Here is a 72,089-nt window from a genome sequence, read left to right as displayed (position 1 = left end):
AAGGACAGTTCTGTGCTCTTTGGGCAATTTCATTATTTCTAATTATATTTTTATTTGTATTTACAAGCCACATGTAACATGTTCCCAAGTAGAAAATAATACAAGAACAGCATGCCACACACGAAGAAAAGGAACATATGTAATATATATGCAATATGCATGACAGACCTGTGGAGCCATTGCAGCAATGCAGGCCGAAAAGCCTCAATCCGGAGGCTCTGAAATGTTCCCAGGATAATGCCCAACCTTTCCATGCCATCATGCTCAAACGTCTCTGTGATAACCTGGGTATCACTGATCAGGTCCTGGCTTGGCTGACCTCCTTCCTCTCTGATTGACTCTCCCAGGTCCAACTTGGGTCCTTCCTCTCCTCTATCTCTCTCTCTACCTGTGGTGTTCCCGAGGGGTCTACCCTCTCTCCCTGGCTATTCAACCAATCCCTGGCCCTTCTTGCATACCGCATTGCCTCTCTCTGCCCCAACTTTCAGTGCTATGCGGATGACACTCAGCTAATTTTCAGGCTCCCTTCAGCTACCTCTTCTCCTTCGCTTATCTCTGACTGTCTGTCCGCCATCTAGGAGTGGTGTGCCACCAATGATCTCTGCCTTAATGCCAGTAAGACTGAGATTCTCCTCATCGGCACACCTGCTCTCTCCTTTCCTGCCACTCTTTGACCGGTCTCTCTTGTCCCTCTTCCTCTCGCACCTGTGATGCTAATAATCTTGGGGTCATCTTCGACTCCACACTTTCCTTCTCTCCTCACATCTCTGACGTCTCTACCAGCTCCACCTCCTCAGAGGTATTCTTACTTTCTTCTCCTTCCCCCGAAGCTCACTGTCTCTAGAACTCTGGTTCTCTCTGGGCTGGACTACTGCAACAGCCTCTTTCTAAAACTGCCTGCCTCTACTCTCCACCCTCTGCAACTCATTCAAAACAGGGCCGCAAGACTTGTCCTTGTCCTCAAGCCCAGGGATCGTATTGCTCCAGGACTAAAATCTCTGCACTGGCTCCCAGTGGTGGTTTGGATTACGTTAAAAACCCTTTGCATTGTCCACAAGGCCTTCTGGGGCCTGGGACCTCATCTCCTCAACTCTCTCTTCCTAAATATCTTCCTTCTTGAGCTCTTCACTCAACCGCCTCCAGCTCCCTCAAGGTTAGTCACTTCTCCAAGCAGCAAGTTGGCGGTAGAGCTCTTTCTTCTGCTGGGGCCTATCTCTGGAACAGCGTCCCTGCCCCTATGAAACTTGAGGAGAACCATCTCTGGTTCCGGAAACACCTCAAGACCTTGAACTCTTATCTCATAGGGATCTAAACTAATCCTTTAACCTGTTGCACATTTTTCAAACATGGATACTGCAACACTGAACTGGAGTACTCTTTTGTACCCCTAAACCTGAATGGATTCCCAGGCCACATATCCTGGGTACTCCTCTGGAGTGCTTTTAAATACTGAGGTGCCATGCTATTCAAGATTATAATAGATGTCAATTTCCCAGGAATAGATAATTTACTATTCGAAAGATAGAAATGTGCAAGTGTAACTCATATGTTTCTTCTTTTCGGATACAACATAGAAGATCATTTTAATATAATCAATTGGCTGACACTGAGTGGGGGAGGAGTATTGCTTTATAAACTTGCAATTACTGAGAAAAAGAATGAATGATTGAAAACGACCACTCTGATTTTTGCTTCACTTTTTTAGGCCAACAGAACATATATCTTACTTACACTAGGACATGGGAGAATGTAAAAGGAATGTAAACAAGAGGTATCGGTGTGGGGCACTACTGTTTCAATTTCAACTTGCATTTTCAGTTTTGTATTTATAGCTTAACTTACAGTGTCACTGGTTTCTAATAACATTTCTGGTCCAAAACGGTATAGACCCCGGGCATATGGAGACTCAACAATACAACTTTAGTTCAAACCAACCTGCTGTTGCCAGCAGGTAACACAAATGCACTCCCAGCGGAAAAACGTCCTTTTAGGATTCTCATATACATATAAAAGTTCAAAGTTGATGCTTATGACATAACTCAAAAATCAGAAATCAGTCATATTTTACAGAATCAATACTGAAAGAGCTTAATTTACATGAAATAAATCTGTGTTTTTATTTGTTAAGTGTAATCCCACCCAATATCTTAGTGTTATGTTAAATTGACAATTACGCGAAACCTTTCATAATAGAACACTTTGCAAATCCAGAGAGAGGTGTAGACCGCTTCTTCTCTATATAAACCAACACATTTTTTTTTACAATTTCCTTTCTATCGACATTCAACTCAAATTTGATTGACACAATTGCTGATGCGTTTCGGATATAAAATCCAGCCTCAGGGCTTTGAGTTGTCTTTCATCTCAAAAAAGTATAACTACATTTATAGGTTCGTCTGTGTACCTACAATGTATAGCAAATCATAGTATTAACACCTTTGTGATTTAAATTTAAGATCATCATTATTCTATTAGATTCTTCAACAATTAGTTCCGCTGGTCATCTTAAATGTTTCAATGAATTGTCATTATGATGTGGGAAGTGGGGGTTCAATTATGACGTCATATATTCTAATTGTTGGTGGTGTGTGAAGGTTTGTGGTCCCAATGACAGAATATAATGTATGTTTTTCTATAAGGGTCTGATGTGCAAGCACCAATCAGCTCGGTGTGGGGAGGATTATTTCATGTTGCAGTGTTACTAATGTTATTCAGCTTGACTATTATAAAAGTCTTAGATTTAGGGGCATTTCTTTGACAGCGCCTTTTCATGGAGTTCTGGTCCACAATCTGTTTTAATACAGCTGTTCCAGCTGAACCTGGGCCCTAAATAAACCTATGTTAACTCTTGTTTGCATTAACTCCTTTTTTGACTACTTTTCTAATTTGTATCGGTGAGTTCCGAGGGGACCCCCGACACATTTATGGAGGCACCAGCGAGATGTCTCATCCTTTCGACCGAGGCGTGGGAATTCAAGGCTTGCACCCAGAGGAGTACGGGTCAGCGTCCATTGGCAGTACTAAGAGCTTGAGCCAGAAGAGGTCCGCGGATGCCACTTTCCCAAAGATCGCTGCCTTTACTCCGACTGAAGTGCAAGCCTTTAAAGGGAGACTCAGAGGTCAAAAGAAGTGAAAAATCTTCTAAAATGATACGTGAGTGTACTCATGCATGAAAAGCGCAAGTGGTGGCATGGAGTCTTTTTTGGTGTATAGCGACGCACCCTCAAAGTGGTGGAGGGCGATTGACTGTATTAGCCTTAGATTTTAGGTCTGCCAATCCGATAGTGAGCAGGTAGAGTGTGGCACATCTGTGTTAGAGCAGAGGGTTCATAGTAAGTGTTGGACCTTGTTAGACAAGAGTTGCGCATAGTACAGGCAATTGCTATAGTTCCTAAATTTTTTGGGGGGGGGAATTCATTTGAGGGACATGCACATGTGTGTTTTGTGAGTAGCAGCAGTTTGTTTTTTAGTGTTGTCGAAAGTGGTCATAGAATTAGTTTAATGTGGCTATGGAGCTGATGGTAGGGCCAGAGCCGAAATGTGTACAGAGCTGCATAGCATGAGTTAAAGGTACAGACGAGTGAAGGGAGGAGTAACTGTCCTTTTAACATACTAACATAGGACATTTTTTAAAGTTTTGGGCCTGGGTAGAAGGACATTCATGTACTAACATAACCTAACAAGACGGGCGATGCATGCAAGTGTGGAGTGCAAGGTATGAAAGGGCGGGCCTGTGGAGAAGGCCAGAGTGAATTAAAACAGGGTGAATGAGTAAGCAGTAAGTATAAAATTGAGTGACTAAGATTGATTGAATAGGGGTTTGAGAATTTTAAGGTTTAAATTATAAAGGAGAAGAGGAAGAAGAAAGGAAAGAGTATTACAACAATAAAAATTAAGATGCAATAATGACGTCATGGTGGATGGACGCACCACTCAATCACATGTGTAATAAACTGCCCCAATATAGTGACAAAATAACAAAGTACCATTTGATTGGGTATATGACGCAGTGGGGAAATGTTATTAGGAATGGCCTGGAGAGGGAACATTTGACAAACAAAATATCTACAGCATGTATTCATATTTGAAAGCTGCCCACAAAGGTGAAAAGCTTAAACAGAGGCAGGGCATTTTAGGAAGTTATACGAAGAAAAGGATAAAGAGACAGAGAAGGGGAAAGAGGACAAGGAGCAGGGTAGTGCCCCACCCCCTCCATATTCGTTTGACCCATTACTAAAACCAGCAGCAGGATATGTAAATCCTAAACAAGTCTCTCAATGTAAGGAAGGAGCACATAAAAGGAAAGATGAGGGTGAAGCGAGTGCCAGTAGGAAAGATGAAAAGGGAAGGCAGAAATATTTATAGGACATTAAAAAGAGCACCGAGCAGCAACTTGACTCTGTGTTGAAGCAAGCCGGGTAAGCCATGGAAAAGGAAATAGAGAAAAAAGGGGAAGAACAAGGAAGGGCAGTTGACAAACGGGTGGACAGCGGGACGTATACAATTTACAATCGACAGTTGGGGAGAGGTCTCGGACAATGGGGAAGATGACATGACAGAAGGTGCGCACGGTGCGTCAGATTGGGTGACAGTGGCGACAGCGATCATGGAATGACATGCAATTTGACAGATGTGAGCAGGGGAAGGAGAAGGATGGAGAGAGACAAAGAGGACAGAGAGGAGACATTGGGAGACTGGGGGAATAGGCTTCGGAGTAGGAAAACTAGAATAGCAGTCACAACAAGACTGCAACGTGGCAATAAACACTGAGCTCGCACACAGATGCCCCTTTTGCAGAAAGAGAGTGGCGAGGTTCACTCCATACCATGGCATACAATGGATTCGGACAATTTGGTTTACACACTGCCTTCATTAATGGTGGGGGCGAGCAAGTGAGTTTATGTTTTTGAAAAAGAGACATCGGGAAGACCATTGGCTATAGGAGATATAACAAGTTTATTGGCAGTGTTAGTTGGGGAGAGAAGTGTCAAAATATGGCAACAGGCCGGATACGCTGCAGTAAAATTAAGCTCTAACATACATAATGGAGCACCCTTTAATAACTTACATGTTTGGAAGGCACTAAGGGAGCTGTATCCAGATACATCAGACATGGGTTCTATATTGGCTCATGAAATGATGCCTGATGAGGACCCCACAGAATATATACAATCCATCCAAGAAATGTGGACGCAGGAAAATAAACAGTCATGGGATGACAAAATACCATTGTTTTATCACATCTTAGAGAGGGGGCTCCCCGCAGATCTGCAGATATCCTTAGAGAAGATAGTGGGAATTGAGGCAAATGGGTGGCCTGAGATACAGGCAGCAATTATGCATTATTGCAAGAGAAAACAAGTGAAGGATAAGGAGGCAGTTGTCAATGCAACAAGAGCTGAAAACAAGCTAGTTAGAAAAAAACTGGCTAACATAAACATGGAAGGAGCAGTACTCAAGGGGCCAGTTATAGTTCACAGGTGCAGCTGTTGTCAGGGCTGGGCATGTCAATTGTACTGTGGGTTCAGTGCAGACCCTCCATAAACAGCTTTATGCTGCTAAACCCCTACGCATGCCTTCTACATATTATTTAAAGAGGCTATTCCATCCTCATTGCAGGTAGAATGACCAGGGACAGAGAAACACAAGGGAACTACATTTCCCAGCAGGCTGTGTGCTTCATGAGTCTGCCGGCAAAGGAAAAGCCACACCCAATAGACTGCGCCCACGTGATGCTGCTTGCTATTCCGGCTACCAGAGGGGACAGATGTATATTTCAGCGCTTTGCTCACGGCATGCCTACGTGGGGCATCAACCCGCCTGAACACTCCACAGGCCCTGTGCCCAGATACAGATAAGTGGCTTACTAGAACTTTGTGTGAGTAATGTGAACTAATCCTTTTGGGGGCATGTTTATTACGATTAAGCAGTAAAGACCACAGCGCATGTCAGACACTAATCCGCATGCTGAATGCATTTCCAGGAGTGACTGTGCTTACTGAATGCTTCCTCAATGTTCACAACGTTCTGGGTGGCGGCAACCTGGAACGTACGGTCTCTAAGGTTGCTAACGGAGGACAGTAGAAACACGTGTGCCAAATAACCCCGGGCCGTGCACACTTCCCGCTTGTGTTCGACTATTAACTTAGGCAACAAGCAAAGTTGCTATTAACGCAGAAGCTAGCCCAGCTCCTGCTTATTGTTATTTTTGGTATTTTCCAGAAGAGTTTCATCACAGAACATTCAGGACTTCCCAGACCGCTCAAAAGGACCTAGACCTACGATCCACAGATAAGTGCATTTCCTTGTTTATGTTGCTGCTTTACTGTGTCGTTAAGCATGCATAGTGATATGTGTTAGGTAATTACCTTGTGTACACGTTACATCTTACCTGCATGAAAACAATGCAGGATAAAGTGCAGTAGTGGTCTCAGTTAAAGCCTAAGGTGAAGGCACAGTTTAAGACATTGGTTAGAGCTCCAGGCAAAATCTCTAAATGTGTGGTTAGAGGCTCCACTACAAAGGCTTCATATATAGCTGGGCATGTTCTGTGCGGTGTGTGTAGCATGACAATGCGGAGAGTACAACCACAGCTAAACAGACCAGCAGCAGGAGCTGAGGAGCATGTTACCCTAATTTCTCCGAACCCAGCCACAACTTCTCCCTAACCCTCTTACCGGTTACCCTGCAACCCTCTACCCATCCAACCAACGTACCCTAACCCTTTTTGCCCGACGGGTCACGGTCTGCCTGTGTTTTATACCAGTCTCAGGTGCCAAGACCCTACAGGGATGCAGGAGTTTGTCCTGCCTCTGCATCAGTCAAGATCGCCAGCAGACCTGACAACAATCAAGTACCGCCCAATCAGCAGTGGGGAACGGTGCAGATGCAGCATCAACCTGCAATTGTAAATGTGCAGCAACAGCCAGGGGTTGTGCAGACAGGCAGAGTAAATGGTTACATGGAATCGTATCAAACTGGGAGAGGATATTACGCACAAGCACGCATAATGGGGTATGGGGCATGGGGACATGGTTTGGAGGGCAGTGTTTTGCATGTGGAAATGTTGGTCATGCTCATTAATAGAACAATCAGGGGAATAACAGCAACTTTACACACCAACAACACAGCAAATACAAGTGATGCCACGGCAGCAATTACAGATGCAACCCACACAACCAAAAGGTATATCCACCCAGGGACAAGTACAAGTGCAAGGTGTGACAGTGCCAGGGACTCCAGGTATGATAAGCATATTACAGGCACCAGCACAGACACAAGTACAAGAAGGGGTCACACTACTGGGACAGTACACTGTGCCCCAATACACCGGGGTGACAGTGGTGGGCGGTAATCCATTTACATTGTCTGCCAATGCATTTTCCCAATAGGAATGCCCACGGGGAGTTCGAGTGTGTCCTGTTCTTGCAGTAACCGAGGACTCTGAGGAGGAACCAGAGGTAGAAGTTCAGTTAGGATAGAGGGGATTTTCCTTTCTTATAGATACCGGAGCAACCAGATCATGCATAAAGGAAGAAGGATTTCCATTATCTAAGAAAAGTTTGGACCACAAGGCTTTTCTGGGACAATGTTGATAGCTCCTTTGACAAAAGATTTACCCTCGACAATAGGGACACAAAATATTGCAGCACCACTATTGTATTCACAAGATACTCCCATCAACATTCTCGGAATGGACATACTCAGCAAATTGAATGCCACAATTTATTTTTCAGAATGAGGGATGGTGTGATCCGGAATATGCTCAGCTAGGGTAGCAGTCTTAATCCAGGGGTACTAAGCAAACAGCATGATGAGAGGGAACCCTCTCACAAGGAGGTGTTTTTGTATGGAGTGATTACCAGGAATTGGCAGAAGGGTATTTCGGATGTCGAACGTGTTTTTGTTCAGGCCACGGTGTCCCTCTTTGTTAAAAAACACACATACACACACACACACACACACACACACACGCGTGCACGCACGCACGCACGCACGCACGCACGCACGCGTGCTGTCGAGTACACATAAAAGAAAGGGCAGTTCCCAGATGACTCAGATAACACAAAAGAATGCAACATATTTGCAGGAAGATATGGAACAAGTACCTAAAAGCTTATGCACAACAGGACCCCATGATGTAGGGAAACTAAAAGGGGCTGGAGCAGTACACATCATATTAAAAGAAGGAGCACTATTGCCACGAGTAAAACAGTACCCCATTTCGTGAGAAGCAGATGAAGGCATTTATGAGACACTACATGCCATATGGCAGCAAGACATAATACAGGAAAGCACCTCACCTTGCAACATGGCTACCTATCCGACCAGGAAAGCAAAATGAGGGGCTTGCGATGATTTTTTGTAGCATTCCAACAGAGGCACACTTTTCTACTGTACTAGATTTGAAGAACACATTTTTCTCCATTGCACTATACCCAGACTCCAGGTATCTCACTTCATTTACTTATCACAGGAACAGATTAGAACACTGTAGAGTGCCACAATGGTAATGTGAGGGACCTAGCATTTTTAACAGAGTTATACAAATGGATTTCAGCAATTTACAGGTTGCAAGCACAGTGATACGGTACATTGACGACTTACTGGCATGTAGCAAAACAGAAAAGGGTAGTAGGAAGGATTCAGTGACACTACTGACTTTGCTAGCTGACGAAGGCTACAAAGTGGACACAGCAAAATTACAGTACTGTCAGAAAGAAGTGGTGTACCTGGGTCAGATTGTGTCTGCAGATGGGAGAAAAATAACACCAGAAAGAGTAAAGGCCATACATGAAACTCCATGACCATAAACAGTGAAAAAGAGGCAGCAGTTCTTAAGACTATGCAACTACTGTAGGGCATGCGTTTTTGATTACTCCACTTACATCAGGCCATTGCTGCAGGCATTAAAAGGAGCACAAAAAACACATAAATTGGACAGCTGAAATGGGTGACAGCTTTGACGAACTAAAACACAAGTTAGCACATGCATCAGTACTGGCTACACCCAATTACAAAGCTAAGTTTAATCTATTTTCCCATTCAGGTGGAAGGGTAATGACAGCTGTGCTGACACAGAAATAAGGACAGGGACACAATCCACTTGCATATTACAGTGGATCCCTAGATGCAGTGATGCAGAGAAATTTCTAATGTGAGCAGGCATTTGCTGCTGCCACATTTTCAACTGAGATGGCTTCCACAATAACTATGGGGTTCCCCATAGTTTTTATTTGGAACATTGGAGCATGCATTATTTTCAATATTGGAAAAAAATAAATCATTGACAACTCAGAGATCTTCTGGGTATGTGGTAATACTGATAAATTCAGCAATAGCAGTGGTGAGAAATAGGACTTTAAATCCAGCAGTGTACAATGCAGATAAAAATGAGGAGGGAGCCTACATACATGACTGCATAGGGTACATAGACAGGAGCGAAGGTAACCCCCTGGTTAAGGAAGGGGGATATGATTTTCATTGACGGAAGCTCCAGTATTGATCAAACAATGGGACAAAGACATTCAGGTTTTCAGTGGTAGGCCACAGACATGGGGTACACAAGGAGGAGGAGTTAATTGTGTACTCACAGACACGACTACTGTACTGGACCACTACTCTGCACAGGCAGCAGAACTGGTAGCATTGATTGAAGCACTGAATATGTCAGAGGGCCAGGTAGTAGACGTTTTCTCTGATTTGGCCTATGTCACTTCCACAGTGCACTCAGGACTAGCAAGATGGGAGAGGAGAGGGTTCAAAAGAAGTGATGGCACACCTCTTCAAAATACAGGGTTACTCAGTAAACTATTAGAGATGTTGCAAAGCCCACACAGGAAGGCATGATTTTATTTCAGTATGAAACAAATGAGCAGACAGAGCAGCAAAGAAGTATCATATCTACCAGAAGGAACACATGTGCTGGTCCCTGGCAATAAGGAAAATATGTCCATACTAGCAGCATTAAAAGTGAGCAGAGAAAAAGATGCATTGCCAGAAACTTTTAATGCAACCCCAAACATACAGATGATAGAGTTGCAAGGCAAATCATCAGATGGGGAGAAAGAGATGTGGAAGAGGAGAGGATGCTCTTTATCCCCAACTGATTTGGTATGGCGGCATGACAGCACAGGAAAAGTGGTCATGCCAAAGAAATGATTGCTGGTGGCATTGGAACAGCTTTGCCACCCCGCCCACATATCGAAGGAGCATGTGGCTAGGAGTATAGGTGAAGACTGGTTTGTGCCAAATTTGCAAGCGTGTGTTGAGGAAATTGTACATAACTGCATTATATGTCAGAAATATTTACCAGGACACACATTGAAAGTTTTACAGGGAACATTGCCCTTCCGGCACTTGCATATTGACTATGTTGATATGCAAGAGAGATGTACCTTATATAGGTATCTGCTTGTAGTGGTATGTCCATTCTCATATTAGCTTGAGGCTGGTTCCTGTGCCCAAAATGACTCCCACTCTGTGGCTTAATTACTTATGATGGAGATATTTCTAAGATGCAGGATTCCAGATGAAATTCATTCTGACAATGGTCAACACTTTGCTAATGATTTAATAAAGGAGGTAACAACACTCCTTGGGATAAAGCATAAACTGTGCATGGTTTATGATCCACAAGCCAACGGTTTGGTAGAGAAGATGAATGGACTGCTCAAAATCCACTTAGCTAAGCTTACACAGATGCTTGGAAAATTCTGGGTGCTCTGTTTGCCTCATGCTTTGTTTGCACTGCGAAATACACTTGGAGGAAATCACCATTTGACTCCTCATGAGATTGTTACAGGACGGAGAACGCATGCACCTATTCCGCCATCATATACAATCTCTGATGCTCATTTCTCTTCTTGAATATTGGGGGGGGGGATTTAATACATATCTCAAATAACTCACAAAATCCCTTCGCTGTATCCCCTTGCAGAATAGGCCAAAAACTGAAAGGGGACTATGAGGTCAATTCCAACAAGCAGCACCTCTTTACCTGGGGGAGAAGATATTTGTAAAGAATCACATCTGTTACTGGAAGGAGGAACACTTTACTTGCCTACATACTGTGATCTATTCGACACCCACATCTTTGAAAATCGAGGGGTGACCGGGATGGGTCACAACACCGGCGTACGCAAAGGCAAGAGCTCTGTCTCCCCAAGCACAAAATGATGGGAAGTATATGAGAAATGTCTTTAAACTTGTTCTCTGCTTTCAGACTATATCGAAAATCAGCAAAAGCAAATGATGGAAATTACTTCAAACAAAGTGCTTTAATGAAGAAGAAACATACGTTTTCAGTGTTTTGGAGTGTGATGATACTGACATGTTTTAGTATAGGATTAAAGCTCCTGATGTATTTGATTTTAAGAGAAAGAGGTGGAACACGATTAAATGAACAAATAAATAGGGGGAAAAGGAGTTCAAAGACTGAGGAAGGTTTCCATCATGGCACTGCAGAAGAGCAAGATACATAAACCGGAAATGTTTGGTACAACAAGATGTTACGTGCGTCGACAGAATGGGCCAGTGGCACATGGTACATCTGCTCCCTCATTCCACATATGATTGGAGGGTCAAAGCTTTTCCTACCACAAGAAGTGTCCTCTGAGAAAGCGGGATGTCTAATGCACCTGTCACTCTGCAGGACTAGAAGTTTATTCCAGGGAAAAACGGTAACTGTGCAGTGTTTGAATGAAGGGGAAAATGGGTACGGATACAATTTTGTGAAATTAATAAAAATGCTTCAAAATGTGGAAACCCGACATAAGGTAGTGGAGTATGTCACTGAAGGTCCTAAAGAAGGGGAATTACAAATAAGCGACCACAAGAGAATATGGTAATATTGTAATTGGTTATTTATAACACGCTCAATACCCAGAGGTTTCTAAGCGTGGAACCGGGGATCAAAGCTGTGTTGCTTTGCATCATCTTGCTTTCAAGGCGAGCGGGTTGCCCCTGAGCTATCCTCCCGAGACTAAACATATATTTTGTACAATGATAGCCCTTTTGAAGAATTAGAATTCAGGTCTCCTGCATGCAAAGTCCCAGCACTTAGCACTTGTGCCACTGATCTCTCTGCTTGGTGCACAAGTGGGGAAGGGAAAAGCATAACCTGGTGTCACATAATGCCATTGATGAGGATAGAGGGAGCAGTGCGGTATGGGGAACAGTGGGAGGGGGAACAATGCAATGTTGTGCTGAAGGAGTGGTAGGTTTTGAATGAAGCATGGCTGCTGTGCTGAATAGCAGCTTTCGTGCAATCTAGCCAAAATATGTACCTGCTTTAACTGGGTTACATGAAAAGCATTATCCAGTTGATATCAGGAGCTTTATACGATTCCCTACCTACCTGGGCACTAATTCTGGATGCGCCAAGGTGATGCACAATGAAGCGCTGGGGCAGGGAATTGCCGTGATGATGGATATCTGATGGGCCTGCGTATCAAAGGCTCACACCCAGCTTCCGCCTAACTGAAGTGGTATTTGTGCCCTTGTCACCTTGCACAGTCCTGCACTGGTGGTGGCTCAAAATAGCAGTGCCCTGAAGATTTTGTTGCAGGGAAGAATGGCACAGCATGAGGAACAAAAAACAATAAGGAGGAAGAGACGGCCAATAATTACTTTTCTGAGAAGAGTTAAAAAAAATCTGGCCACTATCCCAGATGAGTACAGACTGTTCTCTGTGGATTAAAGGTTTTTTTTACCTCACTTCTGTTCCCAGGTGTCCAGGCTGCCACTAATACAAAGTGGTTACAGCTCACAAGATATGAGCTGCTACAGTTGGTAAATTCAACAGCAAAAGGTTTGAATCCAATTAAGGAGATGAGGCCGCTATGCTTGGTGGCCCTCCAGAACAGGTATATACTTGACCTGTTAAGCGCTATCAATGGAGTGGTTTGTGCTGAGCTCTGGAGCAGCTGCTGCACCATGAGCCCAGATGTAGAGGCTTCAAATGGAACAGTGAAAGGATCCATAACAGAGATAAGGACACTACATGAAAACATGACCAGCGAAGTTAATGGAGTTGGTTGGACAGCTTTTTTGCATGGGCACCCACCTGGCTTTCTGGACTGTTTTGAATGACGGTCCCCGCGTTGGTGCTCATTTTCACGACCTTCTGCATCATTAAGAACATTTTTAGATCATATTCTAAGAAAAAAAGGACAGTTGATGTTACATTTAATGTTTGATAAAAAGGATACCAAAATGAAGGGTGGTAATAAAATAATTGGGGAAAATGAAGAAGGGGATCCCGATGGGTGGTTCTTTACACAACCAGGAGACTTAGAGAATGATCAACAATTTTGGATCTCATGCCTGAAGGATGGCACAGGGTGTATATGGGTTGGGCATACTATGGATGGTTGGGAGCAGAAATGAAAAACTTGGAAAAAATGTAGATTCACAAAGATAAAGTAGCAGAAAGAGAACGGGAGGCGCAAAAAGAGTTATTTATTGATAGATCATTAAAAGGGGGGAATAATGTAATAATTTCTGCATGGTGAAAATGTTTCACACATATCAATTGCGAGAGTAGCACTATAAAAGGGGAGCGGGCTCTTATTAATAGTTACACAAGTCAAACCCAAAATTATGGTAATTTACATATAACAGATATATAGGGGCACTGGTAAGTATAACCAAACCTAGAGGTAGGCTAAAACACAGTAAATAGGCCTTGTAGCATGCCTTTGCAGCCAACGTGTATTACATATTTCTAAATCTGCAATGAAGCTGCATCCGCTGCTAACACATTGCAGGTCCCACAATGCCAGGCTGGTATGGTAAGAAGAAAAACAACAGCTGTTATGTTTCACGGTCACAGGTATGGAGAGCAAAACAATTTAATAAGTCAAAATAATTTTCAAGATATGATTTTTATAGGGAATTTAGAGAACCATTGCAGTTTCAAATTTCCCCTTAGCATATTTTGCCTGGGAAGAAAGGCAGAACAGTTCTTAATATGCAACATTTGTATAACAGTATGTCAATTGTTCAAGGCACTGGCAGTGCCATGGAGGGGAGTGTTAAGGAGATTTCTCACCCAAGTGCTAAATTCCCTCTACCTTAGAACCCTCCTGCTCTTTTGCTATATTTTGGGAGTTTGAACTTTTCATTTTCAATGTGTTTTACTTTTGTGTTCTTTGGATATGGAGTTTTAAACCAACTCCATAAGCATCATCTTTTTCTGTGTGTCACACAGCACCTTCAGTGAAGTGGCACAGGGATGTCTTTCAGACTTCCCAAGGTTTAAATACCTTCTCTGGGACTGACTGCTGTCTCCCAGAGCATGTAAAGTTAAATTGACTTTACTAGTCTCTTTAAATTTACAGACCCAGCACACACTATCTTCTTATAGAGTGCTGGAGGGGTTGCCTAGCATCCCCTGGGTCAAAACACTCATGTAACAGTCAAATGTTACCCTTTACTACTTGAAATGGCTGTTGGCAGTGGTTTAGATCAAACTACTATGATTGTTCCCGACCGCGAATATGGTGTCCAAAACCTATTAGTAAAAACAGACTTTTGTTGCCATTTCTTTTTGGAAAGGTTCTTCTGGTGTTTGTCTCTGCACACCAAACCTGGTTTGGTCCCTTTGTACGTTGACCTTTGGCAGGCTTCAGTGCTGAAGCTCTCCTCTGGTGCCTGAGTGTCTGGGGTGGACAGGATGTGAGGGAGGTGCCTGAAAATCACTGGGCTTAGTCTCCTAGGAGACCTGAATGCACTCTGGCATGATTAGCTGGCTGGCTGTCCGGCAAGGACAGCCACCTTGCTGTGTGAGTGACAGCCAGGCTGGAATGAATGGGGGAAAACTGTTTAAAAGCAGGTCTCTGGGACTTGGAAAGCAGAGACGACCACTGGAACGAAAGAACTGAAGATGAGCTGAAGGAAGACCACTGCTGCAACTCCTGGATGACCGGTGAAGCCCTGCTGCAGGTCTGAATTGCCTGAAACTCCATCAACAGAGAAGCCCTTCAAGGTTAACTTCTTACCTGAGTTTGGTGGGAACAACCAACCCGTAAGCCGCCTGGACACCTCCCCTCCTGGTCGAATTTTCTGCAGAGTGTTGTGGAAAACCGGATAGCCAGTGGGAAGGATACCCGTTTGTGGTCTTTAAGGCACTCACACCTTAAACCGATATTTTGCCAAGCTTGTGGCCTATTCCCTTGGCAGTGCAGGAACATCCCAGACATCCTCCTTCTTGTCCCCACGACTGAAACTCAAGAACAGCAAGATCTACTCGAACTGCCAGGAACAACTGCCTCAGCTACAGCTCTTCTTCACTTTAAAGGTACTGTGCAAACGCGGTCTGGAAATCTTTTCGGCCACAGTGAAAGTTTGTGAAACCTTCTGACTTCGAAGGCTTGTCCTTCTCTAAACCAACATCTAACTTTTCGTCTGACCGAATTCTTCTAAAATCTGTGGCAAAGACTTAACCGTTTAATACCAGAACTGTGCTTTCCTATACAAAGACTCTGAACCATTGACTTTGGCCCAGGCCTATGAACTGAATTGCTGGTTGTAGTTAACTGAAACCCTTTGCCCTGCCTATGAATGTATTTGTACTTCACTTCTTATAACCATGTCTTTTTACCCCTTTTTAAAGTAACTGAAGTGTCATTTTGCTCCCACTTCAGGGGAGCTGAACTTGTTCAGTAACTTATTGGTTGTGTATTTGTAGTATATTAGTATTTCATATTGAGCTGCTCTTGCTAGTGTAATGTTTTCCAAATGACTGTGTAAATAAATGTATTTTCTTTTACCAAGAAACCTTGAGAAAGTGTTTGTTTGAATCACTGTATTTGTTGGACCTTTGTGTAACTTGTTATACTGCTCACTTTACTCTTGAGATAAGTCTGACTGCTCAGCCGCTGCTACCACATTACTGTGTAGTACAGGCTTATACCAAAGGTGAAATTGTACTGACACTTGTAGTCTTAATTGCATGTAGTATTCCCCAAGGGAACTGCATGTGATTCTGCCTAACAGGGAGCTCTTCTCATGAACATTTAGAATTTAGATGAGTTGAACGGGGCAGTTGAATAAAGTTCCGCTGGTCATCTCAAATGTTTCAATGAAATGTCATTATGATTTGGGAAGTGGGGGTTGGATTGTGACGTCACATATTCTAATTGTGGGTGGTGTGGGAAGGTTTGTGGACCCAATTACTGAATATACTGTATGCTTTTCTACAAGGGTCTGATGTGCAAGCACCAATCAGCTTGGTGTGGGGAGATTTTTCCATGTTGCAATGTTACTTATGTCATTCAGTTTGAATATTAGAAAAGTCTTAGATTTAGGGGCATTTGTTTGACCGTGCCTTTTCATGCAGTTTGTTCCGCAATCACTTTGACTGTAGCTGTCCCAGTTGTATCTGGGCCCTGTATGGACCTGTGTTACTTCTTACCTGCGTACACTCCTTTTTTGACTGCTTTTGTAATTTTTATTGGTGAGTTTTAAGGCGACACCCGACCCAGAAGTGACACATTACGACTTGCTCTATTCCTGTTCTTTCTCTATTCTTCTGAACCCTTTTTTCCTTCTCGATTCAGCACCTGTGATAACCATATTTATCCACCTATAACTTTTTCACTTTCTCCTTCTGCCTCAATCGCCCTTTGGTATGCATTTAACAAAACAAGAAACAATACAAAGAGACTACATTTAAATAACAGCAAAACAATTCTAAACTCATGAATATAAGAATACAATGTTAATGCAAATAATCAGGACAATGTGTTACATTAGAATTTCACTAAAAAGATTGAGCGCTTCCTTCCATATATGAAACACGGCTGCAGTTATGACAAGAGTTTCGGCTGCATAAACAGCACTCCAAAATTGATCAGACTCCAAACCACCAACAGAGCTGATGAAATTTCCATAACCCTTATTATATTTCTCACATAGCACTGGACATGCAGTAAGGATGTACTGACTGCTTTCATTGGTGTGCTTGCACAAACAGCAGCACCTTTCCTCATAGCGAATGCCTCGCCAGGCACCTATGTACCTGAGTACTCAATTGTGGGCAAGATGTTAAAGATGTTACAGCGCAAGTGACATATAAAGCATTAAGGCAAATCCCTGAGTAGTATAATCGCATATCTTCTTTTGGAGCTCAACTTGGCAATGTTTTGAGACTTGTCCCAAACCATGGTTTTAGTTTTAAACTCTTAAAAGTAGCGGAAAGGGTAGACATCTCCAGGGAAAGTACCACCAATAGAATCAAGATGTAGGGTGACCGATTGCTTCAAATCACAGTAAATCTTGTTCTGAGAGTTATTATGTTCACTCTCTTTGTCGGCCCGACAGAAATGTATAAAAAGCATAGCACGTCAGATCATCCAAAGGGCTGACAAGGAAGGCAAGCCAAACTCACACCTCCGGGCCTCCACCGGTACAGGATTAGGCACACCCAAAAATGAGTGTAGGAATTTTCCCTCAGGCTGGTCTAACCTGGTGATCAAATTCTATGTTAAATGCTCAAAACCAATAGTCAAACCTTGTAGATTTCCAAAAAACCTTCGATGTTATGAACCCCTTTCCTGGCAATGAATCTGCTAATAAACAGACATTTCTTGATCACCTTCTGGGTGACATAATTGCCAAGGAATTGGGAAATAGAACGCAATTTGATGGGAATACTGATGTAGATATATGAGTTTACTACCTCTTATCCTGCCCCCTCCAATTTCCAAGAGAATCTCTTGTTACTACCAGGCTGCTTACCCAAAATCATAATCTTTGTTTTTGTAGTATTCATTTTCATATTTTTCTTAGAAGCAAAGGTGAACAAGGCATCAATGGAATGCTGCAATCCGATTGGGGTGAGGTTTATATACACTGTGTTATCTGCGTACGCCACCCAAGGCACGTCGTCTCCCCAATGTGAGGGGGTGGAATTACAACATGATTTTATAGCAGCGTCCATATCTGCCACATTGAGGTTAAAAAGCAGGAAAGCCAAGATGCACCCCTACATCAAACCTTGATTAGTATAGATCGATCTTGTAAATTGTCCACCTAGATCAAGAAGTGTCTGTGTTTCAACAATTTGATAAAATGCCACAGAATTAGGTTGATGACCCAGTGCGCATGTTTCCCCCACAAACTGTGTTGAGAGACACAATTGAATGTGCAGCAGTAATCCATGTAACAGAAGCAGTAATCCATGTAACAGAGGTAAAGCCTCCTGCCAGGGCATTGAAAAACATCCGCAATTATGTAATGCAAAGATTAAATGTTGCGTGAGGTGTTATGCCCACTTCTGAAACCCGGAATTTGCTAAAGAGACCAAGCTACCCCACCCCCAATTTAACATTTACAGCAAAAGAGCATCGAAAATGTTACCACTAGCATCAATGATAGGAAGGAGTCTGTTATTTAAGGGGTCTCATCTATTCCCCTTTTTAAATAATGGAATAAGAATACTGGCAGCAATAATTCCTGTGTCAGGAATCCTGGCATACATTAATGTAAGCAAGAGGGCCCAGTATTTGGGATTGCTCTTAATCACGATGTTTCCAAGGCCATCATGCCTGGGTGCTCGTGAGCCCTTGATTTGACTAATCACTGACAAAACACCTGTTTCCTCTAAACTATAGACAATAGGTCGAAAATATCCAACATCCAATCCTGCCTCATTACAAATGTCAATGTCAAGCTAGAGGCTCGTGATGTGCAACACCCAATTATCCTAATATATGGGGTTAAGATCCTTCAGCATGTCAGCTGCCATACATCTCCTATAATTTTGCTGAATGTTCTTCTGTCGTTTAATTTCAGCAAGGCAAAAAGAAAGCTTCAATTGGCGTTATTCATGCTATGTTTATAATTTCGACGCACATTTCTATGCTGTGTACGGAGAGAGTCTATGGTACTGGTCTTACCACCCACAGTAAACGAATGAGATCTATGTAATGATCGAATCAATCTCTCCAAAGAGTTGTCTTATTGTTTGAGATGTTAACATCATAAAGGCCCAACAGAGAGGGCTTCTGGCAAGGGACTACCCGACCAAGGTGCAATGAGGTCTAAACACTGACAACCATGCAAACTATATTCCCAATTATACTGTTGCAATAATAGAGTAATTGGGTGGCTATCCTGACAGAGCATGGAATTAAACTTTGCAACATTGTGGGCAGTAAATACCAATCGGCTACCCTGCAGATGAGTGGAGACATTCAACAATATTTTACAGAGGTTTTTTTTAACATAGTTGTGGCTAATGACACAGGAAAGAATGATGTGGTCACTGAGCATGGTGAAATCAGCAATGATGGGGCTAGACACTTTCCAAAGTGATGGGCTCAAGAGACATAGTCGAGTCATGAATATGCATTTCCTTTCGACCACGTATAAATCTCTCCCTTGACAATACCATCCTTCATTTCCAGCATGCTCAAGTCATACCCACGGAAGAGTTCAGCCCAGTTCCAACAATGAGGAGCAGATTTCCCCAGTCAATATGCATAAGGCTGTCGACAAAAACCTGCAAGGTGCTTTCCTCTTCAAGTTGATAAATAATTTGGGTAGCTAAGTGACATTTTGTTAAAGTCTCTAAATAGGACTTCATCCACTCCTGATATGTTTCTTCATCTCAATTTAAAGTTTTTCTGTCTCACTGTCTCTTCGAGCATTGAATCCCCCCTTGCTGCATTCAATACTCCTCAAACTTTGTTTACTCATTCTACCCAATTGTCCAGAACTGGTGGCAGTACTGCCACTCTTTACCACTTTTCATTGATCCTCTCCCTCTTCTCCTCAGTCCACCAGTCTGCTCTTCTTTCCAGTAACATTTTATTTCCTTTTAAAGCTAATTGACTCGTTCTTAATTGTTTTCGTCCTGCTGTCCTGTCCTGTACTTCTACCATGACATTGGTTTTTACTGACTCTTTTTCCCCCTCTGATTCTTCTTTCTTTTAGGTAATTGTAACCTTCATCTCCTCTCTATTCATGCCCCCTGTCCCTCTCTTATGATCATTGACTTTTTTCCATTTGTCTCAACTTCCTACTCCTTTCTCATGCTTGCCAGGTGCCTCTCTTGACCTTGTCTTTGCTGCTTGCCCTTCTGCTTATCCTAGGTCAGTTTTTTTCTCCTTTCTGCTGACCATCTGCTTGTATAATTTGTTGTATAATGTTCCTATTCCCCCACCGCCTCTCACTGCCACTCGTTTACATTTCAACCTCCATTGCTTTGACACTCCTGAGATACCCGGGCTGTGGGAGAAGTGGATACCTTAAAAAACCCATGGTTGAGACTTTCTTCCTGCCCAAATCTCTCCATGGCATCTCTCAAAAATGCACACGTTATGTGGTTACATGTTTTCTCCTCGTTGAGAGCAAGAAGATGACCTGTGTTTGTGTCTTATGTAGATGAAGTCAATATTATCTTAAACTTGCCTTCGCTTACGAAACCCCAATTGATCAATTTCTATAATGTTGGGTATATTTGTATCCACATTATTTGCAAGTATCTTTCTTTACTAAGAATTGCAATAGGTCATTATGAGATACAGCGAGTAGGATCCTGGGCCATCTTCTTGACTTCTCTACATTGGCCTCTTCCCATAGAAAGTTAAACAGTACATGTAGTTGATCAATACGTTCTTCGTGTAAGGTCCTATGAATAATGACTGCAAAGGTGTCAGGGCACAGTGTTTTATTTGATTTTACATCTTTCATCATTAGCAGAAACTCTTGCTTTGCAACCAGTGAGAAATCTAAAACATCTTTCTGTCTCACACCCCCTCCACAGAATAGAGTGCAGATAATTTTCTCCAATATTCAGCCAGCTTTTCTTTTTCTGTGCGGCCCCTTGACACACGCCCATATTATATTTTAGAAAAGTGATTCATTTTAGTTATTCCCTCTTAGTTCATTTACATGCCAGAGGTTTGCCATCCTTGTTGCCAGATTGGAAGCATTTTTACTTAGTCTTAACTAAAGGTCATTCTGCCTTGCTACCTGCCGGCTTGTTAATCTAAGCATGGGTGCATTGTAGTCTGAGGAAGGTTTATTGAGAACCAGCCTCTCTGTATGTGGTAAATGATGGTTTATCGTATGTTAATTTTAGGGTTTGAATCTACAGCTGATTCTAACCTTGCCTCCTATTGTTTTCGAATCTAATCGCATGGCACCACATTCCATGCTGCAGGATTTTCCATGGCTAATCTGTTATCACTTGAAGTCACGTCTGTTTACGCTCTTTTCACTTTCACATCTGAGTAGTGCCTAATCTTTCAGTTGGGTAGGAGTTTTTCACAGGTTATTACATACATAAACTAGTTTCCATAGTCTTTCACTGTTTGTTCTATCTCTGTGTTTCAATCATACCTCAATTATGCCTTAAGCCATGCTCCTCTCTTGCCCTCTTCCCGGGCTTAATAATACTAAGTGCCATTTTAAGATGTCTACAGCGAGACTAGTCTTCATCATCCCCCCTAACTCAGGTTAGCCGAACTTCCTGCCTTTAAAGCTGGGACACGCTGAAGGTCTATACTATGCCTCAATGCATGATTATGGCATGGCCAGTGCAAGGTTTAGTAATTAGGATATTGCAATATGGCCTACCACCGAAAAAGCCCCCATAGCTTGAAGAAGAAAAGGCTATCCCATGTAATTATCCAATGCATCCAACCAGAACCTGGCACAGGAAATACACCATTCATTGTTTTCTAATGGTCCCCTATAGCATATGATAAGGTCCGGCCTCTCTTTTGCATAATTGTGCACTCTCATTCTCTCCCTGCTGTGGAATGCTATCAGAGTACAGCTCCAGGGGGCGCTCCAGAGGGATATTCGTTTGTCACTCCGCCCCCTTTGTGTTCCCCACACAGCCAACTCTTGGCTCTGCCACCTCTTTCACCTGGCTCAGTAGCACCAGGTCTCACAAGGACTCCTCATAAGAGACACAATGTAAATATCTGGTCTCTAAGCCTCCACATCATACAGGAACTCTTGAGAGCACATCTTAAGGCCATCACACATCTGTAACCTTATTTATAATTAAACCTACAACACATTGCATTCAAAACTGATAAGCTAAGTGATTTTCCCATTATGCACAGCTCCTGATTCTTTTCATGACTGATTTGGTCTAAACCTACATGACGGTACATGCATCCCAGCAAATGCTACCACTCAATCCTCATGTTATCTTCCCCTCCCATTGTCACCTTTTGTTCTCTGCTCTCTCTCTGACCTGTCCTGCTGTTGCCAATTGCCTGTTACCTTTTTTCTCATTTCCGTCTTACTCCACCCTGGCTGGGGTCACAGTTCAATCACATGGATAAGGTTTTTGCACTCTAAGGACTCTAACTGAGGTGCACAGCATAAAAGCCAAACGCCATAATATAACATACCATCATAACATAACACTTCTGCATTCTATACTAACGTGTATTTATCCCTTCCTCTCCTTTCTGATTCTCCCTACTTCACCCTGACGATTCACCTTCTTCTTTCCAAGCAAAGCTTCTCATCCAGTGCTTTCCTGCTTTGAAAACTCTTCTACAACTCTCTTGGGCTGCCTGCTTATTTGCTTGCTTCCTCCCCATTCTCATACTCCTCCTTCTCTCAAATTGGCTTTCTCAAATTGGCTTTCTTTGCCGGCTTGTCTCCACTTTTTATCTTGTATGTATTGTCTTTAAATGTCTCCATGGACTTCTCCTCTTAATCTCTCTTCTCATACATCTGTGCATTCTCCTAGTCATTTGCTTATCTCCTCTTTCGTACACCATCTGGCAGTTCCCCTCCTCCCTGAGCACAGTATCACTTCTGATCATTGTCTCTCCTTGCTCCTAAATGCTGGAAAGCACTGCCCCTGCCAGAACATTCTTCATCCACTCCTGCTACCATTCACGTCTCCTTGAAAGCTTTGCTTTTATCCTGCACTCAACACTAATGACTAGCTTCATGTTGATTGCCCTTTGTTAGCATGTGGTTTCAATTGCACAGCGCTTCAGCACTTTATAATCCAAATAAATGAATAGGACTGGCTGTACCCGGTGTAACACATGCAGTTCTCACTCTCTCTCTCTCGGTGAGAGTCACATTCTGCGATTGCTAGAGCCACCCCAGCCTTTCTGAAACCAGTGCAAACCAGACAAAAAAGATAGATATCTTGAAGGGGCAAGAGCTGTGTTTTCTATGGGTAAAAGTAAAATGAGAGCAGCAGCAACAAAGGGATCCCCCTGAGGCCCTGTATTTAGAGGCAAACATTGTCACTGCTTGTGTCCTGCAGTTATGCCGCCATCAAACTGAGTGCACATTGTCCCTAACGAGGAGGGGAGGGGGGATGTTGTTAGTTTCTGCTCTGCAAGAGTATAATGTTAAGTCATGGCTAAATTGCCTGCTCAGATCCTACACTTTTACAAACCAACAATGATCCCAATCATAAAGGTAAAACAGGCACAGCCAAGGGATATACCTCCTTTGCCTTTTGTGGTAACGTGGACCGAGGTAAAGCTATACTCTCTGATGGGGTGTGAATGTGAACCAGTAGCAACCCAAAGAAAAAAGTACAGCAGTGCAACATAAAGGAATGTCCAAACAAGGTTCTATAAAAATGTATGTACTTTAATTAAACACACAATGTACAATTAACTATTAAAACATAATATAAAAACTCACCACCGCTAAAATAGACAGAGAAATGCAGATTGCTATAGATGCAAGCGACTGGATATACAGCAGAGAGGAAAAAGGCAATAAAGTACCACATTGTTCAAAAAGCAAATTTCTTATGTGAGAAAAGGGATCAAAGGTGCCCTAGCCAGTCTGTAGGGTCCAGAGCTGAACCAAGACTGCAGTTAGGAGTCAATAACACCTTCTTGCTGTTCTTGGCAGTTTGAGGGCGGCATTCGAGCTATGCAGGATGGAATGCTCACCCAGGTCTATTTGAAGATCGAGACGGTTGGGGAAGCGTGGTAACCGCTGGTTAGGATAGTCAAGGGATGCAACAGTGATTCAAGTCAAGGTCCAGTGATGATTCAAAGCTGTGATCCTAACGGTGCAATATGAGGTTTGACAAGTCGGTGATTTGAGATTGAGCTGGTTCGAGTCATTACGTAACCGCTGGTTAGGGTCAGTGAGTGATGCTCCAGCTGTTCGTGTTGAGGTCTGGCAATGAACGATTGATTTGAGCCGAGCAGGTGAAGGGCTCTGTGGGGTATAATGCAGCGTTGAGTTTATTTGAATAAGCAAGCACGCTCGTTTGAAGATTCCAGTTGAATGCCAAAGGCAGCAAGGGAAGGTCCTGTGATTTGAATGCAGTTAGCATGTCTCGAATGCAGTTCAATCAGTGTGCTTTTGTGAAAAACAGCTATCCTGGCTGTCCTGGCTTTGAGGCTGCTGTGTGTCCTAATCCAGGGGCTCAGGGACAAGATCAATCTTTGTTCTCATTCTCCCAATCACAGGGGAGGATGGCAAACACCTGCAAGGGTCCTTCACTGCCAATGAGGTTATGAATACCGGTCTAGCTGACAGAGAAGCTGGTCTTTCTCCAGCAGCAGGTCACCTGCAATGTGCTCTGGGGATGGTTAGGGTGCAGAGATTGCCTCTGCCTTGGAACACTCACTTTTGACCTCACAAGTGAAGAGCCCTGGAAATATCTACTCACCCAAAAGAGGTCCAAATGAATTCTTCTTGATGATCCAAAGTGAATCCCAAAATGAAATAAAGAAGGGGTAGCAGGCCTCCTCGTTTATAGGCAAAAGTCCAAAGGCGATTGGATAAAAAAAAGCCTGCTTTAAGGTGTCCAATCCCTGCTCTTGTGACAAGGGGCCTTAGGCTTCTTGCATCATACTCAAAGTGCTTTGTGCTAGAAGAAGTGGAGGAGACAGGGATGAAAGAGAGGTGCAGAGAAAAACAAGATAGTGGAATTTTTCCCCAACTGTGCTGAGGTCCCTCTGGCTACACCAACCCTGCCCCCTTCTCAGACACAAAACGTCAAAGGCCCTGTGTAATGTGTGCCATTTGATTCCTGTTACTCAGGACAGCACGTGATGGGAGATTGTCCTGCTGGAGAGAGGTGTTACCTGACCTCAAAAGTAATCAAAAGAGAGACATAGGGCCTCATTACAAGTGTGCCAGTCCAGAAATAGCGTTGCTGTTATTTCCGTACTGGCATCCTTTACCGGACCTGTGTAGTCCGAGTCGCAATGCCAGTGTTACTGGCATAGCCAGGGACCTGCGTGCCTGGCAACACCATTGCCAGTATTGGCGTTGACACGCGGCAGCCATGCCAGTGATACCGGCATGACGTAAGTAAGTCACCATTAAGAAGAGCACGGACACGCAACCACTGGGGTGTATATGCCGGTAGGAATGGGTACAATGATGCCGGAAACACCAGCATCGCATACCAGGTGTTAAGAGGATTAAGGTGTGTAGAAACCTGCCACAGGGGCTCACAATCAGCACAGGAGGAGCCAATGGTCTGTGGCACTGCACAAAAGGACCACTCCAACACCCCTTTCAAATCCACAATGCTACCATAAGCACTAGCAGCACTGTAACTGGAGGACATGATTGCAGAGCTACTCATTGAGGAGGCAGTGAGGTGGAGGAAGCACATGCACCTGTCTGTCTTTGTAAACTAACAGAGTCATAAAATTCGCAAAGTGTGTTAACTAATTGTCGGGTGCATGTGCTGATTAACTACTGTGCACTACCTTTATTGGACATTTTGACTAAAAGCTGATTTTTGGCTCAATGTTGTTGTATTCCTATGTAATGAAGTCTAAAGTGATGTTACCTGAATTCTACACTGATGATTTATGTGTTTGTTGATTTAATACTGTTTTAACTATGCACTACTTTATTAAACATTTTTGTATTTTTTGATATCATATGTTAACTGTTTTGTGTCATTCTGGATTTACTGGTTTTTGTTCTATTTTCTTGTTACTTAGATGTAGTGTACCGCAACAGGAGTACATACAATGCAATTTCAGGAGATAATTGCATTGGCTTAGAATAGAGAATAGAATTCAATTCAAAGCCCTTACCATCACACATCGCTGCATTTACGGCAAAGCTCCTGTGTACTTGAAAGCAAAAATTCAACATACGTACCCACTCGCTCTCTTAGACCGGCCGACGAAAACAAAGTGGTGGTAGAGAAGCATAATCGTAAGCTAGGCCTAGGCAAATGCTTCCCGACAGTTACTGCAGGTCTTTGGAACAACCTACCCATTAATATAAGAAAAGAAGTGAATTCCTTAAGCTTTACGAAGCACGTGAAGACTCATATTTTTAGCTAATTGACTGTCATTTTACATCTAGCTGCATTCGTTGTTTTGTCCCGTGTCTTTTGATGGTATTACATGTGTTCATGTTTCTGTGCCCCGAGACTCGCGAGTTACCGGCGCAATATAAATGAAATAGAAATATAAATAGAAATAGAAAACAGGAAGCTGTACCATTCCCTCAATGTACAGATGGTGTGCGATGCCTGCAAAATAATCACACATTGCTGCGAAGATTCCCTGGCTCCACTCATGACTCCATGGTGCTGCGAAAGTCCACGCTGCTCTGCTACATGGCACGACATGCTGGACATCATACCTGGTTGCTGGGTGAGTCTAACCACAAGGCCATGAGGCGTGTTGAATTGGGGGAGAGAGGGGCAATTAACAGCATAGGTGTTTGGGCCTGCAGAAAACTCAAGCCACATGTACCAGAATGCACCACACATTAGTGACAATGAATGACATTCAAAAAGACAGTAAAGTAAATACACACATCATGATGGTCAGCCAGAGATAAAACTAGCTGCCGCACTGAAAAGAATTGTGACTGCACACACATCTCACAGGTACACCGTTGGTCAGTACACTTGTCATGTCTCCTTAAGGGACACCCTCAAGTAGAATATGTTTAGTCCAAATTTGCTAAAGGCAACAATCCTTGACTTCCACAGATACATGATTGAGACCTGGCGGACTCACCCAATTAAGCTTCAATCATCCATGCAAACACCCACGCAGCCTTAATGTTATTACTTAACCATTTACCCCTCATACACACTGCCAATCGATATGTGACCTCGTCATATATGTTACGATGTAGATGGATGTGTAAATGAAGTCCTGTAGATGTAGTCTGCATACCGCAAATACCACTGAATAACACATTTAAATCATGTGAATGTCTAAAGTACCACAGCATAGGCACAGTCCACTTTTATTGGTAACACATTCATGACATTTACATCCATCGGTGTCAGTTGTATGGGATTAGTCAGAGGTCAGGTTGACAGTGAATGGTACATGTGACAGCAACAGCACAAAACCCACCCCCCACATGCACCTGGCCTAGGTTCCCTTAGGGGTACATAGAAAATAACCTATTCCATGTAAAGTAATAATTCCCTGTGCACGGTAGTCTTCTCAAATGAACGCTGTACAGCCTGTGCCAACATGGAATGACAACAAAAATAACATGTAGCCTTTCCCTTGCTCCTGTGCAGGTGATGTCGGGTATCCCCTGATGGCATGGCTCATAACCCCCATCAGGAAACCCCACAACAGGCATGAAGAGGTGTACAACCGTGCACATGTACGCACTCGCTGCACCATCGAGCAGACGTTTGGCCTGTTGAAGGCCAGGTTATGCTGCCTGAGCAGATTTGGGGTAACCTTCATTTATGGCCCAGAGAAGGTGGGCAAAATTGTGCTGGTATGTGCCATGGTGAACAACATGTGCATCCAGCGCAACATCCCTCTGCCCCCTGACATGGACATGCTGCCACCAGAGGCTGAGGATGAGGATGATGAAGATGGGGATAATGCACAGCGCCACAATGGCAATGATGGACGTGCCACATGGCAAGAATTAATTCAACACTACATTTGATGAACTATTACAGACATGGCACTGGACATGGATCACACTGGGCACTGGACATGGAATACACTGGGCACTGGACACTGTACATGAATAAATGCACTCACACTGAATAAGCAATGTCCAGTCATGTTTTATTTTAAACACCAGGTGTATTGTGACATGAATAACTATGTACAAATGTGATCGCCATTGCCTGCCACTACGATCCCGTAATACTGACCCCACAACCCCTCCCAAACTATCCCCAACCCCCTCCCCAAATATCCCCACATCCCCTCCCCAACTATCCCCACACCTCCTCCCCAAATATCCCCACACCCCCTCCCCAAATACTCCCTCCCCACATGCAGAAGAACCTTGACCTTTTACGCCCCCTTTTAGTAGGAAGGGGTGTCCCTCTGCTGGGCAATTGAGCCACTGGGAATGATGCACAGGGCTGCTGTGCATTGAACTCAAGGGTCTTGTGCTCGAGGATGGGGCCAGTGGCATGTGATGTGGCGTTGTTTGCCAATTGCCCAAACCAGCACGTTGATAGACTCCACCAGGGATGAGATGGTACCATTGCCCTCCCTTACATGCCTCGCCAGGTGGTACACCCCCTCCGTAACTGCACAGCATTCGTGCAGTGTTCCGTGCAGTGTCCTGCATCGTTTGGCACGTGAGCTGTGCCTCAGCAAGGTATTGCTGCACCATTGCGTGCATTGCCTGCTGCCGTTCCTCCATCCTGGTGAGGGGCTCTTCAATGTCACGTACATTACGCAGTCAAGGTTGTGGTATGGGTGGTGGGCTCCGAGGGCCCATGGGACAGAATTTAGTACCATCCCCATAGTTAGGGTTACTGTGTATGTTGTGCACACAGCCCTCCACAATGCTGTCAGCTCCAAACCCTTGTGGAAGTGGTGATGTTTCATCCTGCTGGGGGGGTGGGGCAGGGAAACAGGTTCATCCTGCTGGGGACGTGGGGGGAACAGGTTCATCCTGCTGGAGGCTGGACGGCAAAACAGGTTCATCTTGCTGGGTGGGGTGGGGCTGGGAAACAGGTTCATCCTGCTGGTGGGGCTGCTTGGCTGCAGGTTCCTCCTGCTGATGGGGCTGCTTGGCTGCAGGTGCCTCCTGCAGGCGAGGCTGCCTGGCGTCATGTGCCTCCTGCTGGTGGGGCTGCTTGGCTGCAGGTGCATCCTGCTGGCGGGGAGGCTGGCCCAAAGGTGTTGTAGCACGCGCTGATCTGATGATTCAGCGTGATGGGACATGGTGGGTGTGACAAGTGTGCCACATGTGTCATTGATGTGTGCATCTTGTCATGACGTGGCTTTGGGCATGTGGTAGCATGGCGGTGATGACCGCAGTTGGGCATTGTCTGGGTGATGTGTGTCTCTGTGCATGCATATGCTACTTGTGTGGCCGATACAGGGGCCATGTGGGATGTGTCTGTGGTGTTTGTTTTCGGGTTGCAGGCAAGTACATTGTTCATGTGTGCAACGAGGTTGGCGGTGGGTGGAATGGCAGCAGGGATAAGGTTCCACAAACTTGACATATTGACCTAGCCATTTGCATTGGGGCTACAAAGTGTGTGAAATGAATTCGGGTTTACGGGGACTCACCGGTATCATCGGATGTCACATCTCCCGCCTCCGCCTCTCCAACTCCCTCCATGTGCAGGATGGTGCTCCGACGCCTGCAGTTTGATAGGGGATGGTGGTACCCCTCCTGTGGCCAAGCCCTGGCTGCGCTGTGTGACAAGGAGGTTGCGCACATGGAGACGTAGGTCGTCCCACCCCTTCTTTCAGTCTTGCATAGTCCGGGGTCTTGTCCCTACCGCCGAAACCTTACGGGCAACCTCCTCCCGGATTTGCGTTTGGCGATGCAGATCAGTGCAAAACACTTCATCTGAGGGCTCAACCAGGGTGTCGGCAAGCATGTTGAGTTCAGGTTCACTGAACTTTGGCTTGCAGCGACGGACTGCAGGTTGTCTTGCAGTCATGTCTCTGGGTGTTGGTAGCTGCTCAGTTTTTCACTCACACTCCTGTGCACTGAGGATTGCAATGGATTGTGTTTTTGTAATGGCTGCCGGTACATTTTCTGTTCCGGCAATGATGTTTTTTTCCAGTATCGGTAATACCAACTGTTCTCTCGGAGCCGGAGTAAGCGTCCACGAGGATGCCGGTATAGGGGGTTTTGGGGCTGTTCCAGGCATGCCGGTGCTACTATTTCCGGCATGCTGGAATGCGCGTGCATGCTGACTAAGAATCTACCATTGATTCTGGCAGCAGTGCTTCACGGACACGGTAGCACCGGCATGCCGATAATTTTCATTTTATACCGGCAAACTCTTAATGAGGCCCATAGTCTTTCATTCTCTTGTCCTTCTGGCTGGCAGTGATAGGCTGTCTGACCCAGAATACATATAGCCCTTCCACAGCTCATCTGGGACTACAGTGTTGACATGTGTATGATGCAAATCAGATGTGGCCCATAAACATTATGTAAACCTTCCACAACCACCATACCACTGCCACCAGGCGAGGAGTTTATCTTAATCATATGAACTATAGAGCAGAGGTGTAAAGTTAAATGCATTCTCTGCACTGCAGTGACTTGGCTGTCACATCAACTGTCAAACAGGGCACCTGTGACCTCGAACCTAATATGTGTCATGGGAGAATATGAGCTGCAGAGCAGGAGACTGATGCAGCAGGGCACATGTGTATGCTATGCTTTTGGCATGGAGCATACTGAAAGAGGGGTCTGGTTAGCAGACCACCCTTTCTCAGATGGAATTACACACGTCACTTTATTAAGTACTAAAAATCAAAAAAGCCAGACCTTCTACACCCTTGCCAGATTGCAATTCCTCACAGGTGCATATAGACTTTGCTTGGGGTTCAGGATTTCTGACAGCCCTTGTTAGTAACCTGAGGACCAGGATGCAGGATCTATAGCTGTGTTTATTGTCTTTTTTTATTTGTAATGTATTGTTTATTTGTCAGGTTTTTGTGTTTGTGCATACTGCAAAAAATATAGTCAGTATACTTTGAACATAAAATTGCTTATATTCTTGGCAAAAAAGTGAATTATTTGATTACACCAACATTATAAACTGCCTCATTTTTTAAAATGTTACAATGTATTTGTATTTGTATTTATTTAGTTTATGTAGCGCTTTCATCCAAAGCGCTTTATATTAAACAACAATATACATAGACAATATAACAGTAGAAGCAATTTACAATCATGAATCGAACCAGTAAAAAACAGTAAGTAGAGCAATTAATCTGAAGGGGGAGTGGGAAAGGGAGGAAGGAAGGAGGAGGGAGGAAACAGGAGGGGAATAGGGTGAAAATGAGGGAGGATAAGGGGAGGGGGGAGGGAAGAGAGGATCATAGGGAAGAATCAAGGGAAGGGGAGGGGATGAGAGGTGGGGAAGGTTTTAAAGCGGGGAATGGAGAAGGAGAGATTTCAGGGTAGAGAGGAAGGAGGAAAAGGTAGGAATGGAATGGATTGAGAGAGGTAAGGCATTCCAGTGCAGGGGGACGGGAGCTGAAAGGAGAGGAAACGGGAGGAAGCACAGGGGAATGGGGGATAGTGAGAAGGAAGTGGTCAGCTGAACAGAGGGGATGCGAGGGATTATAGAAAGAGAGGAGAGATGAGAGATAGGGGGGAGCCAGGTCATGGAGAGACTTAAAGACTAGACAGAGGAAATTAAATTTAAGTTGGGAGTGGAAGGGAAGCCAGCTAAGGGAGGACAGTGAAGAAGAAATTGAGTCATGCAGGGCAAGGAGACAGAGGTTACGAACAGCTGAGTGGTAGATAGATTTGAGAGGGGCAAGATGAGAAGCAGGTAGTGCAAAGAATAGGGAGGAGCAATAGAAGAGGCGAGAGAAGATAAGGGAGGAGATTAAGAGTTTAGTTGCATGGAAGGTAAGGGAGGAGCGGACTTTGCGAATATTGAAGAAGTGGTAGCAACAGGTGCGAGAGGTAAGAGAAATATGGTGGGAAAAGGAGAGGTAAGAGTCAAAGTGAATGCCAAAATTGCGGGCGTGGGCAGAAAAAGTAAGATTAGTGGGGGGAAAGTGAATGAAAGGTGGAGGAGAGGGAGGGGGAAGAGTGTTGGAGGGAAAGAATAAGACTTCTGTCTTATCAGTATTGAGAGAAAGAAAGCGGGATGACATCCAGTTTTTAATGGCAGTAAGACAGGAAGAGAGTTTAAGGTGGAGGTCAGAGCAGGGACGTCATTTCACCAAAATGCCAGGGGGAGCGGAAGTGACATCACACGACCCTTGACCCCCTAATGACATCACAGGAAGTGATGTAATTTGACTCCACCCCAAAGTGATATCACGGGAAGCAGTGGAACACGACCTTGCACCCGTTGACAAAACAGGAAGCTGCATCACATAGCATTGTACACTATGAAAAATATGGTTACGATATCACTATAATGTGATGTATATATTTCATACAAGAATTATCGCCATATGTATCGTTAAGATCAGTGTGTATAGGCCCATATTACCAAATTACTGTGAATGCAAGCAGACGTCCATGATCAAATGATAATGATGTGTTATTATATAGCAATTACGCTTAAGCGCTTTATATTGAACAAATATACGCCCAATATCACCCAACCTGTGTTGGTACTCATGTATCAACCTCAGACGGATGAAAGGCAAGTTGAGGCGTTTAACAACAGACTAAATCATTGACTCACCCCTGAAGTGTGCCTGAAATAAACCCTTAATGAGTCTAGCAATCATTGTATAGAATTCCAGAAAGCCACATTATTTGGTATTCCTATTCTTTCTTATTTAGGGTCAGTGCTGAAAGTGTTAGACTTGTGGCACTCCTGTTCTTATTATTATTTTTTTTTTTAAGGGGCCTGAAAAAGAAAGCCAGCCACTTTTTTGTTGAGGTCAGAGGTCGCAAGGGAGACCACAGAGGTCGCAAGGGAGACCTCAGAGGTCGCAGTTGCTACCTCTGGCGAACCCTAAATGACGTCCCTGGGTCAGAGGAGAAGGAGGAGAAAGAAAGGAAGAGTTGGGTGTCATCAGCATAGAAATGGTGAGAAATACAGAATGAAGATATAACAGGGCCAAGGAGAGAGGTCTAAAGGGAGAATAGGAAAGGGCCACCATATTCCAAGGGGAGAAAGGTCAAGGAGAAAAAGGACAGATGATTGCTTAGAGTAACCAGCAGAGAGGAGGGAGTTAAGGATATAAGTGAGGGCAGTTTCAGGAGAGTGTTTAGGCCGGAAACCAGATTGAGAGGGGGGTAGGAGAGAAACATTAGTGACAAAGGCTGATAGCTGGGAATAGGCGAGGCGTTCAAGTAGTTTAGATAGGAATGGGAGAAGAGAGATTGGACGGAAGTTAGAGGTAAGAAGGGGATCAGCAGAGGGTTCCTTTAGAATAGGAATGATGGTGGCATGCTTAAATGCAGTGGGAAAGGTGGCTGAGGAAAAGCAGGTATTGAAGCAGTAGGTTAGGTAAGGAATAAGAAGAGGGTAGATCTTGGGGATAAGAAGGGAGGGGAGAGGATCAGTAGGGGTAGACATAGTGAAGTGGTAGAATGGAAGAACAGGCTTCCGCCCTTCCCCTCTCGCGCTTGGCCTAGAGGATCACGGCCCTGACACCCGCCACGAGAGAAGTTTGCCCATCTACCAGATGACCAAATACCCTGGTACAGGAACATACGGATGTGCCCAACAGCCTGCCCTGCACATGCCGACACCTGCGGCATGGATGGACTCGACTGAACCATCCAGCACTAATGCAACACGTCGTTAGAGATGCCATGACGACCTAGCCAACGGTTAGCACACCTGTGCAAACATGCACACCGGACACTCCCACACCAATCCACACGAAGAATATACTCAGTGCTATGACGTAGGCGACAGACATACTCACGGACATGCATCTTAATTATTTTCCACATAGCTCTCAAAATACAGAAACGCAAGACGCATCATGAACTTATCTAAAAAGGCTTGCTCACGCTTCTTCTAAGAACCATGTACCATAATGAAGAATATAACGGAGACACGATACTGAGGATAGGGCAATATGATACCGTAACCTAAAGCGCTCTGCATCAAACGGTTCCACCTATGCACCAGGCCCAAGTAGGCCGCAAGCAAAAGCTTCCATGAACATTGAATGAGCAAGAGCTCGGTTGCTGACCCTGCAGAATGAGCCCGGCGAAAGCACACCGCCAAGGGCACGATGTTGCAATCTCGCACGCCGCAAGCCAACGCCAAGGTCGCACCTGCAAGATAAACCAGGCACACAGTGGGAAAAACAATATTAATTGTGCTAAATTTTGCCTCAAACACGGTCCCACCTCACGTGACAAAGCCAAACCTGACAGGATGCCAAGCCCAGGAGGAAGGAGACGCCTGAATCCCACGTTTTAAGACACAGGAAGATACAATTAAAAGACTCATTGGACATCTGCAGCAGTGGGAGTAGTCGACCTCCCAACATATGAATAAATCCTCACATTGTTTACACCTACCCATAGTAAAACATTGTTGCAAATGACAGGTGCACCGCGAGCTGAGAACAGCGATAGTCTCAGACTGGGGGGCTCGCGAGCGGACCAATCAGAACATGGGGCTCTTATCACTGACGCCATTAACATTGACCAATCCTCAGAGGTCTTCATGTAACAATTTTCATGTATCCAATTGAAGGGACAGCCCAAGTATATCACCTGACTAACCCTCAACCACTAACATCGTTCTCTATATGTATGCTATACTAACCCTACCACTCGAGTAACCAATCCAGAGTGGAAATAGGTTTTTTGCTAAACTTTGTAAGGTGACGCAAGTAGCGCGTCATACTAAGGTAAAAAGGGCCTGCGAGCCCCACGATTGTGTGTGTGTCAGGACGGACGCGTACGCTCCTTGACCCATCCCTGCCGTTTTGTCTAATAAACAGCAGAGTCACCTTGCTTCTTGCGTGTGTCTCATACTCTATCTCTTTTGGGATATACGGGAGGAGTTGGGGCCTCCCTGCCCGGAGGTCTGCGGACGGCCCGGCCGACCCCGGCAGAATTTCCCCCGACAAGTTGGAGGCACTGCTGAGATCTGTTTAAGATCTGCTTTTCTATTTTTACTTTTTTCCAGGTAATCCCGTTGCGAGGAGGCCCGGCGGCGCGGCCCCCTTCTGAGGACTACAGGACAATCACGGAACTGCGAGAAGACCGGACAGCGCAATCCGGATATTGGCCTTCGGGAGCCGGTTGAGAAGTATCCCGCCCGCGGTTGGCGAGTGTCCAGACGTGGTCCAGACGAGGGGAGGTGGCGAGCCGCTTGGAGGGGTGCACGCAGTCGAGCGGCCCCGCATCAAGAGAACTTGGTGAGCATGCCACGCACAACAAGCAATGTGAAATTGTGAGGGAGGGGGGAGGAATTAAATACGGGAGGTGGGAGGTGTTGCACAGGTGCGCGGCGAAGGTTTGACAATTTAGTGTAGGTAATGAAATGAATGGTAGCCGAACGAGTGCGAGAGCAGTCGGCTACGTTACGCGAGAAAGGGAGGTGGAGCACGAAAACATCACGTGCGGCCGCTCGTAGACACTGATTGGCCTAGGTCGCGACTACGTGTAAGGGTGTGTGTGTGTGTGGTTTCCTACGATTTGGCATTTATTGATCAATGAGTAGATGAGGATCCCTATTGTTCGAGCAAGAAACTCGATAGGTAGATGACGTTTCCCTGTAGACGGTAGCTAGTTAGTTGCCCAATACGGAAGATAATTGGCTGGTTAAGCCCTCCTGTCGAGGGGCGTATCACACGCGAGGCGATGCAGCGTGCGCAGTCCGATTATATTATTGATTACCTTGTTCCAGGAGTGACAGGAAGACAGCTGTGAGGATTAATGGGGGTAGATTGCAAGTGTATTTTGGACTTAAAGAATATATGAAGAACTTACCAGTAGTTCGAAGAGATCGGTGACGTCACCAGTAGGGCTTTCATAGGATATCCCGAGCACAAGGCATCTTTCTTTCTGAGAGTGGTGGGGAAGAGAACTGTGGTAAGGGAGTGGAAACGGAGATAAACGGTAATGAATTGATCGAGGAAAGGCGAAACGGGGGACGTGGCGGCGCACGGAGAATGCCGGCCACGGCAAGTGTAGAAGAAGGAGGAGGAGCAAGTGAAAATAGGACGACTGTATAAGAACGTCACAAGGGGTACGCAGCCGCAGGGGGCTACGTGCGACTCGGCCGCAGGGGGCCGTAAGGGTGTCGTGTAAAGGAAGAAAGACAGAAGAAAATATACAAATGTAAATACTATATTTTAATAATTTTCCTTAGCGGACTATCGCAAGTCCCCAAACTTACGGGGCCAGGTAACGATATAAGGCTGTATATTGTAAACTGCTAGTGAGATAACCGCTACCAAATAGGGGAAGGGTAACAAGTGGAGCGCTACTATGTCACACGGGACAGGATCGGGAGGGTGGGGGAACACCCTCACTACCCCACTACAACACATATGTACAACACTGTCACCCCATAGGGAGAAACTGATCAAGTATAGCATAGAATGGACACAGGGGACGGACAACAAAATGATAACACCATGGCCGCCTAATGATAGCTTCGATCCATATACCCAACATTCACTATTAAACCATTTGCATAATACATACAAAGGGAAGAAGTTGACAAACCACGTGGAGGTGTTTAACTTATGGAGGATGTTCCAGGGGTCCCGACCAGGACCAAATGGAATGTTCACTGTGGGGGAAATACCGGAAGAAAAAGAGATTAAGGAGGAAAGAGAGAATGTGAAAAAGGGGAGTGAAGACCCAAAGAACACGGGGAATGGACAAGAGGGAGGAGAAAAGAATAATAACTCAAAAGTAAATGAAATAAAAAAGGAACAGAGCAACGATATACCCCTAGCAGAGGTAGTGAAAACAGAGGGAGGGGGGTTGTACCCTTTAAGAGAATTAGGAGAAATAGAAAGAGGACAGTTAAGGGCGGCTGAGGGGTACTCGAACCCGGCATACAGCCCGCCACCATATGTGGCTCATAGGAAGATGCCAGCAGGGGAGGGAGGACTGGAGAAGAACAAACTGTGGAAATAGGACATGAGGAGTGGGTAGCCGCGCAGATATTATTAAAATTACGAGGTTCATTAACAGGAGAAGAGAAGGAGGTAGTAAGGAAAATAGACGAGGATAATACTAGGGAGAGTGGAATGACAGGGGAAGAGCTGTTACATCAAAAGGAAGAGATTTTGGAGGAACGACTAGCAGAGTTAAGGGATGAGCAGAATGAACTGATCAAACAGCTCGAGAGGGAGGAAAGAGAGAGAGCGAGGGAAAGGAAAGAAGGTAAGAACAAATTGGAAAAAATAAGGGAACAAACTGAGGAGCAAAGGAAAGAAGCTGACAGGGTAAAAGCAGCAGCAGAAAGGGTATCAAGAGCAGTGCTACGAGAGAGGAAAAGGGAAGAAGAAGAGAAAGAAAAAGAAATGGCAATGTGGAAGAAGAGATTACTATCAGAAACGACTAAGAAATACGAAGAAGGGAGGGTGATAGAGAGTATATTAGAAAGGGAGAGGGTGAGGTGGAAAGGAAGAAAGAGGATGAAAGGATATTGGAAAAGATGAGTAGTGAAGTAATGGAGGAATTAAAAAGGAAAAGGGAGGAAATTGGTAGAGAGATGGAGGAGAGAAATGAAGGGGAAAGAGAAGATAGGAGAAGGGAGAGTGAAGTAAGGGGGGATGTATATAGAGACACAGAAGTAGCAACAACATCAGCGTAAAGGGGAGCGGTTGAAAAAGGAGAAAAGGGAGAACTGGACCTAATAGACTTAAAAACAGTAACAATCAAGGGGAAAAAGACCGAGTGGGGGGTGCTGTTTATGACTGACTTTTGTAGTGAGGAAGAAGAAGGAATGGAGAAGGAAGGAAGAAACAGTGAAAGGGAAAGCCTAGATAAACTATACACCACCCGGACCAATACAGACTCACCATGGATCTGTAGGAGAAAGGATGAACTGGAGAGAAGTGAGGAGGAACAGCAAGGAATAACGGAAAGACAGACACATGAAACCACACCGTCACCATCACACCCTCTCCCATCCCACCCTATATGCTCAACCACCTCACGCTCATTACGTACAATAAAACTTGCGCCCTTCACAAACGAACTGACACCCTATGCATGTCGGCTTAGAGACCTCCCTAGACGCAGGCAGGAAGGACGAATACACACGCCCACATTAAATACAGGAAATGATGGAAGAAGGGGAAAGGATGGAGAAGAAAGAGTTACGAGCAGGGGAAATACGGACGAAATTGACGATGTAGAAGAGAGGGAAGAAGAGGAGGGGTGTGAGGACTCGATTTTATGGAACCCAAGGGGTAAAATGAGACATAACTTAATGCCACTTCTGGAGAGGGGAGGAGTTAGACCACAGTACGTCCCTTGGAAGCATACAGACAAAGAGAATATAAAGTGCAGGCTCCCATCATTAAGTGGAGGTGCGGGTAAATGGATATATGAAATGGAAAAACACACCGCAGGACAGAAACTGGCAGTGGGAGATGTAAAGGGCCTTCTAATATCGATATTAGGGGATGCAGCGGATGACATTTGGAAGAGAGCGGGATTCCCTGGGGTAACAATAGCAAACACATTGCATGATGGGGCACCATTCGCAAACTGCAGACATGCACTATGGCAGGCATTGAGGGTACAGTACCCAGACACATCAGACATAGGAGCAATTACCTCACGCAAGATGCGTGAGAACGAAGATCCTGTTGATTATATCCAGGAAATCCAAGAGAAGTGGCGCATGGAAACTAGAGAACAATGGGACAAAACACCAGCAATATTTTATCATATACTAGTACAAGGGCTCCCAGAAGGAGTTCAGAAACAACTGAAGAAAGTAGTGGGAATGGAAGCAAAAGCATGGCCAGAAATACAACTGACAATAGTGCATCATTGTAGGGCATGGCAAGGAAAAATGAAACAAAAGGAAGAGGACAGGAAAACGGAAGAGGCTAAGCTAGTACAGAAAAAACTTACTAAATACACAATGGAAGGGGCACTAATAACTGCACCTACAATAATGACCCAAAGCCCCACACAAGTATTGGCTGCACAAGATCCCTCCCAAATACTACCCTCACAGACAATAACACAACAGGTGCCGCCACTCCAACCATACACGACCAACATGGGAGGAGGATACTCAATGCCAGGAGCTGGGTATTATAATTACAACAGGGGAAGAGGAGGAATTATGAGGGGGAGAGGATACGGATATAACCCACAACAGCAGGTGGGAGGACTTAGAAACTCCTACCCCACCGGGCAACCAGTATACCAGGACAACACAGGAAGCTTTCCATGGCAGAGTAGGGAACCACCGGTGTGTTGAAGTTGTGGATTAGTAGGGCACATGTCACGCACGTGTAGAGTAAGACCAGGTACACCATCATGGAGCGAACAGGGACAACCAAGGCCCACACAGGAACAGCAGGGCATACAGCAACAGCAGACGTTGCAACAGGGAAATGAACAGCAACAACTAGTAACACAACAACAGCCACAGACATATTCACTGCCACAACAACAGGTAGCGATAACACAACAACCCAAGCACAACAAACACAACTGGGTAGGGTGACGGTCCTGGGACACAACCCTTACACAGGAAATGGTCAATCGTTGTACCCTCAATAGGACAGACCACAGACGGCCTTGGTGTGTCCCATCCTGTCGGTAACACCTAATAGTGCGGAGGAACCATGCATAGAGGTAAAGATAGGCGACAAAAAATTATCATTCCTTGTTGACACCGGGGCGACCCGGTCTTGCATAAGGGAAGGTAAATTTAAGATGTCGGGCGAAGCCATGAACACCCAAGGATTCTCTGGGGCTAGAGGGTTGGTTCCTTTTAATGATAACATTCCCTTATCTATAGGAGATTATGACATGTCAGTCCCACTTTTATATTATAGTGCCTCACCAGTAAATATACTGGGGAGAGACATAATGAACAGGTTGAATATGACGATCTCCTTTACGGAGGACGGCATAATTTGCTCTACTCCAGGAATTAACATGCTCACAGCACGACAGATTATGCAAGCATACTGCGGACAGACAGCGATTAGGGCCGAGCCAGTAGATGGCGAACTCTTCCAGTACGGGACAGACATGGCATTTGCATGGATGCCAGGGATAGAGGTAAAGATCTGGAGGAGGCCAGCAGCCTATTTGTTCAGACCAGAAACACCAGTCAACGAACTAGAAGGAAAGGTGGTTCCAGTGGACATTGAGAGCATTATAGCAACAGCTGATTACATTGCTGTACATGCCCAAGACAGAGAAGGAAGAGCATGGAGGGCAGTGATAGCACTAGCAGAAGGATGTAGACTCACCCAGGTGTCAGATGAGGAGCTGTTGTCAGAAGAAAAGGAGGAAGGTGAAATGGTGTTTATGATGAGTGTGGAAATATGGCTAAGAGTGGCGTACAAACAAGTGGCACAGAAAATGGCAATGGCACTTGAGGCACCCACATCCACCCCAGTTCCCTTCTTTAAGGAGGATATGACAAAAGTACCCACATCATTATGGACTACTAGCCCCTATGACGTGGGGTGTATTAAAAGTATAGGGGGGGGTAAGGATAAAATTGAAAAAAGGTGCAATACTCCCCAGAGTGAAACAGTACCCACTATCAAAAGAGGCAGATGAGGGCATATATGAAACCATAACGGCCCTTATAGATAATGGCATATTGGTCCCCTCAGAATCACCATGTAACACGGCTGTATACCCAGTGCGCAAGGCTAGAGGGGGGTCTTGGCGCTTCATACAGGATCTCAGGCCCTTGAACAACATAGTAGAAGCAGAATATCCATAGCCGCAAACCCGGCCACGATATTGTGTGGCATTCCAGCGGAAGCATCACGATTTACAGTGATCGACCTTAAAAATGCTTTTTTCTCAATACCATTGCACCCAGACTCACAAGATCTGACAAGCTTCACTTACAGAAACACAAAGTGGAAACACACCAGATTGCCACAAGGGTACTGTGAATCACCCTCAATATTCAACAGAGTAATACAGATGGATTTGGGTAACATTGAAGTGGAAAGCACAGTGTTGCAGTATGTCGACGACATAATAATTTGCAGTACAAACGAAAGAACATGCAGAGAGGACTCATTAAAGATGCTGACAATATTGGCTGAAAAAGGTTACAAGGTAGACATGGAAAAGTTACAGTACTGTCAAGAACAGGTACTTTACATTGGTCAGCTCATATCCCAACATGGAAGAAAGATTGCACCACAAAGGGCACAGGCCATTTCAAAAACGCCAATGCCACAAACAGTGAGGGAACTGCAGCAGTTCCTGGGTCTGTGCAACTAATGTAGAGCATGGGTATTTGATTACAGCTCATACATAGGACCCCTGCTTGAGGCGTTAAAGGAAGCTAATAAAGGGGAGAAAAAGTTGGGGTGGACAATGGAAATGAAAGAGGCTTTTGATGAACTGAAGGATGCGATATCAACTGCTCCGGTACTGGCAACCCCAGACTATGAGCAACAATTCTTTATATTTTCACATTGCGACTCAGCAGTAATGAAAGCAGTGTTGGCTCAAAAAACAAGCATGGGCTACAAACCAGTAGCATTTTACAGTGGCCACTTAGATCCTGTGATGTTAGGTCATTTCCCTTGCGAACAAGGTCTCGCCGCAGCTGCTTTTGCGGTAGAAAAAGCATCAGCAATCACCATGGGGTGCCCAACTACACTGTTTGTGGAACATGCACTATTTGCAATATTGAATAAACCTAAGTCCACCCTAACCACGCAAAGGGCATCAGGTTATGAGATCATCTTATCCAGAGCTGAACTATCAATTGTTAGATGTAGCACGGTCAACCCTGCAAGGTTCCTAGCAGAAGTACTTGAGGAAGGAGATTATGCCCACGATTGTACGCAAATAACTGAAATGTACTCATGTACTAGAAAGATTGAAGAAAACGCACTAGAGGGAGGTGAGCTCCTGTTCATTGATGGGTCATCAACTATCGACCAAAGGGATGGTATAAGGAGGACTGGGGCAGCAGTGGTAAAAATGATGGAGGTACCGGTGTGTGTGGCAATGAAATGTGTACAACTACCACAGCATTACTCCGCTCAAGCAGCAGAATTAATTGCACTAATTTTGGCGTTGAAGGAAAGCTTTGACAAACGAGTGACCATATATTCCGACAGCGCATATGTTGCGTCCACTGTCCACTCAGGGCTGTCGAAATGGAGAAGAAGAGGGTTTAGGAGAGCTGATGGCACTCCAGTGCAACATGCCCTCCTATTGGCTGAACTAATTGAAGCAATAAATGACCCCCAAGAATTAGCTTTGGTCAAATGCACCGCACACACCAATGGTGAAGACCACATTTCAAAAGGGAATGCAGCAGCAGACGCACATGCGAAGTATGCTGCATATTTTGGTGAGATATGGAACCCCCCAGAGTCAGAGAGAGAGAGAGGGAGGGGAATGGCTAAGGAGATGTTGATAAGAGAAGGGTACACCCATCTCCCAGCCACACAGATTATGGAGCTACAAGCGGCTGCAACCAATGGCCGAAAAAGAAATATGGCTAAAAAGAGGATGCACAATGTCACTAACCGACGCACTATGGCGCCAGAGTGACACTGGGAAGATTGTAATACCACTGGCACTATTGAACACCGCCCTGAGCCAACTACACCACCCAGCCCACACAGGCAAGGAAGTAATTGCAGCACGAATTAGGGAAGACTGGTTCTGCCCCGAGTTAAATTCTCATGTGTCAAATTTTATCAGCAATTGTCTCACATGTCAACAGTTTACGGCCGGTCACACTCTGAAGGTGATAAGAGGTACTATACCCCGGCCAGAGGGACCCTTCCGACATCTCCATATTGACTATGTTGATATGATCAACGTATGTCAAGGAAATAGGTATATGATTGTAGTAGTATGCCCATTCTCGAGGTGGATTGAAGCAGGGCCCTGTACACACCCAGATGCATTTAGAGCAGCTAAATTCCTAGTGAGGGAGGTCTTCCCCAGGTGGGGAGTGTGCGAAGTACTGAGGTCAGATAATGGCCCACATTTCGCAAACGAAATGTTCCAGCACATCACATCCTTACTGAACATCAAGCATAAATTTGCATGTGCATACCACCCACAGGCCAACGGTGTATGTGAACGCCTGAATGGCCTATTAAAGGAGGCAATTGCAAAAATACAGCAAACAACAAAGAAGAGTTGGTTGTATTGCCTTCCATTAGCCCTATTTGAGCTAAGGAATAGACCAGGTTCCGACCACCACCTCACCCCTCAAGAGGTGGTTACCGGACATCAAATGCGCCTTCCCCTAACGCCAACACCAAGAGCATTTACCGACCACGAGAGTACTGCAAATGTCCTTGGTGATGAAATGTACCAATATGTGTCTTCTCTGATTACTAGTGTAGTGTTTGTGTCTCAACAGCTCGAGCGCACGCGGTGCGGGTCTAACAGCGATCAACAAGAAGACGCGGGTAAAGATTTGGAAAAGGAAAGACTGTGCAAAGTTGCTAAAGGTGACCACGTACTACTTCGCAATTTCAACAGAAAGTGGAACAGCCCACGCTTCACTGGCCCCCATCTGGTAGAGGAGGTATCAACGAGAGCAGTAAAGCTACAGGACAAACGTGCCTGGAACCACCTACATGACGTAAAGACCTACAAACTCCAGACCCGCCCCAGCGCCACCGACAGGGCCACTGAAAGAACAACAACAGCGTCACCAACGGAGGAAGAGACTTCTACCGCAACTAACGGCCTAAGTGTCCCCATACCCTGCCACCCCCCAGATTCCCCAGAGACAACTACTAGAAAAGAAAGGGGTGATCCCCATACCGCCCACCCCATGGTTACACGATCAAAGGGTAAAGAGACTCCCGCCAGTTGAGCCCCAAACCCTCTGCCCATTGACCCCCTACCCACTGTAGTAATAACTGAACTGAAGGACATTGTTTTGCACATATACACATGTAAACACCTGAATGTTCTCTTTCTTTTCTCTCGCACATGCAGGTACAGCGTATTATTGTACTGTTAAGAAAGTAGATAACTAACCAATTCACTTCCCAGGAGTAGATGGTACCCTCAGACGATAATTACCTGGAAGAATTGTCACACCAATTTGTATATGAAATAAAACGGCCAACGTACCTGAAAAGAAGGAGGGTACGTGTCTACTACACAGCATTCCTCTTGGCCATAGAACACTCAATGCCCCACCTCCAACCATACTTGCCTGCCCTAAGAGATAGATCGCTTAGATTGGCGTGGGAACAGCTCTTCGCCTGGGCACTGAATGACTACTTGATAGGGAGAGCTTAAAAAACGACAACTAACACTAATAACAAGCATATTAAGAATTTTCAGGCGGGCAACTGTAACGTCACAAGAATAAACTGCCGGACTGCAGCAAGGTAAGAGCAAAATGCCGGTGAAATTAGCATCTGTAATAAAATTGATAGGGATTTTAATGATCACCGGGTTCTTGGCTGCCTCTGTATGGCAGTACAGCTATGCTATTGATATTATTGCTGTACCCAAACCTAATGCACCCCCACCCCCAGCTGCAACAGGTGTTACGTCAGGTGGTACTAGTAAAATCCCACACAAGAAAAATAGAGTTAAACGCAGCACATACTCAGATAATAAAGGTATTGACAACTACATACAAGATTCAGCACACATCTCAAACAACATATGGTACCAACACATGACCCACATAGGTAAACAGACAACAGAAGACAGCTGCTACGTTTGCTCATTAATTCCATACGCCATGAGCGCTTCTCGAACATTTGTTGCCACGGAGATAGATGAAAAAATAGCACGATGTATAATATACCTGGCACTGTTCCAGACGAAAGGAAGATTTCAAGGGACAGTGGTGCATCTGGTGTGGAAAACACGAGATACATATCCATATGAAAACAACTTCCTCAAGACTTATTTGAGTTACCACAAGAGCAGTTTACATGCTGAAGGATTCAAATACATAACAAGTGGTCCTGAAAAAGGAGAAACAAAGAAAGTAACACTGCAGTACCTACCATGTGATTGGTACGCCACTGAAGTCCCTGGTAAAAACGGATGTTGGGAAAGACCACTGGTGATAATAACAGGGAAGGTGTACATGAACAACAAATGGGACATAGGAGTGGTTGGCAGCAACATGGTAACAAGAGAAAATATTTCAACTATTGATGGACACAACCATAGATGTTGGATGACTTGGGTCAAGTACGTACCCATGCTCACGTGGATGGAAAAGGATGAAGACCCAATAACAATACTGCCGCTAACTGCGCCTAAGGTATGCTACCAACATAAAGGAGAAGTGGACGTAGGATACAACACCAACTGTGAAAGCGTGATGGAGTTACCTGAGGGGGGAGCAGGAACAGCAGTAGTAATGGACCATTACTGGGCCTGTGGAGACAAGGCATACCACACACTGCCCCCTCTGTGGAATGGTGTATGCACAATAGTACACGTTAATGTACCATCACTAGTGGTGCCCCAGAAACATGTGAATATGGCGAATTTCCCCAAAATGGATGAAGGAAACCAGAGGAAGAAGAGATCTGCACAGCTTCAGAAGGGGCAAGAGAACAGGAACAACGGCAACAACACCGTCCTGAATAGGAAGAAAAGACAAGGAGAACCTCTGACAGGAAAATAACCTGTGGGGAAGGTCGGAAACAGCACTCACTTCAATTCCGCCAGAACACAGACTATTCAGCAGAGCAGCAATGTTCTTCTCCTCAATAATACATCCGGGACTACAGGCTTACGCAAACGCAAAATGGCTCCAGATAACTAGGTGGGAACTAATGATGACAATTAACTCTACAGTGAATGGATTCAACGCAATAAAAGAGGAACTGCGAGCTGTGAGGATGGAGCGCTTCAGAACAGATATGTACTGGACCTCCTCACAGCAATGGAAGGAGGAGTTTGCGCTAAGATAGGACAATCATGCTGCACATTCATCCCTGCCAACGATGCTGACAATGGTACACTGACAGAAGCAGTTTTACAATTGACCCAGATGCACTCAAAAATGATGGATGAAAGTAAAGGTGTGAAAAAGGATGAGAGCTGGTTTTCAATATTATGGTCATGGATGCCATCTTGGCTGTCAGATGGACTGAAGATTATAGTTGGATGTACTATTTTGGCTGGAGCTACACTGATCATAATAAGATTTTGGAAGGCCCGGAAGGCACGCACCACAGACGAGATGATCGAAATGGTTGGTATGCACCTCTTGATGCCGACAGATGACGGCAAACACACAGGCACAATATTAAAAGAGAGAGAGAAGTTGCGCAACCAGATCATCACCAACCACCTGGACCCACCATCTGTAAAGCTCGAAAACCCAAGAAACCCAAAGAGCTACATAGGGAAATGGGTATACTGCACTCCTGGAGGAACCTGTGAATATATGTATTGGTCATTTGAAGACCATGTTAACCACTATGGACATTTGGGAGGAATAACTAAAATATGGAGAGTAAGAAGAGATAAAGAAAAGAATATGTTTGTGGTCGACAAGTCGACCAGAGGGGGGACTGAAGTGGGAGAATGGAAGAACAGGCTCCCGCCCTTCCCCTCTCGCGCTTGGCCTAGAGGATCACGGCCCAGACACCCGCCACGAGAGGAGTTTGCCCATCTACCAGACGACCAAATACCCTGGTACAGGAACATACGGATGTGCCCACCAGCCTGCCCTGCACATGCCGACACCTGCGGCATGGATGGACTCGACTGAACCATCCAGCACTAAATCAACACGTCGTTAGAGATGCCATGACGACCTAGCCAACGGTTAGCACACCTGTGCAAACATGCACGCCGGACACTCCCACACCAATCCACACGAAGAATATACTCAGTGCTATGACGTAGGCGACAGACATACTCACGGACGTGCATCTTTATTATTTTCCACATAGGCTCTCAAAATGCAGAAACCCAAGACGCATCATGAACTTATCTAAAAAGGCTTGCTCACGCTTCTTTTAAGAACCATGTACCATAATGAAGAATATAATGGAGACACGATACTGAGGATAGGGCAATATGATACCGTAACCTAAAGCGCTCTGCATCAAACGGTTCCACCTATGCACCAGGCCCAAGTAGGCCGCAAGCAAAAGCTTCCATGAACATTGAATGAGCAAGAGCTCGGTTGCTGACCCTGCAGAATGAGCCCGGCGAAAGCACACCGCCAAGGGCACGATGTTGCAATCTCGCACGCCGCAAGCCAACGCCAAGGTCGCACCTGCAAGATAAACCAGGCACACAGTGGGAAAAACAATATTAATTGTGCTAAATTTTGCCTCAAACACGGTCCCACCTCACGTGACAAAGCCAAACCTGACAGGATGCCAAGCCCAGGAGGAAGGAGACGCCTGAATCCCACGTTTTAAGACACAGGCAGATACAATTAAAAGACTCATTGGACATCTGCAGCAGTGGGAGTAGTCGACCTCCCAACATATGAATAAATCCTCACATTGTTTACACCTACCCATAGTAAAACATTGTTGCAAATGACAGGTGCACCGCGAGCTGAGAACAGCGATAGTCTCAGACTGGGGGGCTCGCGAGCGGACCAATCAGAACATGGGGCTCTTATCACTGACGCCATTAACATTGACCAATCCTCAGAGGTCTTCATGTAACAATTTTCATGTATCCAATTGAAGGGACAGCCCAAGTATATCACCTGACTAACCCTCAACCACTAACATCGTTCTCTATATGTATGCTATACTAACCCTACCACTCGAGTAACCAATCCAGAGTGGAAATAGGTTTTTTGCTAAACTTTGTAAGGTGACGCAAGTAGCGCGTCATACTAAGGTAAAAAGGGCCTGCGAGCCCCACGATTGTGTGTGTGTCAGGACGGACGCGTACGCTCCTTGACCCATCCCTGCCGTTTTGTCTAATAAACAGCAGAGTCACCTTGCTTCTTGCGTGTGTCTCATACTCTATCTCTTTTGGGATATACGGGAGGAGTTGGGGCCTCCCTGCCCGGAGGTCTGCGGACGGCCCGGCCGACCCCGGCAGAATTTCCCCCCGACAATAGGATGGGTTTTGGACAGGAGGAGGGACATGTCAGAAGGGGAGACAGGCGATAAGTCAGACATGCAGGTTGAAGGGGAATAGGGAGGGGGCAAGAGGGCAGTAGGAAGAACTGTTCATTTTTGACGAAGAGAAAGAATCTTAGAGGAAAAGAAGTTAGCAAAGTCATAAGGAGAAAGGGGAGAAGAGGCTGAGGGGTCAGAAGAAGTCATAAGGAGAAAGGGGAGAAGAGGCTGAGGGGTCAGAAGACGAGAGAGGGTTTGGATAATACGGCGAGGGTGAGAGGCTTGGGAGTGGAGAAGGTTAGAGTAGTATGAACGTTTGGCAGAGGCAAGGCATGAGTCATAAACAGAATGGTAAGAGAAATATGAAGTTTGGTTGGATAGTGAGGGAAATTTGAGTCGCTCGAGGCGTCGAAGGAGATGACGCATTGAGAGAGGATGAGGATAGAGCCAAGGTTGAGAGGGTTTACGGGTAGGACGGAAAGAGGAGAGGGGGTAGAGTAGATCAAGAGTGGAGGAGATAGAAGAGGAACGAGTGGATAGAGCTTCACTGGTCGGAAGCAAGAAGAAATTGGGGAGTGGGGGAAGAAAGGAAGAGCAAGTGTCAAAAAAGAGAGAGGTATTAAAGTCGCAAAGGTCACGTCGAGAAAAGATGGTAGGGGATGGTAGAGGGGAAGGTGAAAGGGGGTGAGGAGTGAGGGAGCAGGAGAGTAAAGCATGGTCAGAGAGATAGATAGGTAGTGTAGAGACAGTAGAAGAAGGGTAGGTTGAGTTGAAGATAAGGTCAAGAGTGGAGCCAGAGGAGTGAGTAGGAGAGGAATGGAGAGGGGAAAGGAGATAGGAGTCAAGGATAGAGAGAAGGGGGAGCATTGAGGTGGAGTAGCGAGGTGAAGATCGTCGAAGAAGGAGGAAAGGGGGCCATAAGGCCAATAGATAATTAGAAAGGAGAGAGGGTGGGGGGAAGAGAAGGATTTGTATAGGTATTCGAAGGAAGGGAAAGTAGGAAAAGGGGGAGAGGAGGTAGAGGAAAGGTATTTAGGGTGAAAGAGAAGGCCAATGCCATCACCACGACCAGAAAGAAGGGTGAGAGATATGAGAGAAGGATGAAGAGGAGGTGGTGAGTGAAGCAGGGACAGTATAGTTCTGGAGGAGTTCTGGAGGGGGATCCAGGTTTCAGTAAAACATAGGAAGTGAATTATGAGACGAAAGAACATGTCCAGGACGGCAGCGGTCTTGTTACAGAGGGATCTGCCGTTCCAGAGAGCAATGTTGATGAGGCTGGGGGGATGATAATGGGGGGGTAGATAAGGTAAGGATGGTGAGGGGGGGTGGGTGTGCAGTGGGAGGAGTGGGGAAGGGGAATGAGGAGAGGAGTGGACATAAGGAGGAGGGATGTGGAGAGCAGGAGAGGAATGGAGAAGGGGAGAGAGGGGTAGAAAGGGGAGGGAGAGGGATGAGGGTGGGGAGGGAGGAGTTTGGTAATATGCATAACAGGGAGGAGAGTGGTGAGAGGAAGATGGAATAAAAAAAGGGGGAGTGGATCTAGGGTCAAGGTTTCAGGAGGGGAGGGAACTGGGTAATTGGGTGAATAGGGGTGGTAGGGTAAAAGCCAGAGGAGGCCAGGTAGAAGTAACCAAATGTCAATCAGAGGTGTAAAGAGTTGTAGGTATAAGTGTACTGTAGATTCTAGCCAAGATCCAGAAGGAGGAGGAGGAAGCAGGAGGAGGGGTCCTTAATGCCGGCAGGAGGGCCCAATGAGGAATGCCCTGCAGAGCTGCCGTAGCCACCCAGTAGTGGTGAAGAGAGGCAGGATCAGGATGAGGCGTAGGCAGGAGGAATTCCTTAATGTCGGTGGGAGAGTCCGAAGGGGGCCACTGGGAGTGGGAAGGTTGATGCAGCAGTCAAGTTCCACTGCAGTGGGCAGCCAGGAAGGCAGCCAGGAAGGCAACGTGTCTCACACCCGATGAAGCAGGGAGATTAGCGGACAAGATAGGCCCAGGAGGTAGAAAGTGGATTGCAAGATCAGATGGACAGGGTGGTGGCAGGGGGCCAGTGAGGAGAAAGAGTCCAGGTTTGTCAGATAGGTGGGGACCAGGTGGTAGTAGGCTGTCAGCTGAAGGAAAGGACCAGGTAGTAGCAGGTAGCCCGTGGTGGAGGACCCTAGCATCAGGGAGGGGCCCGCAGACAGGAAGGGCCCAGGTGATGGACTGCTGTCTGCAGATCAGAGAGGCCCAGGTGCGTCCGTGAGGCTAATGATAGGCAGTCAGTATTGGCAGGGGAGGATCCGGATGAGGTAGAGGTGTACAGCAACGATAGAGTAGCAGAGATGAAAGCCACACAATTTAAATGTCTAAGAATGTTAAATGTTTATTAATCAGCAAAGGCCATTATCAAAATCTAAAATAACCATATACATTATTTTCTGATAGGATATCATTCCAATATGAACAGTCCGGTACACTCCTCTAGTACTATTTTGAAATAACCCTCCCAATGAGAAAGGAATGGGACAAACAGCACCAATGTGGGTACCGGGGTGCATTGCATAAAATCTAAGAGTATCTGGTAACAAGAATTGCCACCGATGTTGATATTTAACAAATATATCAGTGATAAAAGGGTTGTATGCTTGATTTGCTAATTAAATGTAAACTGGGCATTATGGTTAATTTATTTTTCACAAAACTGACCTCAACATAGAGTGTTTTAAACACTGAACCATATATACTAATCTGGAAAGCCTCAAGGTTTGGATGTCAGAATAAAATGGCTGCAACATTTATCACTGCGATGGTGCCCAAGACACTGGCACAGGATTCAAAAAGAAGAATCAAATCCGAGTCCCATCCTAAGGATGTCTCTGCACATGCTCAGTCCCTAAAACACAAAAATCCGAAGAGAATTATATATATGCAGGATTGTGCCGGATCTCTTACCAAAGGGGCATTTTAGCTGGGTATTTTGTTTTGTGAAAAAGCGTTTCATTCTATCAAAATGTTCAAATAGATACATTACAAGATACATAACAGAATCCACAGAGTAGAACCGGTTTGATGATCTGTTAATTCCGAACAAGAGTGTCATGTGCAAGTATGTTGCACAGATACATATGTGGAGGGTGTAGCACATCATGCTTGATGATGGCATGTTGAAGGTTCCCCAATGTTCAATAGGGGCCCTGTGGATCCCCAAGTGTAGATGCGAGTGACAAACTGCACTTACCTTCATTACCATCTGCAGATTCCCTGCACTGCAAGACTGGGATGTGCCTTCTGCACTGTCCTTGCTCCGCTAATATGCCACTCTCGCCTCTGGTCTAATATTTAAAGCATTCCAGGGGTGCTGGGAGGCTCTATGCCACCTCCCAAAGTCTCTGTCATGGTTACTAAATGACAGCACCTACTGGGTGGCAATCGTCCAATACCTTAGCCCAGGGACCGTGTCAGGGCCTTTCAACTTTTTTCCGTTCGAAATGGGCCTTAGCCTTAATGTGGCCACCAGAAACTGACTCCGTGTTGGCATTCAGCTGTTTTATGACACAGCAATACATTCTTTTCACCCGCAGATTTAAATGTGTGCTTCATGGCGTGTGCGTTAAAAGCTGCATTTGCTGGACCTCTTCAGGCCGTGTCCTCCACGAGGATATATAAACATTTTCTTATCACATGATTACCTTTTTACGCTAGTTTCTCTACATCAGCCCCTTGCTGACACAGAAGGATTGATAGCTTTTCAGTGGATGCTTAGCATTTCCGCTAACTTTCCGCTGCCTTCTGTCTGGCCGCCATGTGATAATCTGCAGGCTGTTAACCCCCCCCCCCCCTCTGTTTCTTTGTTTCGATTGTTATGTATGTACCACCTGGATGCCTCAGACTGTTTTTCTCTGCTCTTAAGCAGGCAGGGCCCCACAAATCAAGTTGAACTAGATCCTCATTAGCCGAGACACATATTCAGCCGGCCCTGCTTTAGCTACTGCCTTTGCTCCTGCACTTGGGTCATGTGTAGGTTAATAAGATTCCCACTTGTCTCTGGGGCATTTCAATCCCCAAACAGGGAATACTCCTTCAGATTGCAGGAAAAAACATGCCCCCTGTGCACACAAATAATCTACAAAATAAACAGTAGTGGAGAACCGGACCTAACCCTTCGGCCTCACAGAAATAAATGATTGGACAGCATCAATAGACTTAAACTCGACAAGGACAAAACCGAATTCATGATCATGGCCAACAGCCTGTTGAACCAACGCCACATTCAATGGCCTACTGAAAAGGGAAATCGCCTGGAACCTTTTAAAGTAGTTAAAAAACCTGGAAACATTTATGAAAAATGACAACTCTTGAACCACAAGTCAACACAGTAGTAAAGAAGTGCTTCTTCCCCCTTCGCACAATCAAGCAGATATTACCTTTCCTCACCTTCCCTCATAGAACACTCGCCATCACCCCCCTTGTCATGCCAGGAATAGATTATGCCAACAGCATCTATCTCGGAATGCCAGACTACCTCACCAAACAATTCCAGCAAATATAGAATGCAGCAACAAGACTACTCCTCTGACTCACTAAGAGAAAACACATCACACCAGCACTGAGAACCCGACATGAGGGACCAGTCAAAAAATGAATTTTCTTCAAAATGATCTGCATAATTGCAATTCAAGGCCAAGGAGCAGCATTTATGCAGGAAACAAATCTCCTTCTACAAACCAAACCTAACACCGTGGTCCAGCAACACCATTTGCATTGAACCACAACAATATGCAAAGTTGGAATTTAGTGGATCAGGCTTCTCCTGCATCCCAGCAACACGTTGGAAATCACTCCCAAAGGAAATACAAACAACAGAAGGTCACCTAAAATTCAGAAAATTAGTAAAACATGTCTCTTTAACTCCCTGAGCAAAAAAGGAAACACTGTCAGAGACAAACAGCCAACCACAACACAATGAGAAATACCAAAAACAACCAAATCCTAATGTACTGAAACCTGGAAACGCCAGATGAATGATGCATTTTAATGGAAAACCACCATACAAGGATATGAACCAAGCAAACCAACATAACCCTTTCTGAGAAGGGCACAGATCACTCTCATTAGTTTGTTTGTTTGTTTGTTTATTTGTAGCATGCACCAGACCCAGAAGGTATCAGGGCGCAGGAACAAGAATACTTTAGGCTTACAAGTTGCTTATAGTTACATAGGTTACAAAGGCAAAAATGCAGATTAGTACGAATACAGCAGGTAATACATATGCATTACAAATGAATATTCAATACAATAGGTAGTCGAGGTGCAGTGCAGGTGTGGATCACGCACAATGGTAGTACTGCACATACTACGCAACACCGAACTAAACCTAACACACTACAGACAATTAAACCACAAACACACATACCACCCCAAAAACCCTCATACATCAAACACTGCCAAATTATATCCAACCAAAAACAAGCCCATCACACAGTGACTGTTTTTTCCAAACTGAAGCTACCAACAGCCCAAAAAAGCTCTCTTGGTCTTTCCCTCTTGATCCCACTATTTTTTTTTTAAATTACATTTATAAAGCGCTCCCAAAGCTCGCAGGCATCGAGGCGCTGTTACAGGAATAGTTTTTTTGTCTTAGTTACGTATTTATAACGCGCTTAAACACCCAGAGGTTTCTAAGCGCGGACCTGGGGATCGAACCTGTGTTGCTTCATGTCGTCTTGCTCCCAAGACGCGCACGCTGCCGCTGAGCTATCCTCCCGGGACAACGCGCACGCTGCCGCTGAGCTATCCACCCTCTATCTAACCCTTGCAAGCCTTCCTTCCTTTTCAAATCCCCAGAGTACCTGGAGACCATGAAAATGACAGTGGTGCCTAGTATAAATCACAATAACCGAACAATCAGTTTAATAGAGTCAGCCTCAATACTGTTCATGGCTTTTCTCTAACAATAGAAGCATTAATAAAGGTGCAGTTCATATTTGCGCTTGCAGGGCAATTTGTTTAACATGGCATGATGATTTAAATAATTAATTTACGGATTTTTTATAACACACTTAACACCAGAGACCAGTCTCTAAGCACAGGCCTGGGATTTGAACCCGTGCTGCTATGCTCTTTTGCTTCCAAGACGCTCACTTCCCCTGAGCTATCCTTCCGGGATGATGAATGTGGCTTACTCGAATATCTTACCTGGAATCCAGGTAATGCTCTGGTTGTTTTTGCAGGAATCCATGAGAGCTTATGAAATGCATTAAAATGAATTACAACTGAGGTTCTTCCTGGTGTGACACCCTTAACCTTCACCAAAGTGTGGATCCTTTAAAAATCCCTGCTCTTTGTCACATGCGGAGGAGGTATAGCCTAGCAGTTCATGCCAGATTCATTGGGCCTCATTACGAGTCACCCGGTATGGAAATAATGGTGGCGGTAAACCTGCTGCCACTGTTGTTTCCATACCGGGTGATCTCGAGCACTGCAGGCGGGAGGTGCCATTCCCGCCAGGTCTGACTTGGCGGATTTAACAATACACGCCTGCAGGCGGACGTGGAAACACCAGCACCATCACGAGATGGTGCCGGTGTTTCCACTTCCCCATTCCCATTGAGTCCTATAGGACTCAATGGGAATGGGGATTTACCGAATTCCGCCTCCGGAATTCCCAGTTCATAATGCCCCAGTAATTTGGGGAATCACAGAGGTGGAGTGATAACACGAGTCCGGCGGTAACCTGCCGGAATTTCAGGCACGGTTACCGCCAGACTCGTAATGAGGCCCATTGTTTTAGTACAGGACTGGTGTAGTTTGGGACCTCTCTATTCGTACTGAGGGGCGAATATGTGATTGAAAATTTGATCTTGAGTACTTTCTAAAGCATCATTAGGTCAATTAATGTTATTAAAGGGTGTGTTCTCTTTTTTTTGTCTCATTAGGTGAAGAGGTCTGTCAATAAACGGGACCCTAGCCAACTGTGCTTAGTGAGGTAAACTACCCACAGTTAAGGCCCATTTGGGCCAAAACCTCTCTAGAGTTGCTTATTGTCTAGTATAGAGGGGGCGGGGTCTAGCAGTTTGTACCAGTGTTCTCCTTTTGTTGTAGCATTGGACTAATTTGCCTAAGAAAGCCTGACTCCTGTACTGATGCAGTTGTGCCACATATTGCAACATGGAACATGCAGCCCTGGGGTTTCACTGTGACTTAGTAGTGTTGGGTCAAAGGTTTCCATTTTACTTTGATGATGCTAGGTGTGTCGTACAGGAAGCCCCTCAGTTTTGGCTCATTTCATAGGGACATTTTAAAATGGCTGCCTCACTTAAATTTAGTTTATAACATTTTATTCAAACACAAATTACAGATCAACAATCTCAATGACAGTAAGATATTGATATATATTATAACCTCGAAGTATACATCAAAATATGATCACTAATAAATATTAAATGATCAGAGAATAAGGAGACTGATAATGTAAGCAAAAATAAAAAAGAGGGAAACAAAACCGAAAAAATAAAATAAAATCTGATTAATCATGGAGTGAAGCGATAGCAAAGGACTCACTGCTAATAATACAAACACTGTTATCGATAAAATACATACATTTGGATAACGCAAGTTTGGATATGGGTTTTTGGGAGACTGCAGAAATTAAACTGCTCCCACACACTTTTTTAAATTCCTCAAAAGCCTTTAAACATTACACCTCCAGAATAATACCAGTTATTGAAGCAGTGGCAATTGCTCATGTTGGTAGCTTTGTTATATGCCATGCACAGGACTTTTACCCCCCCCTCTTCTGCCCACCGCTGACTTCCCTTTCCTGCATTTTTGTAATTTTCTGACTTGGTGAGTAGGGTGTACTTACCAGCAATGACACACACCCTCCTCATTTATATTCTGAATATACCTTTTCCAGGCTATTAGTTTGATCCCGTTCCAGATTATTCATATTTATGTGCCTAGGGCATATAAGTACATGGACAAGAAGACCAGGTGGGTGTTGCTGTGCCTTTTGAGCTTCTCTGGTTACAACAAGGAATAGAGCCTGTGGGGCCACTGTGAACGTGAGTAGAATGTCACCAACTCCATACAAGTGGCAAAAATACTCTGGATAGGAAACATACATACAGATTTAGTTCTGGGGTGAGAAACGCCGATTTCATTTTTTAAAAGGGAAATGAAAAGAAATATGCACATGGTAAAGTGTTAGATTTCAATATGGATGATTTAGTTTCGAAGAGTATGATCCTCAAACCACTGCAAGGACATCCATATTTTCCAACCTTCTAACCATCACCACTCCCGCAATACTTCCAGAACTTTCCTACAAGAGTCCATCCAATTTTATCTACATTCACAGCTTCACACCCGCATGCATCCTAAGTGGTTCCTTGGCAGCAAAGTGGCAATGCCCGCCCTGGACCCAGGTGTTTCCTCCTCTATTTTCCACATCAAGAATGGAGAGAAGCAGTAATGCTTTTAAAGATGAATAAAGAGTTTTATGTATGGATGTATGCATGTTTCAATTGTTATGCAAAGCATGCGTGTGTGTGTATGTATACAAGTTTTAATGAGTGGGTCTGTGTATGTATTTTTCTGTGAGAGTAAACGAGTGTATGTGCCAATGCAGTGTGTGCATGTGTTTGTTTGGAGAGGAGCTGGTGTGAGAGGGACTAGGGAGAGTTTCTGGTATGGGGTAGGGGGCCATGATGCTGGGGATAGCACCGGCAGCATCAAAGGTTGTTCCAACTCAATTATGGCATATATTGATAGCAGAGATTCCTTAAAATGATATACATTGACAATAATGACATTTATTGTGACTGCAGCATCATGTAAGGGATATACTGTGGGACTGTTGGCATGTACTGTGGTACAGCTACATGGAAATTATATGCACTTTCTTTCCTGGGATATATTGTAGGCACTGCTGTATTAAAGTGATATACACTTTCAGTGCTGACATATATTGTGGGCACAGTCTGAATAAAGTGATTTATTGTGGGAATTTGACCATATGTTGTTGGACTTCAAGTATGCAATTTACAGTTGCAATGCCAGCATGTATTGGGGTGCTGCATCATGTACATGATCAACAGTAGGAATATATTGTGCAGCTTCTTAAACCTTACATACAGTTTCAATTATGACATTTACTGTGAGCACAGCCTTATTAAAGTGATATACATTTTCCGAGCTCCTGTATATTTTGGACTCAATGCTAGCATATATTCATGGTGCAGCATCATGAAACTGTTCCACAGTGGGAATCCTGGCATATATGTTTGGTACTGCATCATGAAAGTGATTTACAGTGACAACACTGGCATTTGTGTGCCCGTCTTCATTTAAATCATGTACAGTGACAGTGGCTGCGTATGTTGTGGGTACAGCTTCATTAAAGGGATTTACAGTGGTGATGTGGCATATATTGTAGTTGTTTAGATGAAAGTGATTTAGATTGGCAATATTGGCGTATATATTGTGGACAGTCATATCTTGAAAAAGGTGCAAAAAGGCCCCTGTATACTGTTGGTCATATGGGATATATTATAATAGTTTCATGTATTTCCCTGTAATCAGTTGTACATTTTGTGCTTTTTAAAAAAAATATATCGTAAAAATGTGCTGTAAAATATACCATATCAAGTCATTATTCTATATTACTTGTATGTCCCCAACAGTGTTTGGTCATTTGCTCTAGTTTGGGGCTATATATTAACGTCTCTCCACTGAAAATATTTACCTTCCACCACCCGCCATGAAACATTTAGAATGTCGCTGCCCCAACCTTATCTATCCACCCCATGGCACCAACATCTGCTCCTGCCATGATGTACATGGCTATATCTCCCTCCGCATCTCACAAGCAGAAATAATTCAAGACAAACCCACTTCCACTTTTCTATTCCTTCCATGTCTCCAACCCTTCTCATTGGCACTCACCACACCATCCTTACACTTCTTCTTCCTCCTGTATTGCCCAATGATGACTGATGACAGTAATGCCAAGCTAAAGCACAGTGATGAGTGGTGGAAAATCAAAGACATTTACAGTCAGTCCCTGCACAGTACGCATGACAAAGTTCACTAGTCTTTATATTGTGCCCCCTTGACTCTATGGAATTGAACCCTACAGTTGAAGCCTGATACCCGCTCCTGTTATGGTACCTTATCCCAAGGAACCAGCATCAAGAGACTTATAACTGTTCACATGTGTAGACCTGTGACTCCTGAACGCCTAGTTCCTGGTCCAGCTTTGTGGTTGCAGTGCACCTGGCTACAGTCCCGAGAAGGATGGCAAGATTGTCATCCTGTGCGGCATATATAGTGATCAGGCACTGGGTTTCCAGGCCCGAACTGGAGTTGAAGGAGCCAGACAGTGATTTGAAGGAGCGTGAATCACGGAATGGGGTCATGCACCAAAACCTTTTGGACATTATATTTTGAGGAATACAGTGAACAAGACAAGAAGCCAACATTCGTTTTGTTCTCATTACACCCTCACTTCTCTGTGGGTGGGTGTTCTGCCCAGTCTGTTGTCCCACAGACCATTTCTTCCTCTCGAGGATGTCAGAGAAGAGGAAAAAGACTGTTGTTGTTGTTTCTATGCCTTCCCCTATCCGTTGATTCTGCATTGGTGATGCTGCTTGACAAACCTATGCACACAGCATCTCACATTCCAGACTCCCAATTGAGTGCTGTGGGCTTCCTCTACAGTCTGAGATGCCATCTGCTCTTGGGCATCATGCTGTTGCTTGATTGCTGGCACATTGTCGTACACCACCAGGGGGTGTCAATACGCTGGGAGACCTCCAGCAACCCTTGTGCTTGTCCCTCATCCCTTGATTCATAAAGGGAGAGGCTGCACCCTCTGCACTTCTTAGGTCCTTCTCATCAACATCATTTGTGGTTTGAAGAATATCACACTGAGGATGCGGATTGGTTTGATCCTGGGAGTTAGCCCCCCTAGTGCCACCGGTGCCTTTCTGTCTCCTTCACAGCCATCCCCACTGACTCTGCCTCCTTATGGGACATTGCCAGTTTAGATGCACATGGAAGTGGTGCAGGCAAGGGGTGAGCGTGCCTGGGATTCCCTGGTAGGTGGCTTCTTCTACGGTACCTAGCAGTATCTTACCCTGTGGTGAGCCTCTGGAGCTGTGGCTGCAGGGGTTGCCATGGTGGCGGGGGCTCAGATACTGTTTACGGTGGTCGCGGCTGCACCAATGACTTAGCAGCCTGCTAAGTTGGCTGCTGCATCACAACGTGGTGGTTGCTGCATCGATTTGATTTTTAAATGTGGTTATTGGTGAAGGTGTTGCATTGTCAGCCCACAAGGCACATATTAAGTAATCAGGTTACAGCTTCACAGCAAAAGCACAGTAATGCGTTCCAGCAAAAAAGTAACACAACTAAAAATAACTAAACATGTCCAACATTCCTAACAATTAACCAGGGCTCGCATGCATGGTAAAAACAACTCTTTGGTGTTCCAGAGTGGAGCAATGGATTGGTTCAACGATGCAGATAGTCAAATTGTGGTGGCGGTATTAGTTAGGGATCTGTAACCTTAAAAATGCCACTCATTCAGTAAGAAAATGCTGGTCAACAAAAGAACGACATTAAAGGTGGTTTATCATCCGAAGGGCCGGACATCGTTACAGTAAGTATTTTCCAGGCCTCAAAAGTAATGGCAGCGCCGTCATCATGCGCCTGTATTGCTCCAAGCCACGTTGCCGTTTCAGCCTCACACCAAATTTCAAACTCCTTACACCTTGTGACATATTGTTGGCCCTGTTTAATTTACCATGCCATTGCCAAATGCCATTTAGCAAGTATGCATGCAAGGTCCATATATTTGGTAACATGCTTGTATTTGCGTGGTCTAGAATATACACCCAGCAGGCATTCAAGCGGCTTCCAGTGGTATCTAGCAATACCAGCTTTCATGCAGGCTTGTTTAATTTGGGACCAGATGCCCTTCGCTTTTATGCACTTCCATAGCATATGCATTAGATCAGCACCTTCATGGTTGCGCCAGGGTGACGGTGTGCCAGTGCTAAATCTGGCCAATCTAGTAGGGGCCATGTATGTGTGGTGGAGTACATTGACCTGGAGTAGCCTAAACATTGAATTCCGGGATACGTTCTTAGTAAAACCTAATGCAAGCTCACATTGTTTGTCAGCTATCTCTGAGCCAACATCAGTCTACCAGTGACTTTCAGTTTAGCATTTCTAACGCTGGTCCCATCTAGGGAACATTCATACAGTCTGGACACAGGTCTCTAACTGTCTTCCAGAGTATACATCAGGGCCAGGATTGGGTTCTCCTGCAGTTCCGCAGGCCACTCCTTCCATTTATTTCTAGCCACTTTTGTAACTCTCATGTACCTCAGGAACGATATGCACACAAGTGGGGAGGCCCCCCCACTGGATCAGGTTGTCCAAGTCCCTAAATATCCTACTCTTGTGCATATCGCCCCATGTGGCTATCTCCAATGTCTCCCAGCACCTTGCAGCACCTAGTTCTTCCATGTGTACACATCCATCAGCTACAATCCGTACATTGTGCTAGTAAGGGTGTTGTAAGCAGAGTAATTTGAGCACCCTAGACCAAATCCTCCTGCCCAGTCTAATAATTAAGGATTGGAGGATGATGCAACAGTCTGGCGCCAAAGAATCTCCTTAAACCAGGTAGATTTCAACAGTGATTTGAGTAGCTCGGATTCAGATGTGAGGTCATCTGACAGCCATTTTCCCACACAACTTAACTGAGCAGCCAAATAATAAAGTTCCAACTTAGGTAGTTATTCTCTGCCGTCTTTTTAAGGTAGGCGCAGAACATTTAGTGCCAGTCTGCGTCAGTTCGGGCCCCACAAAAAGTCTAATAGGAGGCCATAGAGGGAACAGAAAAATGCGGCCTCTTTGTAAAAATGGACGTTTGTGAAACCGTACAAAAACTTGGGAAGGACAACCATCTCGACTATGGCAACTCTGCCCATAAGAGAACGTGATTACCGTAACCAGAAGGTCATGGACTTCTTGACTCCCTACACTACCCTAAATATATTGTATATATGCATATCCATGGGCATGTGTGCAATTCGGTTCCACAGATATTTAAAGCAGCGTGTCTCCAATTTCAATCCCTCATTTGAAGCCTCATCCTTCCCACGTAGTCCTGCCAGGGGGAAAAGGCAGGATTTCTGTTTATTAAAGGAGATTCCAGAGAGCGTAGCAAATTCGATGTGGGTCATACAGGTAAAGCAGAATGTTGTCTGCGTACAAGGATATGAGGTGTGTGGACCCACCGATTCTGATGCTAGCCTCATACACTCCTGCTGCAGATATACAGCCAAATGCTCTAATGCCAATATGTAGAGCCAGGGGCGAGAGTGGGCATCCTTGCCATCTTCCTTTTTCTATGTTCCATGTTCTTGCTATCTGCTTGCCCAACTTCACTCTGGCTGTTGGAGAGGTGTATGGAAGTGTTATCCAGCAAATGAAATTCTTCCCAAATCCAAAACACTGCAACGCAGCAATCATCCACTCCCAATATACCGAGTTGAATGCCTTGATGGCATCTAAGGATGCCACCACATAATGTTAATTGTAAGGGTTAGTTTGGTCGATGATGTGTTGTAATCAGCGGAGGTTCAGGGTGGTGATGCGGCTGGGCACAAACCCAGTTTGATCAGCTTCTATCAAAGAAGAGATGGATTTCCGGAGGTGTGGAACCAACACAGTCGTGAGTAATTTCACATCATAGTTTAGCATGGCTAGGGGGCGGTAGGAGTCGCATCTCTCTGCAGGCTTCCCATATTTGAGAATAGGTATAAGCAGTGTTTCCTGCATGCTAGCCGGGACTATGCCCTTGTCATATGCGTGTTCAAGGACGTTTAATAATGTCGGGGCCAAGGTGGAGCAATATACTTGTTAAAGTTCTGCCGGGAGACCGTCACTCTCCAGTGTTTTACCAGGGAAGAGGCAAGCGATTGCCTCTGCCAGTTCTTCCATAGTAATTGGTTGGTCTAGGGAGTCCTTTTAGCCCGCAGTAAGTTTCTGGAGTCGGATCGATGAGAGTGCCTCGGTTATGTCATCAGGGGTTATTTGAATGTTGTGTTTGTATAATTGTGTGTAGAAAGCGATGAAAATATCATTGATTGCTGCCTGGAACCGCCACAGGGCTCCGCACTCATCATGTTGCATCGTAGTTAGGATTCTGGGATGCTCGTGTTTGCATAACCAAGCTAGCAGTCTGCCTGATTTGTCCCTCATCAGCTACACAAGAGCCCTATTGTCCACTTTTTTAAGGGGCTATGTGGCTGAGGATTCAGAAAGTTTAACACTAAAGAATTCCACAAAAACAGCTTCCTTTCCTAACACTCTGTGTTGTTATGAATATCCCCCTTGTTTTTTCACAAATTTTATACCAAATTAATTGGATTAATGGTACATAATTTTGGAAAAATATTATTTCAGTTTTTAATCTTTACAAAACACGATTTCTATAAACACATGTTAAAATAATCATAAAACAATTAACAAAACTCAATCTTATTCTACAGGCTTAATTCATAAAAACTAAATGAATTTGAAGGAAACAATGTTACCGTCAATCACGAACAAAGTGAAAAAGTTACTCAATCAATTCATTTTCCAACTTTGTTTCCAAACAGAAGAGTCAAAGAGGATAAAATCACCTGTGTCTTTACGTTCTCACCTATAAGTAATTAACTATGCAGGAGCATATTAAAGAATTGGGGTATGATTAATACTGAGGATTTTTCGATTATAAAACCCTGCTTCACGTTTAAACCGATGCCCAACCTACGCGACAAATTAATCCACACCTACAGGGTGGCAGACTCAAAAATAAGTTTAACATAATAAACCCTATGGAACTTGCCACCAGTAACGGGACCTTTTAAATGTGGAAACTGTTTGATGTGCTGTCTGATGACTAACATCAAAGAGATAGACTTGAAAGGCCGAAAATGGGAATTAAAAACTTTGACCAATTGCAATAAGAAATGGGCCATATATGTTATGAAATGCCCTTGAAATTTATTGTATATTGGCAAAACTAAAAGACCTATAAAACAGCGAATTTGTGAGCATAGGTCTGTGTAAAGAACTCTGTCGCAGATAAACCGCTAGTAGCTCACTTAAAAGCAGTAAAGCACTGCCATGAAGAAATCTGTTGGTTCATCATTCAAACAGTAGGAGCACACCCAAGAGGAGGAGATAGGGACCTGAAATTAAGGAAATTGGAACAGAAGTGTATATATGACATTAATACTGTAAAAGATGGCCTAAATGTTTCCATAGAACAGGGTTTATTTATTAATTAAAGAGTCACTAACTGCACCATTGAACCACTGTTAGTTTCTCGGGATATCCAGAATATCATAACAAATGGTGACCTTTACTACCAGGGCACACACCTTAATGAAAGACAGAGCGCCCTTACGATTGAATATAGAAAGCAATAAATTAATACAAACATGTCGAACGCGGTTTAGACTGTAGAAATCCAATTTATGTAATATGGAATACTTAAAAGAAGAGGACTAATGATATTTGGCCTATTCAGGATATCAACTCCTTAATGGCCAAATAAGTGCCTTTTGAGATGGATAATTTGCCAGACTATCCCATGGGCGAAAAAGCAGAGTGATAATCATTAGACGTCTTGTGCAATAGGAGGATACCGACTGAAAGCACTAATACAGACCATACTAAGATGACACCTGCACGTTGTTGCCATACGAACGTCATTGTAAGTTGCGACATACACCAAGAGATGCTATATCACGTGAGAAATAGGTAACTGGATACGATTGTGGAATCGTAAGAAGAATCGGGGACCGAACAAATTGCTGCGCTCGGATAAGAAATAAGACGAAAGTCTTTTGAATATTGATTTGAACTTAAAATTGAAGTGGGAGAATGGAAGAACAGGCTCCCGTCCTTCACCTCTCGCGCTTGGCCTAGAGGGTCACGGCCCAGACACCCGCCGCGAGAAGAGTTTGTCCATTTACCAGACGACCAGGTACCCTGGTACAGGAACATACGGATGTGTCCACCTGCCTGCCCAGCAGCCCGCACTGGCCATGCCGACACCTGCGGCTCGGATCAGCTAGACTAAAAACCACACGTCGTTAGAGATGCCATGACGACCTAGACAACGGGAAGCACATCTGTACAAGTATACACACTTAACATTTCCACACCAATCTACACGAAGAACATACTCAGTGCTCTGACGTAGGCGACAGGCATATTCACGGACGTGCATCTTTATTATTTTTACATAGGCTTTCAGAATGCAGAAACGCAAGATGCATCATGAACTCATCTATAACGCTTGCTCACGCTTCCCTTGAAACCCGTTACCACCATGAGAGGTATAATGGAAACACGATACTGGTCATGGAAATGTATGCTACTATAATCTAAAGCACCTATGCACCAAACAGACTACTTAAGCACCAGGCCCGAGTAGGCCTCAAACAAGAGCTCCCATGGACATTAACAAAGCAAGAGTCAGGTTGCTGATCCTGCAGAAAGAACCCGATGGAGCAACCAGCCAAGGTCGCAATGTTGCAAGCCCACATCCAAGAACAAATCATCAAAGGCACGATGTTGCAACCTCGCACTCCGCGTACCAACGTTAAAGTCATATCTACAAATTAAACCAGACACACAGTGGAAAAGCAATATTAATTGTGCAGAATTCTGCCTCAAACACGGTCCCGCCTCACGTGACCAAGCCGAATCTGACGAGATGCCAAAACCCAGGAGAGAAAAGGCGTCTGGGTCCCTCACTACGAGACACAGGCCGAGACACTTGAAAGGCTCAATGGACACCTGCTACAGTGGGAGCGGTCAGCCTTCCACCTATGAATAAATCCTCACATTGTCTGCACGTACCCATATTGAAACATTGTTGCAAACACAGGTACACCGAGAGCTGGGAACAACGGTGGTCCCAGGCTGGGGAGCTCACGGATGCACCAATCAGAACATGGGGCTCTTATCTCAGACGTCAGTAACATTAGCCAATCCTCAGGAGCCTTCATGTAACAATTCATATGTATCCAATTATAGGGACAACCCAGATATACCACCTGACTACACCTTGTCCACTAATATCATTCTCTATATGTGTACTATACTAACCCTACCACTCGAGCAACCAATTAAGAGTGGCGATAGGTTTTTTGTTAACTTTCTGAAGTGACGCAAGTAGCGTGTCATAATGCAGTAAAAAGGGCCTGCGAGCCCCACGATTATGTGTGTGTCAGGACGGACGCGTACGCTCCTTGACCCATCCCTGCCGTTTTGTATAAATAAACAGCAGAGTCGCCTTGCTCCTTGTGTGTGTCTCATACTCTATCTCATCTGGGATATACGGGAGGAGTTGGGGCCTCCCTGCCCGGAGGTCTGCGGACGGCCCGGCCGACCCCGGCAGAATTTCCCCCCGACAAGTTGGAGGCACTGCTGAGATCTGTTTAAGATCAACTTTTATTTTTAGTTTTTCCAGGCACTCCCGTTGCGAGGAGGCCCGGCGGCGCGGCCCCCTCTGCCGTTGCCCCCTTCTGAGGACTACAGGACCATCGCGGAGCCGCGAGAAGACCGGACAGCGCAATCCGGATATTGGCCCTCGGGAGCCGGTTGAGAAGTATCCCGCCCGCGGTCGGCGAGTGTCCAGACGTGGTCCAGACGAGGGGAGGTGGCGAGCCGCTTGGAGGGTGCACGCAGTCGAGCGGCCCTGCATCGAGAGAACTTGGTGAGCATGACACGCACAACAAGCAATGCGAAATTGTGAGGGAGGGGGAGGAAGTAAATAAGGGAGGGGGGAGGTATTGTAGAGATGTGCGGCGAAGGTTTAACTGAGTGTTGCTAATGGAATGAATGGTAGCAAAACGAGTGCGAGAACAGTCGGCTAACGTTACGCGAAAGAGGGGGCGGGGAACGAAAACATCACGTGCAGCCGCTCGTAACAGTCAGCTAACGTTACGCGAAAGAGGGGGGCGGGGCACGAAAACATCACGTGCAGCCGCTCGTAAGACACTGATGGTTTAAATTGCGACTAAGTGTGAGGGTGGGTGTGTGTGGTTTCCTACGACTTGACATTTATTGATCAATGAGTAGATGAGGTTCCCTATTGTTCGAGCAAGAAACTCGATAGATAGATGACGTTTCCCTGTGGGCGGTAGCTAGTTACATAGTTGCCCAAAACGGAAGATAATTGGCTGGTTAAGCCCTCCTGTTAAGGGGCGTATCACACGCGAGGCGACGCAGCGTGCGCAGTCCGGTTATATTATTGATGAGATTACCTTGTTCCAGGAGAGACAGGAAGACAGCTGTAGGGTTAGCGGGGTAGATTGCAAGTGTATTTTGAACTTAAAAAACATAACAAGAACATACCAGTAGCTCGAAGAAATCGGTGACGTCACCAGTAGGGATTTAATAGGATATCGCGAGCACAAGGAATTTTGGGTTTGAGAGTGGTGGGGAAGAGAAGCATGATAAAGGAGCTGGTACGGAGATAAACTATAAACCAGTGGATCGAAAAAAGGGGAAAGGGGCGTGGCTGCGCACGGAGAACGCCGGCCACGGCAAGTGTAAACGGGGGAGGAGAACGGAGAAACAGGACGACTGTATAAGATCATCGTAAGGGGTACGCAGCCGCAGGGGGCTGCGTGCGCTTCGGCCGCAGGGGGCCGTAGGGGAAGGAATATAATATAACATCATATTTATTATTATTGCATAATTTGTCAAAAGGATTGTCGAAAGTCCCCACACTTGCGGGGCGAGGTAAGCAATACAAGGTTGTATATCGTAAACTGCTAGTAAGGGGAAGGGTAACAAGGGGAGTGAATTTATGTCATACGGGAGAGGGTCGGGAGGGTGGGGGAACACCCTCACTACCCCACTACAGCACATATGCACCACACTGCCACCACATAGGGAGAAGTTAATTAAGTACAGCATAGAGTGGACCCAGGGGACAGATAACAAAATGTTAACACCATGGCCGCCTAATGGTAGTTTCGATCCATATGCCCAACATTCACTACTGAACCATCTGCACAATACATACAAGGGGAAGAAGTTGGCAAACCATGTGGAGGTGTTTAACTTATGGAGGATGTTCCAGGGGTCTCGACCAGGACCAAATGGAATGTTCACTATGGGGGAAACACCGGAAGAAAAGGAGATTAAGAAAGAAGGAACGGGTGGGGAAAAGGAGTGCGAAAGCACAAAGAATACGGGGAACGAAAGACAGGGAGGAGAAAAGATTGATAAATCAGATGACATAAAAAAGGAACCGAGCAATGGGATACCCATAACACCGGGAGTGAAAACAGAGGGAGGAGGGTTGTACCCTTTAAGAGAATTAGGAGAAATAGCAGGACAGTTAAGGGCGGCTGAAGGATACTCAAACCCGGCATACAGCCCTCCACCATATGTGGCTCATGGGAAGATACCAATGGGGGACAGGAGGATTAGAGAAGAGCAGACTGTAGAGATAGGAAACGATGAGTGGGTAGCTGCACAGATATTGTTGAAATTACGAGGCTCACTAACTGGAGAAGAAAGGGAGGCGGTAAGGAGAACAAACGAGGATAGTGCCAGAGAGAGTGAAATGAGGGGAGAGGAGCTACTACGGCAGAAGGAAGAGATTTTGGAGGAAAGATTAGCAGAACTAAGGGATGAGCAGAATGAACTGATCAAACAACTTGAGCGGGAGGAAAGAGAGAGAGTGAGGAAAAGGAAAGAAGGTAAGGACGAATTGGAAAAATTAAGGGAACGAAGTGAGGAACAAAAGAGAGAAGCTGAAAGGGTAAAAGGAGCAGCAGATAGGGTATCAAGAGTAGTGCTGAGAGAGAAGAAGAAGGAAGAAGAAGAAAAGGAAAAAGAAATGGAAATATGGAGGAGGAGGATAATATCAGAGGCAACTAAGAAATATGAAGAGGGGAAGGTAATAGAGAGTATAGTAGAAAGAGAAAGGGTGAAATGGGAAAGGAAGAAAGAGGATGAAAGGATATTGGAACAGATGAGCAACGAAGTAATGGAGGAGTTGAAAAGGAAAAGGGAGGAAAATAGTAGGGAAATGGAGGAGAGGAGTGAAGGAGGAAGAGAAGAGAGGGGTTGGGAGAGTGAAAGATGGGGAGATGTATATAAAAGTAGAGAGGTAGCAACAACATCAGCACAAAGGGGAACAGTTGGTAACAACGGAAAGGGAGAAAGAGACCTAATAGACTTAAAAACAGTAACAATAAAAGGAAAAAAGGCAGAGTGGGGGGTGCCATTTATGAATGATTTTTGCAGTGAGGAGGAAGGAGGAGTGGAGAAGGGTGGAAGGAAGAGTGAAAGGGAAAGCTTAGATAAACTATACCTTACTAGAACAAACATAGATTCGCCCTGGATGAGTAGAAGATGGGAGGAGCTGGAGAGAAGTAAGGAGGAAGTGAAAAGAATAGGGGAAACACAAACCAATGAAACCACGCCACCCACACCACCATCGCACCCTCCCACGTTACGCCCTACATGTTCAACTACCGCGCGCTCTCTGCACAGAATAAAGCTCGCGCCCTTCATGAATGAACTTACACCTTATGCATGTCGGCTTAGGGACCTCCCTAGTCGCAGGCAAGACAGACAAATAAACATACCCATATTGAACACAGGAAATGATGAAAAAAGGGGAAAGGAAGAAGAGGGAGGTAGGAGCAGAGGTAGTAAGGAAGAATTTGAAGTAGTAAAAGAAATGGGGGAAGAGGAGGGGTGTGAAGACTCAACATTATGGAGCGTAAAGGGTGACACAAGACAGAATTTAATGCCACTGCCGGAGAGAGGAGGGGTTAGACCACAGTATGTACCTTGGAAACATACGGATAAGGAAAATATAAAATGTAGGCTCCCATCACTAAGTGGAGGTGCGGGTAAGTGGATATATGAAATGGAAAAACACACCGCAGGACAGAAACTAGCAGTAGGAGATGTGAAGGGCCTGTTAATATCAATATTAGGGGATAGAGCGGATGACATTTGGAAAAGAGCGGGATTCCATGTGGTAACAATAACGAACACATCGCATGATGGGGCACCATTTGCAAACTGCAGACATGCGCTATGGCAGGCACTGAGAGTGCAGTACCCAGACACATCAGACATAGGAGCCATTACTTCCCGTAAGATGGGTGAAAATGAGGATCCTGTTGATTATATCCAGGATGTTCAAGAGAAGTGGCGCATGGAAACTAGAGAACAATGGGACAAAACACCAGCCATATTTTATCATATACTAGTACAAGGGCTCCCAGAAGGAGTTCAAAAACAACTAAAGAAAGTAGTGGGGATGGAAGCAAAACCATGGCCAGAAATACAACTGACTATAGTACATCACTGCAGAACATGGCAAGGAAAAATGAAACAAAAGGAAGAGGATAGGAAAACAGAAGAGGCCAAATTAGTACAGAAAAAACTTACTAAATACACAATGGAAGGGGCACTAATAACTACGCCCACACCAATGGCCCAAAGCCCAACGCAAGTAGTGGCTGCACAAGATCCCGCACAAATAACGCCTCCACAAGGTGTAATACAGCAAGTGCCGCCTCTGCAATTACACGCACCAAACATGGGAGGAGGGTACCCAATGCAAGGAACTGGGTATTATAGTTATAACAGAGGGAGAGGAGGGTTTATGAGGGGGAGAGGATATGGATATAATACCCAACAACAGGCTGGGGGACTAAGAAATAACTACCCCACAGGGCAACCCGTATACCAGGACAACACAGGGAGCTTCCCATGGCAAAACAGGGAACCACCCGTGTGTTGGAGCTGCGGACTATTAGGACACATGTCACGTACATGTAGGGTCAGGCCAGGAACACCAGCATGGAATGAACAAGCACAACCCAGGACATTACAAGAACAGCAGGGCATACAACAACAGCAGACGTCACAAAAAGGGAGTGACCCACAACAACAAACAACACAACAGCCACAAACCTATTCACTGCCACAACAACAAATAACACAGTACCTGCCACCGCCACAACAACAAGTAGCGTTAATACAACCACCACCCCAAAATGAACGAACACAATTGGGTGGGGTGACGGTGTTGGGACACAACCCTTACACAGGGAATGGCCAATCATTGTACCCCCAATAGGCCAGCCCACAGACGGCCTTGGTGTGTCCCATCCTGTCAGTAACACCTAATAGTGCGGAGGAACCACGCATAGAGGTAACGATAGGTGACAAAAAATTATCATTTCTTGTTGACACCGGGGCAACCCGGTCTTGCATAAGGGAAGGTAAATTTAAGATGTCAGGCGAAGCCATGAACACCCAAGGATTTTCTGGGGCTAAAGGGTTGGTTCCATTTACTGATAATGTTCCCTTATCTATTGGAGATTATGATCTGTCAGTTCCACTCTTGTATTATAGTGCCTCACCAGTAAATATACTGGGGAGGGACATAATGAACAGGTTGAACATGACGATCTCCTTTACAGAGGATGGCATAATTTGCTCTACTCCAGGGATTAACATGCTCGCAGCACGACAGATTTTGCAAGCATACTGTGGACAGACAGCGATTAGGGCGGAGCCAGTAGATGGCGAGATATTCCAATATGGCACTGACATGGCATTTGCATGGATGCCAGGGATAGAAGGGAAAATATGGAGGAGACCAGCAGCCTATCTATTCCGACCAGAAACACCAGTTAATGAACTAGAAGGGAAGGTGTTTGTAGTGGACATTGAGAGCATTATTGCAACAGCTGATTATGTTGCTGTGCACGCCCAAGATAAAGAAGGGAGAGCATGGAGGGCGGTGATAGCACTAGCAGAAGGATGTAGGCTGACCCAGGTGTCAGATGAAGAGCTGTTCTCAGAAGAAAAGGAAGAAAATGAAATGGTGTTCATGATGAGTGTAGAAATATGGCTAAGAGTGGCTCACAAACAAGTAGCACAGAAAATTGCAATGGCACTTGAGGCACCCGCAGGCACCCCAGTCCCATTTTTTAAGGAGGATATGTCAAAGGTGCCCAAATCATTATGGACTATTAGCCCTTATGACGTGGGATGCATAAAAAGCATAGGGGGTGTAAGGATAAAATTGAAAAAAGGTGCCATACTACCAAGAGTTAAACAGTACCCATTGTCAAAAGAGGCAGATGAGGGCATATATGAAACCATAACGGCCCTTATAAACAATGGCATATTGGTCCCCTCAGAATCACCATGTAACACAGCTGTGTACCCGGTGCGCAAGGCTAAAGGGGGGTCTTGGCGCTTCATACAGGACCTCAGACCCTTGAACAACATAGTAGAAGCAGAGTATCCAGTAACAGCAAACCCGGCCACAATATTGTGTGGCATTCCAGCAGAAGCATCACGATTTACAGTGATTGACCTTAAAAATGCTTTTTTCTCAATACCATTACACCCAGACTCACAAGATTTGACAAGCTTCACTTACCGAAATACAAAGTGGAAACATACCAGATTACCACAGGGGTATTGTGAATCACCCTCAATTTTCAATAGAGTAATACAGATGGATTTGGGTAACGTTGAGGTGGAAAGCACAGTGTTACAGTATGTGGATGACATAATAATTTGCAGTACAAACGAAAGTAAATGTAGAGAGGACTCCTTAAAAATGTTGACGATACTGGCAGAAAAGGGGTACAAGGTAGACATGGAAAAGATACAATACTGTCAGGAACAGGTACTTTACATTGGTCAACTGATATCCCAACATGGAAGAAGGATTGCACCACAAAGAGCACAGGCCATCTCAAGCACTCCCGTGCCACAGACTGTGAGAGAACTGCAGCAATTTCTGGGGCTGTGCAACTACTGTAGAGCATGGGTATTTGATTACAGCTCATACATAGGACCCCTGCTTGAGGGTTTGAAGGAAGCAAATAAAGGGGAGAAAAAGTTGGGATGGACTATGGAAATGAGGGAGGCATTTGACGAATTAAAAGACGCG

Source organism: Ambystoma mexicanum, chromosome 8 (genome assembly GCF_040938575.1).
Source record: "Ambystoma mexicanum isolate Mex_15411 chromosome 8, UKY_AmexF1_1, whole genome shotgun sequence".
Classification (NCBI taxonomy): domain Eukaryota; kingdom Metazoa; phylum Chordata; class Amphibia; order Caudata; family Ambystomatidae; genus Ambystoma; species Ambystoma mexicanum.
This window is presented reverse-complemented; position numbering follows the sequence as displayed.